The sequence below is a fragment of the Staurois parvus genome, unplaced genomic scaffold (assembly GCF_062004578.1).
Source record: "Staurois parvus isolate SC_StPar_1 unplaced genomic scaffold, SC_StPar_1.0 ptg000437l, whole genome shotgun sequence".
Taxonomy (NCBI): Eukaryota; Metazoa; Chordata; class Amphibia; order Anura; family Ranidae; genus Staurois; species Staurois parvus.
Window position 1 is genome coordinate 3,742,139 of NW_028318233.1, and position 72,089 is coordinate 3,814,227.

Consider the following 72,089-nt stretch of genomic DNA (forward strand, 5'->3'; position numbering starts at 1 on the left):
ATAAACTTAACCCGTTCCTCCCCAGTGCCATTAGTACAGTGTCAGTGGTTTTTTTTTTTGCACTGATCACTGTATTGGTTTCACTGGGGATGTCAGTGACCCCAAGTCAGTACCCCCCCCAATGTCAGAATGTCCGCCGCAGTCCCGCCATAAGTCACTGATCGCCGCCATAAGTCGCTGATCGCCGCCATTATTAGTATAAAAAAAACCTAAAAATCCCAGTATCTTTCCCGCCATTTGTAAACGCTATAACTTTCATGTAAACCAATTAATTTACACGTATTGGGGTTTTTTTTTTTAGCAAAGACATGTCGCAGAATGCATTTTGGCAGAAATTTATGACTACATTTTTTTTTACTGGACATGTTTTATAGCAAAAAGTCCAAAATATTGTTTTTTTTCCTCAAAATTGTCAGCCTTTTTTTTTTTATAGCGCAAAAAATAAAAACCGCACAGGCAATCAAATACCACCGAAAGAAAGCTCAATTTGTGGGAAAAAAAAGGATGTAAATTTCATTTATGTACCGTTTTGCATGACCGCGCAATTGTCCGTTGAACTAGCGCAGTGCTGTAAAGCAAAAAAATGGTGTAAATTGCAGTATCTATACCATAGTTTGTAGACGCTATAACTTTCACACAAAGCAATCAATATACACTTATTGGGGTTTTTTTTTACCAAAAACATGTAGCAGAATACATTTTGGCCTAAATTTATAACCAACTTTGAGTTTACTATATATTTCTTATAGCTGAAAGTAAAAAATATCGTTTTTCTTCAACATTTTTGGCCTTTTTTTGTTTATAGCATGAAAAATAAAAAGCGCACAGGTGATCAAATACCACCAAAAGAAAGCTCTATTTGTGTGAAAAAAAGGACGTAAATTTCATTTCAGTGCAGCATTGCATGACCGCGCAATTATCAGTTGAATTAGTGCAGCGCCGAGTAGCAAAAAGAGGCCTGGTCATTAAGGGGGGTAAATCCTTTGGAGGTCAAGTGGTTAACAAACCTCTAGGAGACTAGAGTTTTAATCTGTGTATACAGCTGTAGTGCAAACAACCCCCTTTAAAACATTATATTTGAGCATTTCGTTGCAAGTAGAAGGGCAGGGTCTGGAAGAAGAGTGCTTAAACCAAAGGAGCATGTTTTCAAGATGTAACTTTATATATAAGAGATTCAGAATAGGCCCTATAAAATGAAGGGGTAAAGTAAAAAGTGGAGGGAGGAATGTTACAGAGAATGGTGTACACCACAAAGTGTGAAGGTGTATTATACACAAGCTTTACAGTGAGGAACCCTGTGCAACCAAATAGGATATGTAAGGGGCATAAACCTGCGAATATTGGAAATCGTACCGCATTCTGTTGAATTGTTCTTCGTTGCATTTCATAGCTGCTGATAGACTTTCCATGTCATTAATCTCATTCACCACTGCTATACATTGACCAATCAACCATAGATTTTTACTTTTCAGTTTTTGTGGAATGCAAACCTTGGCAGCATTAAGTAAATTTAGTAATTTAGTAAATTTAAGTAAGATTTTTTTGTACCTGCGTTTTGAGACTAGAGTGATGTACAAGAGGACTGTCTCTGGACATAAGTCCAGGGATATGTCAGTGAGGTTTTAATCAGCCCTCATATGTCTTCTCAGAAGGGTCATACATGAGAACTTCACCAAAAGATATGTAGCAACATGCTAGGTTCTTGTTGGCACTGCCAACAGATCGGAAATACAGATTATAGAACTTATGGAGAAGCGCTAGTGTACTATACCAACATATCAGTAGTTTGTATCCTGCTTCCTCATACCTATTCGAGAGGGAAGATTGATGGGCAAGTAAAGGACGAAGTCTCTCTCTCGCAGTCTCCACTCAAATTCATCACAAAGGTGTTCTATCGGGTTGAGGTGAGGACTCTGTGCAGGCAAGTCAAGTTCCTCCACCCCAAAATCACTCACCCGTGTCTTTATGGACCTTGCTTTGTGCACTGGTACACAGTCATGTTGGAACAGGAAGGGGCAATCCCCAAACTGTTCCCACAAAGTTGGGTGCATGAAATTGTCCAAAATGTTTTGGTATGCTGACACCTTAAGAGTTCCCTTCACTAGAACTAAGGGGCCAAGCCCAACCCCTGAAAAACAACCCCACACCATAATCCCCCCTCCACCAAACTTTACACTCGGCACAATGTAGTCAGGCAAGTACTGTTCTCCTGGCAACTGCAAATCCCAGACACATTCATCACATTGCTACACAGAGAAGCGTGACTCATCACTCCAGAGAACACGTCTCCATGTGTGATGTAAGGGTTGGATGCAGCTGCTCGGCCATGGAAACCCATTCCATGAAGTTCTCTACACACTGTTGTGCTAATCTAAAGGTCACATGAAGATTGCAGGGCTTTAGCTATTGACTCTGCAAACAGTTGGCGACTTCTGCACACTGTCCGCTTCAGCAGCTCTCAGTCATTTTACATGGCCTACCACTTCATGGCTGAGTTGCTGTTGCTCCCAGTTGCTTCCACTTTGCTATAACACCACTAACAGTTGACTGTGGAATACTTAGTTGCAAGCAAATTTCGCGGATGGACTTATTGCACAGGTGGCAACCTATTATGGTAGCATGCTTGAATTCATTGAGAGTGACCCATTCTTTCACAAATGTGTAGAAGCAGTCTGCATGCCTAGGTGCTTGATTTTATATACCTGGGGCCATGGAGGTAATCGGAACACCTGAATCCAATGATTTGGAGGGGTGTCCCAATACTTTTGGAAATATAGTGTATATTTAAACTTCTTGGGGATCAAAGTAATATGTGCATAAAGGGTAGCTCTAAGCAGAGTCTAACCTTCCAGCCGGCGGCGGACTGACCATTTGGAAACTCAGGCACCGCCCAAGCGCCCGGGGTCAGTAAGGGGCCCATGAGATGCCTGGTACCTTTTTCATAGGCTTTTTTGAGTTTGGGCAAGGACACAGGGGCCCCATTATCCCCTATTTCCCGGGGGCCCCATGAGTTGTCAGTCCGCCCCTGCTTCCAGCAAAGAAACTGCACCAGCCAGGGCACTAAGAGCGTAAAGAAAGTCCAATAACAGAGTAAAGGGAGGTTGACAGGACCAGGAGCCTGGTTCATCTCCATTCCCTGCATTGTCTTTGCGATTTCTGGCTTTGTGATCATTTTGGGCGTTAGCTAGAGCTGAACTGGTAGGTAAATTATCTAGTTTCTTGGAATAGTCATGAAAGCAAGCATACAATGTTTTTAACTAGAGATGAGCGAATTATTCAAAAATTCGGTTCGGCTGATTCGCCGAATTCGCGGAAAAAATTCGCTTCGAGCCGAATATATTCGCTGCGAATTTAACTTATAAAAAGGGTGTTTCTAGGCTTCAGAGAGCCTTTATATTAGTGCAGAACACTGTACCTTTAATTTAAATGCCCTTGGAGTCTGCTGGGGAAGAGAAATAATACTGTCAGTCAGTATGACATGCAGATGAGTGCCGTCGATCTTAGAATCACCGCACACTTCACTCATTTGGGCAGTCACGGGGCCAAAACCAGAGTGTGGAGCCACAGTGTGGCGGTGGAGGCAGCAGCAATGGGAGGCCATACAGCACCCTATGACAAAATGGAACCCACCAGCAGTGTGAGGAGACCTGAAAGTGGCACATGGCAGAGTGTGGCGATGGAGACTGCAGCAATGGGAGGCCGTACAGGGACCCATGACACACTCTGGACCTGGCAGCAGCATGAGGAGGCGGTACAGGGGCCCATGACAGATTACGGGCCTGGCAGCAGCATGAGGAGTCGGTACGGGGGCCATGGCAGATTACGGGCCTGGCAGCAGCATGAGGAGGCGGTACATGGGCCCATGGCAGAGTGGCGGAGCGTAAGCAGCTAAAATTGAAGGCCATACAGAGGCCTATGTTAAAAAGTCCCCCCAGCAGCAGCGTGGGGAGACGACTATCAAGAGTCCAATGGCAGAGTGGCGGAGCAGAAGCAGCTTCAATTGAAGGCCATACACAGGCCTCGGTTAAAAAGCGGAAGCCGTCAGCAGCGTGAGCAGACGACAGAGACACATGGCGCAGGGTGGCGGTGGATGCAGCAGTATTCGGAAGCCAAACACAGGCCTCGGTTAAAAAGCGGAAGCCTTCATCAGCGTGAGCAGACGACAGAGGCACATGGCGCAGGGTGGCGGTGGAGGCAGCAGCAATGGAAGGCCATACAGCACCCTATCACAAAATGGAACCCACCAACAGTGTAAGGAGACCTGAAAGTGGCACATGGCGCAGGGTGGTGGTGGAGGCAGCAGTATTCGGAAGCCATACACAGGCCTAGGTTAAAAAGCGGAAGCCGTCAGCAGCGTGAGCAGACGACAGAGACACATGGCGCAGGGTGGCGGTGGATGCAGCAGTATTCGGAAGCCAAACACAGGCCTCGGTTAAAAAGCGGAAGCCGTCAGCAGCGTGAGCAGACGACAGAGACACATGGCGCAGGGTGGCGGTGGATGCAGCAGTATTCGGAAGCCAAACACAGGCCTCGGTTAAAAAGCGGAAGCCGTCAGCAGCGTGAGCAGACGACAGAGGCACATGGCGCAGGGTGGCAGCAGCAATGGAAGGCCATACAGCACCCTATCACAAAATGGAACCCACCAACAGTGTAAGGAGACCTGAAAGTGGCACATGGCGCAGGGTGGCGGTGGAGGCAGCAGTATTCGGAAGCCATACACAGGCCTAGGTTAAAAAGCGGAAGCCGTCAGCAGTGTGAGCAGACGACAGAGACACATGGCGCAGGGTGGCGGTGGATGCAGCAGTATTCGGAAGCCAAACACAGGCCTCGGTTAAAAAGCGGAAGCCGTCAGCAGCGTGAGCAGACGACAGAGACACATGGCGCAGGGTGGCGGTGGTGCAGCAGTATTCGGAAGCCAAACACAGGCCTCGGTTAAAAAGCGGAAGCCGTCAGCAGCGTGAGCAGACGACAGAGGCACATGGCGCAGGGTGGCGGTGGAGGCAGCAGCAATGGAAGGCCATACAGCACCCTATCACAAAATGGAACCCACCAACAGTGTAAGGAGACCTGAAAGTGGCACATGGCGCAGGGTGGCGGTGGAGGCAGCAGTATTCGGAAGCCATACACAGGCCTAGGTTTAAAACTGGAACCCAGCAGCGTGAGCAGACGACAAAGACACACATGGCAGAGGATGGATCTGGCAGCAGTATGAGAAGGCGGTACAGGGGCCCGTGGCACAGTGTGGTGATGGGGGCTACAGCAACTGGATGCCAGAAAGTGGCCGATAGGGCTATATACTGCATGATATTATAAAGTTGTAAAGACAGCGGCCTATAAGGCTATACACACTATAACAATCATGACTTGATTGACCATTGGCCTATAAGGCTATACACAGCATGAATATCATGACTTATTCTGAGAGTGGTTTGGAAGGCTATATACAAAAAGTAATTCATGAGCTGTCCGGACAGCGGACAATAAGTACATATATACAAATCAATTCATCAGCTGTCCAGCCAGCGGCCTCAAAGGCGACACATATAGAAAGCAATTCATGAGCTGTTCAGATAGCGGCCTCTAAGGCGACAGATATACAAAGCAATTCCCGAGGTGTTCAGGGAGCGGCCTGAACGGCTAGGTTATTAGGTCAGTTGTGTCAGGAACTGGTGGTTTGAAATCCAGACTAATCCACGCCTGATTCATTTTTACAAACGTGAGTCTCTCCACACTTTGGGTGGACAGTCGTGTCCTCCGCGGAGTTACAATACCTCCTGCCGCACTAAACACGCGCTCCGATGCCACGCTACTGGCCGGGCATGACAGCCTTTCAAGGGCAAATTCAGCTAGTTGGGGCCAAAGGTCAAGTTTCGTTGCCCAGTAGTCAAGGGGATTGTCTACCCCGGCTGGCAGGGTGCTGTCCAAGTAGGCCCGAGCTTGTTGTTTGAGGTCCTGCTCCAGGTCCACCTGATGCTGCTGCTGCTGTGGCTGGTTAGTAGTTTCCTCACTGCGCTGGTGAAGAAAGCTACTCATCATCGACTGCAGACTGAGGCAGCCGCTGCTGGTGGAGCTGCCACTGCTCCTACCACCCCACCCCTCCCCTGCTGCCATGGCAGCGGAACGCGAGCGCACAGGGCCCACAGTGTCTGAGGATGGACGTTGGCACAGAAAGGCAGAGACCAACTGACTACATAGGTGTTTTTTATAGTACTTTATTTTGGCCTCCCTCTCAGCAGGTGTGAAAAAGGCCACCATTTTTGAATGGTAGCGAGGGTCCAACAAGGTGGACAGCCAAAAGTCATCCCTCTGTCTGATGGTTATTATTCGGCTGTCGCTACGCAAGCAACCGAGCATGCTATGGGCCATTTGTGCCAAGGAATGCGAGGGACTCCCTGCCTCCATCTCCACAGCATACTGCCACGGTGCATCTGGGTCCTCTGTCTCCTCCTCCTCCTCTACCAGATGCTCCTGCTCCTCCACTCCTGTCCGCTGAGTGGAAAAACCACCCATTTCACTCAATAATTCCTGAGCACCAATGTCCTCCTCTACCTCCTCCTCTTCTTCCTGTCCTGCCCCCACAGGGGTCATGTGGCGTTGAGATCTGTGCGCCACGTCTACCGCACCCTGACCAGCCATTGTTAACAGCATTTGTTCCAGGACGTGCAACAGAGGAATGACGTCATTCATCCCATAGTCCTGCCGACTCACGAATAGCGTGGCCTCCTCAAAGGGCCTGAGCAAGCGGCAGGTGTCACGCATGAGCTGCCAATGGCTGACATCTAAGTTACACAGGGGAGTACCTTTATCCGCTTGTAACATCAGGAAATCGGTGATGGCCTTTCGCTGTTCGTAAAGGCGGTCTAACATATGTAGGGTTGAATTCCACCTTGTTGCAACGTCGCAGATCAGGCGATGCTGTGGAATTCCGTTCTGCCGCTGCAGCTCAAGGAGGGTGTGCTTTGCGGTGTAGGAATGGCTGAAATGCATGCAAAGTTTACGTGACATTTTAAGGATGTCTTGCAGTGGGATGGTGGATTTTAGGAACAGCTTGACAACCAGATTGAACACGTGAGCCATGCATGGCGCATGGCACAACCTTCCTTGACGCAGAGCAGACACCATGTTCTTTCCGTTGTCGGTCAACATGGTTCCGATTTTCAGTTTGCGCGGAGACAGCCATCTGTCGATTTCTCTGTTCATTACACTCAGAAGTTCCTCCCCTGTGTGACTACGTTCGCCAAGGCATACCAGGTGCAGCACAGCGTGACACCGTTGCGCCCTGCACATGTGATATGCCGGTCGGGTAATGGGACTTGGCACGGGGGTGGCGGCTGAGGACACGGCGGAAGAAGAGGTGGTAGAGGCGGACATCTTTGCTGGACCAAGGACGTGCAAACGTGGAGGCAAAAGCGGCGTGACCTGTCCAAGTTGCTGGTGCGGCTGTGCCGGCACCACGTTCACCCAGTGGGCCGTAAATGACATGTACTGTCCCTGACCGTAGTTACAGCTCCACACGTCGGCGCTGCCGTGCACTTTGGCAGAGACCGACATGCTCAAAGACTGGCCCACCATCTCTTCTACATGTGAATGCAGGGCTGGCACTGCCTTTTTGGCGAAGAAATGCCGGCTTGGCACTCTCCACCGCGGCTCGGCACAAGCCATCATTTCTCGGAAAGGTGCTGAGTCCACCACTTGGAAAGGGAGGGACTGCAGCACCAGCAACTTGGACAGGAGGACGTTCAGCTTCTGCACCGTCGGGTGCGTGCTCGCAAACTGTTGTCTCTTGGAAACGGATTCCAAGAAAGACTGCTGACGGAATCCGTGAAGAGGAGTAGCAGGAGAAGGAGCATCTGAACGAGCGGAAGATGCCAACGAATGACAACTCCCCTCAGCAGAGGTGTTGGAGCCTTGACTGGCTGATAGAGGGCGATTGACGTCGGGTGACGGAGCAAGTAACGGAGCGGGTGATGGAGCGGGGGCTGGGGCAGGCAGAACCGCCGTATCTTTATCACGGTTTTCCCAGGCCACCGAATGGCGACGCTGCATATGCTGACGCAACGCTGTAGTCCCAACATTGGCCCCCTGGCCACGCTTGACTTTCTGGCCACATAGTCGACATACGGCTACGTTTACTTCCTCGGGCGTCTTGACGAAAAATTGCCACACCGCCGAGTAGGAAACTTTGCCCCCGCTACTCCTCACTGGCTGACTGCTACTTCCTCCGTGCACACCGGCACCACTACTGGCCGTGGTGGTAGGCTGCAGTGGAGCTGGTGCTCTACTCCGTGGCCGTTTGGCTCCACTGACACTGCTGCGACCCTGCTGTCTCCTGGGCAACCCACCGACTGTTTTGCTCGCTGGCAAGCTGGCACCCTCTTCTCCTGATGATGCGAAAGCAATAGCCTGATGACGACGAGGCTGCCAAGTGCGATCAGCCTCATCATCATCAATTAGGGTCTCCGCGTCACTACTAGCCCCCTCAACTGCGTGTGGGTCAGGAGACAGACCTGTCTCTAGACCGGCTACCGAGCCACTCTCCTCGCCAGTACTTCTTCGCCTGGCTGCTGAAGAGGCGGATGTCTCCCCCCGTTCCTGACCGCCCTCTGTTAGCTCTTCCTCACTGTACAGTGGGGATGAGCCCACAGCATGCGATACTTTGCTTGGTGAGGGAACACCAAAGGACAGGGGCAGGTCGAGGACACGTGATTTCAGTGGGCTTGCTCCCGGGCCATGCCAACTAACGGTTGTGTCTGACGTACCCACCGACCGTTGGCTGTAGGTGTCAGAGGTGACCTGGGAAGAGGAAGACGACCGAGTCAACCAATCGATGACGGCAGGGTTGTCAGTGGAGACACGACCGCTGGATGACACCGGGAGCACTGGCCTCTGGCTGCGACTAGTGCTGCCTCGACCCCTTCCTCTGCTGCCACGTCTGCTCGCTCCTGAAACATTGCCTCCTCTGCCACTCCTCTGCGTGTTGTCTGACATACTCTTTAATTCAATAAGCACCCCAAAAATAAAACCGGATTTAACTCTTTGAACGTACAATAGTGGTTGTGAAGCAGAAAGTCAGTTTATTGTACACAATCGGTCAATTGCAGCTTGCCGTTGGCTGGAAACTGTACGTTTCTGTCACTGGAATGCACTAATCACCCAAAAAATATTACCGCCACCCGGCGTGTAAATGGATTTAACTCTTTGAACGTACAATAGTGGTTGTGAAGCAGAAAGTCAGTTTATTTAGCACAATCGGTCAATTGCAGCTTGCCGTTGGCTGTAAACTGTACGTTTATGTCACTGGAATGCACTAATCACCCAAAAAATATTACCGCCACCCGGCGTGTAAATGGATCTAACTCTTTGAACGTACAATAGTGGTTGTGAAGCAGAAAGTCAGTTTATTTAGCACAATCGGTCAATTGCAGCTTGCCGTTGGCTGTAAACTGTACGTTTATGTCACTGGAATGCACTAATCACCCAAAAAATATTACCGCCACCCGGCGTGTAAATGGATCTAACTCTTTGAACGTACAATAGTGGTTGTGAAGCAGAAAGTCAGTTTATTTAGCACAATCGGTCAATTGCAGCTTGCCGTTGGCTGGAAACTGTACGTTTATGTCACTGGAATGCACTAATCACCCAAAAAATATTACCGCCAGCCGGCGTGTAAATGGATTTAACTCTTTGAACGTACAATAGTGGTTGTGAAGCAGAAAGTCAGTTTATTGTACACAATCGGTCAATTGCAGCTTGCCGTTGGCTGGAAACTGTACGTTTATGTCACTGGAATGCACTAATCACCCAAAAAATATTACCGCCAGCCGGCGTGTAAATGGATTTAACTCTTTGAACGTACAATAGTGGTTGTGAAGCAGAAAGTCAGTTTATTGTACACAATCGGTCAATTGCAGCTTGCCGTTGGCTGGAAACTGTACGTTTCTGTCACTGGAATGCACTAATCACCCAAAAAATATTACCGCCAGCCGGCGTGTAAATGGAATTAACTCTTTGAACGTACAATAGTGGTTGTGAAGCAGAAAGTCAGTTTATTTAGCACAATCGGTCAATTGCAGCTTGCCGTTGGCTGGAAACTGTACGTTTATGTCACTGGAATGCACTAATCACCCAAAAAATATTACCGCCAGCCGGCGTGTAAATGGATTTAACTCTTTGAACGTACAATAGTGGTTGTGAAGCAGAAAGTCAGTTTATTTAGCACAATCGGTCAATTGCAGCTTGCCGTTGGCTGAAAACTGTACGTTTCTGTCACTGGAATGCACTAATCACCCAAAAAATATTACCGCCAGCCGGCGTGTAAATGGATTTAACTCTTTGAACGTACAATAGTGGTTGTGAAGCAGAAAGTCAGTTTATTTTGCACAATCGGCAAACTGCAGCACCAACTGTGCACGACAGCCACCAAAAAAAAAAATGGTGTATGTCACTTTAAATTTTAGATTCTTTGATAGCTGTGGCCCTAAGTAACAATTCTGTGTCCCTGAGTAACAATTCTTTGTCCCTGAGTAACAATTCTGTGTTCCTGAGTAACAATTCTGTGTCCCTGAGTAACGATTCTGTGTCCCTGAGTAACGATTCTGTGTCCCTGAGTAACGATTCTGTGTCCCTGAGTAACGATTCTGTGTCCCTGAGTAACAATTCTGTGTCCCTGAGTAACGATTCTGTGGCCCTAAAGTCTCTGTGGTCCTAACTCTGTCCCTCAATACACAGAGGTCTGTCTCTCTTGAATGACCGGAGGCTAATGGAGAATTCTAAGATGGCCACGATTTATAGCTCCACCATTACACAGTGCTGGCTGGCTGGCTGCTGATTGGCTAATGCGATCACATGTCATGATTCATGACTCATGAATGCATTATGGGTCAGCGCGCCTTGTCTGCGCGCCTTCCCAGAGATCCCCGCCCCATCTTCTCTGTCCATGCCACACATGTCGCCGCCATTTTTGGGAAAATTCGATTCATGCATCCGAAGTTTGCTAATTTTCGGAGTCGTCGCGAATAGAATTTTTCCAAATCTTCTGAACGAATTCCACTTCGTCATGTTCGATTCGCTCATCTCTATTTTTAACCACTAGCCTACAGGGCACTTATACCCCCTTCCTGCCCAAGCCAATTTCCAGCTTTCAGCGCTGTCACACTTTGAATGACAATTGCGCGGTCATGCAACACTGTACCCATATGACATTTTTATCATTTTTTTGAGACAGATAGAGCTTTCTTTTGGTGGTATTTAATCACCTCTGGGATTTTTATTTTTTCTTAAACAAACCAAAAACCACAGAAAATTTTGAAAAAAAAGTTTTTTCTTAGTTTTTGTTACACAATTTTGTAAGTAAGTGATTTTTCTCCTTCACTGATGTGTGCTAATGAGGCTGCAGTGATGGGCACTGATAGGCTGCACTGATGGACACTGATAGGTGGCACTAATGGGCACTGATGAGGAGGCACTGGTAGGTTGCACTGATGGGCATTGACAGGGATCACTGATGGGCACTGAAAGGCAGCACTGATACATGACACTGATTTGTGAGATGGGGAAACAGCTCTCATTGTTTGAACACTGTTTGTGTGCAGTAAATTATGGTGTGGAGTAAATTGATGTTTTGATTGACATTCTGTGGTTTAGCCACAAGATGTCACTGTTTTTCTAACACAGGCTCAGACTGCATAGATATTTGTATATTCTTGAAGAGGTGGGGTTTTTGGTGAACAGGAAGAGGAGACTGCAGCCATGTTTTGGACGATGCTAAATGTAGGATCCATGTTCTGGAGAATGCTGAATGAAGGGGCTGTGTGAGCTGCAGCTGGGTGAAGCTGATGAGATTGCTGCCAGGAAGATGATGAGAGCCGAGGAACAACGCAGCATACACTGCAATATTGCAGGCCTGTTGGAGAGACATTTGTTCTGTTCAGAGTCACCAGCGGATACAAATCAGACCCGGGTCGGTAAGATCGTGCACGCACCTCATTTCGGTGCTGGCGCCTTGAGACTGAATTCAGGCTTATAGTTAGTTAGGGTCTCTGTTTGTGTCAGGCCACAAGTGCTGTTACTGATTATTGGAAGGACTCCACAACCTAAAGTGAAATTTCACATCGGAGAGCTGATTACAATGCTACAAACTCAAGCCATACTGGCGTTTTGCTCAGAAGGAATACTCAAGCACGTGCTACCGGACCAGTTATGGGAGAGGGAATACTGTAGATTTGTGTAAGATTGTAAGCTGTTGTACTGCACCGCAGGCTAGCCCATACCGTACACCCATACACTGATTCCTGCTCTTTTAGGGTAATAACAGGTAAGGTGTGGCAGCTTATTTGTGCCCAAAAGTAGGTAAATTACTTAAATTTCTACCTTCATCCATCAGAAGGCGCCGTGCTGTGCAGCACAAGGGTCTCAGCCTTTGGGCTGGGTGTATGTAAATTTATTGTATGTTCCAGCATTTGTGGTTGTGTTTATTTGCCACATCTAAGTAAAATTCTGTTGTGGCAAAAGCTGGTGATGAGGTTGCTTTCCTCGTTCGTGACTTCACTGTATCATGGGGAGCCCACCCCGGTACACGGCTTACAACTTGGCATAGTCGGCAGGATACAGCGACCGTTATGGACGGGAATGCGGCGGGAGATCTTCCCCCGGCGCCAATGGCACCGGTCCAGGACCCAGCTCAGGGTGCGCTGGTGCAAGGCCAAGTTGCCCCAACACCGCTGATACAGCTTGCCCCCGCCCTGCCCGTACCAGTAGGGTACATTCCCGTGGGGGCGCTGTTGAGTCACCTGCCAAAATTTTACGGTAAAAATATGACGTTGCAGGACTGCACTGAAAGAGTGCAAAGTGCGGTTAGAATGTGTAACCTGACATCCGAGCTGCAGGCAGAGGTTGCATTGGGGGCTCTAGAGGGTGACGTCAGATGATCAGTAATGGTAAGGCCCGAATCTGAGAGAGACACCCTACAGAAAATCTTCTCCCTGCTGAAGAGAGCCCAAGGGGGGCATGCTAAAGTAGTGCAGCTGCGGAGCCACTTCTTCAACCGACCACAGCAAGAGGGCGAGACCCTGATGCAGTACTCTAATGCTCTACAGGAGACGCTAAATGAAATACAGTGGCGAAATCCAGAGGCCATGGGAGCTTTCCGGGACGTGGACCGGCTACTACGAGACCAGTTCATAGTGGGGCTCCCCAACAAGTTCTTACAGGACAAATTGCAAGAGATGACCCGGATGGCACCCAACATGACATTCTACAGCATCTACTTAGCCGCCGTAGAGAGAGAGGAGTGCATACCTGTGGCGGTAAGAATAGTGAGTAGTACCCATGCTACAAGAGGTCAGTCTGCATCTGAAGACTCAGAATCCTTAAAGGATGTGGTCCAGGCCCTGCGGACAGAATTAAGAGAACTTCGGCTGGAAGTGTCCCAGATGAAGGCAGAATCTCCCCGTCTCCAGAAATTACCTCAGCACCTCGCGCCACTCCACTCAGGATAACTCATCTGCGGGGGCTCGTCAAAAGGGGACCCCTCTTTCGGGCTTGTCAACAGTACGGCCACATGGCCAGAGAGTGTCCAGAACAGATGAAGTCCGAGCCGTCGTTAAACTTCCGACCGCCGCAGTAGCTGGGCATCCTGCGGTGGTACACCAGAAGCTAAGCCCTAAGCATGAGAAACTGTCAGGGACCATCGCGACGCATGGGTCTGCACATGCGTAGGTGTCTGTCAAGACATGCAGGCAGCAGGGCACTAGGACCCAGGCGCACCCGTCGTCGATGACAGTGCTGGGCAGGCACTAGGACCTAGTCAGGTGCAGGGCGGACTACTTAAACCAGCCCTGCACAGACACTTGTTGCCGAATGGTCTTTCTGCATATCCTGTTACCTGTGTTGTGAGTACTTTGATCCGGATTGTCTGACCTAGCTGCCTTCTCCTGTCCTTACCCCTTGGCTTGCCTGACTCTGCTCCTGGATGTTCCCCTTTAGATTTGATCTCCTGTTGACCCAGCGTGTGACCCGACTATTCTTTGCCTACTGTTTTGTACCACACCGACCCCCCGGCTTCTGACACGGCTTGTTTGACTCTGCCCTTGCTCATTCCTCCATCCATCCATCCCTCAGGGATCCCCGGGTCCCCTCACATCAGACTCTCACCCTGCAGGAGCCTCCGGCAGACTCCTCTACCACTGATAGAGATATCCGGTAGCTGCGACCTGGTCGCGGGGCGCTCCAAGTCCATCCCCACCATCAGGGACCTTGGTGAACAAGTGCTCCGGAACTTAGACTCCGCACTCTGGAGAGGCTCTATCAGGGGACTGATAGAGGTGCTGTCGGGTGGTCCGTTACAGAAACACGACCTGTATGCCAGCAGCCCCTTTATGGAAGCCGAGTTGGAAGGCCAGAAGGTACGTTGCCTAGTTGATACAGGGTCGAAATGCACCCTTAAGCCTCTGGAGTTCTTTGAAAGACACTTTGGGCATATGATGGAGCCGGAAGATGGGAGTGTCATCAAGCTGACGGCTGCTAATAACAGAGAGATGGACATCCGAGGAATAGTCTGGATGCGGGTCCAGCTGTGTGGGCAAGACGTCGGCCAGAAAGGGGTCGTGCTGGTGGATCATTCGTCCAGGAGAGGGATGGACGTGACACTAGGTATGAACGTGCTGAGGGACCTAGACCACCAACTTTATGCCAAAGAAGGGCCGAGGTATTGGCAACGGGCCACCACACACCGGCCAACCCAGAAGGTTCTACAGCAGATGGTGAGGAGCTGTAGTCTGCGAAAGGGCGACATGTCCGGTCGGCCCATTGGACACGTGAGGGTGCCGTGGAGGACCCCGGTGAAGATCCCGCCTCGACATGAGTGAATATTGATGCTACCGGTTGGGGCTGGACGACGACTGAATGGACTGGAGGTCCTGATCGAGCCCGCTTACCAAGAAGAAACGCAGACTCATCCACTGGTAGCCCGGGCCCTCACTATTGTGAAGGATGGATGTGTGCCTGTACGCTGCCTCAACGTTGAAGACTGTGAGTTAACCGTCCCTGGGAATACCTTGCTGGCTGAAGTTTATGTGTCCGAAGGGGATATTCCTCGACGGAGGAGCTTCACGCTATGGGAAGATAGGAGATCAGCCTGGACCTATGCTGTAAAGGTCCATCAAAGGGAGACCCTGACAGCGGAGTGGAACGGTCGAGTGATCATGGCCCGGATGGGGGTGGACTGCAAGATCCTGACTCCAGGACAACAGAAGTTGCTGGAAGACACCCTTTGGGAGTTTCAGGAGGCCTTCTCGAGACATGATGAGGACTTCGGGTGTGCCTCCACCATCAAACACGAACTCCCCACCGGCAATGCTGCACCGATCAGGGCCAGCATGTTGGAAAACCAGGTGATCCAGGAGAGTCAAAGTCCTTGGGCTGCTCCAGTAGTCTTGGTGTGGAAGAAAGATGGGAGTCTCCGTTTCTGCGTGGATTATCGGAAGCTGAATGCCCAGACCATCCGGGATGCCTACCCCCTTCCGCGGATTGAGGAGTCGTTGTCCGCCCTGAGTCATGCAAAGTTCTTCTCGACTCTTGACCTGGCCAGTGGGTATTGGCAGGTACCGGTGGCCAAGAAGGACAAAGCGAAGACGGCCTTCATCCTACCTATGGGTCTCTACGAGTTCAACCGGATGCCATTCGGCCTGTCCAATGCCCCCAGGAACATTCCAGTGGTTGATGGACGACTGTCTGGGAGATCTCAACTTTGAGTCGGTATTGATATACCTGGACGACGTAGTAGAGTTTGGGGCCTCTTTTGAGGATCACCTCCAGAAACTGCGACAGGTCTTAGGATGGCTGCGAGACCATGGGCTCAAAATCAAGCCCAAGAAGTGCAAACTGTTTCGACAGCAGATAGAGTATTTGGGACATTTGGTCACCCAAGAGGGGGTAAAGCCAACCCCCGACAAGGTGGAGGCCGTCCAGAAGTGGCCCCAGCCAAGTACACTACGAGAGGTGCGGGTGTTCATTGGACTGGCTGGCTACTACAGGAGGTTTATACCCAAGTTTGCTCATTTGGTGTGCCCGTTAAACGAGTTGTTAAGGGGCACTGCAGGGGGCCTGAAGAATCATCCCATTGAGTGGGGACCCCGGCAACAAGGGGCCTTTGAAGCAGTGAAGGGGGCGCTGATCAGTGCCCTGATTCTGGCTTATGCGCGGTTCGACACCCCATTCCTGCTGTACACTGACGGAAGTCTACATGGTCTGGGGGCTGTGTTATCCCAAGTCCAGGATGGACGTGAGAGAGTCATTGCCTATGGCAGCCGGGCTCTGAGGGAGTCAGAGCACAACCCTGACAACTACAGCTCCTTTAAATTGGAACTACTGGCACTGGTGTGGGCCATGACTGAAATGTTCGCTGAGTACCTGACCGGTGCAGAGGTGACCGTGATGAAAATGCCATACTCGGTGCACTTGAGCAGAGGTGGTTGGCTTGCCTTTCTAAGTACCAATGCCGCATCAAGTTACGGTCAGGTAGAGAGAACGGCAACGCTGACGCACTCGAGAGGAGAGAAATGCCGATAAGCGGCATTTCCGTGTTTACATGTGATCAGCTGTGATTGGACACAGCTGATCACATGACTGAGCCGACATCTTCGGCTCTTTCCGTGATCCGCTGTGTCTGAGGGACACAGCGCACCGGAGATTGCCGCGCTGCGCACTCCCTGAGCCACGCATGCACAGTGAGAATGGTAGAACGTCATATGACGTCCTATCAGAACCAGAGAACCAACTTGCGCCCGTCTTTGTACTATAGGGCGGGCGGAAGGTGGTTAAATGTCACTGCAAGTTCTACTGTTCCAGTCATTAAAGCTACACTTACCATTCAAATTCCTTTGTAATTATATATGTACATGAAAACAGCCATATTTGCTTATCACATACACAGGCCCTGCTTTCTACTTTGCTACACAATGATGCATATTTACAAAAAAGTGTGAACACTGCATAAGTGAGGAGGAAGGATGCTGATGGATCGCATAGTTCAGTTCAGCTGTGTATGTGTGGAAATACATTGTTTTGAGCTGAAGAGAAACAAAAAGTGATGGAGGTGTGCCTTTCTTTGATTGATTGCAGTGTATTGGGGAGGAACAGACCAAACTGAGCCGGGACCTGGGTCAGTGAGTAAACTGTGAAACAACATGGAGTGGCATCTTGTTGGAATACAGTGTTCATGTATTCTTTGTGCAACAACCACTGTTTATCAATATTCAATAGTGATATATTCTTCATACAATAGATGGCAGTGTTTTAAGTTCGTAGCTGCATCTATTGTTAAACTTTATGTAATTTCTTTATAATAAAAGTTCCCATTTCCTGTTTGCAGGGAAGCAGCAGATAAACACACATGTGGACTGTGCACTGTCTGTTCTGTAGGGCTATATACAGAAACTGTAACAGCTTGTGGACCCAGACACCCAGTCATAGCCAGCTACAGCAAAAAAGTGCAAGATACAGCAACAGAAAGAAGACTGCAAAAGAATACAAGAAAATGGCCAGTACCACAGCTGCAACAAAGCATTCATCTGCAAACCTGACAAGTCAGAACTACCAGTCTTTGAAATTCAAGATGAAAATGCTGCTAATAAGAGAAGGTACGATTAAAGATATAAATTAAGTCAGGCCAAAACACCCTTCAGCTGAATGAATAGAGAAAGATCAAAAAGCTCAGAGTACAATCTCTCTTAGCATAGAAGATGATCAAATCATACATATATGTAAGTGTGAAACTGCTAAAGAAATGTGGGAAGGATTACAAAAGGTTCATAAAAGAGCTAATCTGAGCAATAAACTGTATTTAATTAGAAAGCTATACCAAACCAAGCTTATGAAAGGCCAGGATATTCAGGATTACATAGGGCACACCCTGGAAATGGTTGAACCCCTAAGAGGTAAAGGAGAAAAAATAAAATATTTTCATGTTGCAACACTATTACTTAGTGGTTTACCAGAAAGTTATGAAACGCTAGTCACAGCACTTGATGCAGTTGATATTACAATATGTTAAGGGAAAGCTTATGGATGAATATGAACGTAAAAAAGAAAGCATTAATAGTGAGGGTGTTTCTGTCACACAGCCTGTTTTAACCTTTTACTGCCAGGTCAGTGTGCCGACAGAATGGGATTTTATAAACAATCCGGTGATTGTATCTAAAACTGACAGGCAGACTCCTGCTGCCTGATTGCTTCCACAGCCCCCAGTACCGGTGCCCCCTCACACACTCCCTCAATGTATCCAGGCTTTGCTTGCCCATCTGCAAGCCCGGGGAATGCCGTGGTGAGTGCCAGCGGATGGAGGGAACTTTATAAGACATCACTTCCGAATCACAGCTGTCACTTTTCTAGCCAGGGAGAGATATATTGCAATGCGATCTGCATTGCAATACATCCAGTAGAGACCAGAGGAGACATGTAGGGTCTTTTAGACCCTGCATGTCTCATTAAAGAGAACCTGTTACCTAAAAATCATCACATTGAGGACTTTGTGTCCCCTATGTGAAAAAAAAAAAAGTTAAGTGAAAAAAATTTTTTGGCAAAAAAGAATAAGGTTACACTCAACAAATAACATCCCCCCAAAAAAAATTTTTGATGCCACCCCACCTATACGCACTTATGAACTTAAAAGCACACATCAGGGCACCTATGTGTGAAAACGTTGATTGCAATACACATGTCACATATCACTGCGCACACTAGAGTGAAAACAATAATTGTAGCACAAGACCTCTAATGCTAAACTGATGACCTATAGGGGCTTTTGGAGTGTCATCTATAGAAAATATAGGGTACTGAAGTTTTTTGCCATATCATAGGTGCACAAAAATTTAAGGTTTGGCATGTTGGGATCTATTTACTTGACGCAACCTCACCTTTTATATTTTTACCAGTAATGTGGGTAATTTATTCCTTTTGTTTGCCCTAAAAATCACTAGTTTATTTTTAATGAATTTTTGCGTTTTCTAGACTTTTGCGGTAATATTGTGTAACGTAAAAATTGGAAATACCTCTAATTAATTCTCTAGGGTGTCTGTTTTCAGAAAGTATATAATTTTGGTGGGTTTTGTGTAATTTTCAGGCCTAAAATAATTTTTTTTAAAAATGCAAAAATGGCTCTGGCAGCGAAAGGGTTAAAGACGAATAATAGGAATAAAAATAGTAACATGCAAGAAAAAACACATGAATGCTTTGTGTGCAAGAAAAAATTTCATTTAAAAGCAGATTGCAGAATCCGTAAAGCTTGAATGCAAAAACAAAGTAAACTGCAAAAAGCCAAAAGTGTGAAGGAAGAAACTAATTTTTCTTCAGACAATGAATATGTTTTTCAACCTAAAAGTGGCACCTCATCTTTGCGGGCATGATGTGTTGATTCAGAAGTCACATGAAAAATGACAGAAATCTCTTTATTCAGCTTGTCCAGAGTAAAACAGAAACATATCACCACAGCTAAAGCGCAAATAATGGAATCAGAAGGAATATGAGATGGCTTTCTTTACTGTCCCTTTTCCCAGAGAGTCACCAGAAAGATATCTGTGAAAAAATGTCCAGTATGTCACTGCTCTTGAAACTAATCTTTTGCCAGTGAAGAAACTTACAAAACAAGGCAATGTGACCTTCCAAGATGACAGTTCTGCCATCACAAAAGGGGAGATCTTACTTGCAAAGACTATAATTACAGATGAACTGTATCAGCTGAACTACAATGAGGTGGTTAATACTGCCAAGGAGGAAAAACATTCAAATTGCATTGACACATGGCACAGACGACTTGGGCACAGAAGTCCTGATGTAATAAAGATATGAACTGAGAATGACTATGCAAGTGGAATACAAATGAGTCTGTGTGATCAAACAATGAAGTGCACCAGCTTTATAAAAGGAAAAATAACAAGAAAAGTCTTTCCAAAGCAGAATAACTGCAGAAATAAGAACCCTCTGCATCTTTGCAGTCCAATGGAAAAGTTAACTCCAGGAAAGAAGAGGTATTTTCTCACTTTTATAGATGATTTCTCAAGGTATACTACAGTATACAATATCTCTTACACAGCAAAAGTGAAGAACCAGTAAAAGTTGAACATTATTTGGTTCAAGTAAGCATCACATTTGGCAAAATGCTGAGTGTATTGCGCACAGACAATGGAACTAAATATACAGGTGATAACTGAAAGCGTGGCATAATATTTAAAACTACTGTACCATACAACCCAGAGCAAAAGAGGGTTTCAAAAAGAATGAACCATACTCTATGTGAGAGTGGAAGAACCATGTTGTTTGATGCAGATATGCCAGCCACATAACGGGGGGAGACAATTATGACCACATGCTATCTCCAAAATCAACTATGTCAAGGTATTCCAGTGAGAAGCCGTATGGGAATTCCAGCGCATAACATTGCTCATAGAAATGAGCATAGACTCACACATGCGCACAGGAATGCGTGCACACGTGGGAGTGTGCCCACAGTTTCTGGTTCTAGATGGGCTATTTAGGGATACTCTTGCTCACTGTTAGTGCTAACTGGTCTTCAACTGTTCCCTGTGTCCTGCCAGTATGTTTCCTTGTTACTGACCCAGATTGCTCCTGACCTGAGCCTGGATTTTGCTCTTGACTTGTTGTTAGTTTTTGACTTTGGCTCTACTTATGATTTGGTACCTTGCTGCCCGCCTGTTGATGACCGTAGCTAATCCTGTAACCTCGCTTCTGTCTCTGATCTTGGCTTCCCAACCTGTACGAGTGCCTACCCAGCTGTCTGCTGTTGCAGCTCTGCACCTCACTGAGTTTTAGCAGCCACTAGTCTGCTGAAAGCTCTGACATTCCACAAGTCCTGGGCCTGCAGCACAAGTGGAGTGCCCCTTTAACCTTGGCTGAACTACTGAGCACGGCTACTGTTCCTTACCTCATAGATCACCAGTCTCCTTGGGACTGCATCTCCTGTTGCAGGTTCTCCTATCAACATCTGCTGGAACTCGTATTTCTCCTGTCCCTCAGCACCTTATGTTCCACTCTCATTGGGGCCTGGGCTGGACATACAAGAGAGGCCGACCTCATCATTTCAGTCTCCTCTCAGGTAGGTGACAGACTACCAGGAAAACTAATTGAGAAAACTCCATGAACTGTGGAATGGAAAAGCCTCAAATTTTAACCATATGAAAATTTCTGAATGCAAAGCCTATGTGTACATCCCAAAATAAAAACAAACAAAATGGGATGGTTGCGTAAAGGAAGATGTACTTGTGGGGTACAGTGAATCTGAAATCAATCCCACATCAGTGTCACATGAAGATAACCAACAAAGTGATACAGAAATATAAATTAATGCAGACAATCCAAGTATTGTAAAAGAAGAAACCAGGCCACATAAGGCTTCAATCAGGAAATCAACCAGAAGTAATAAAGGCATCCCAACCAAACATCTGACCTATGTTGCTTGTGAAGCATTAAAACTAGGGCCAGATTCATTAGATGAGATGCAAAGACTTCAAACCCATGAGAAACAAAAGTGGATCAGAACTGAGATCCGAGATGGGACTAATATAATAATACTAATATAGTAGTTGTTGAGTGGGGGCGTTGGAATACAGTGTTCATGAGTTCTTTTTGCAACCACTACTGTACATCAGCATTCAGTAGAGATATTTTCTTCAAAGATTAGATGGCAGTGTTTATCTGCTGCTTCTCTGCAAACAGAAACTTTTATTATGCACAAAAATACATAGAGTTTAAGAATGGATGCAGCTACAGTCTTTGTAGCTGCATCTATTGTTAAACTTTATGTCTTTTTCGGTATAATAAAAGTTCCTGTTTCCAGAGAAGCAGCAGATAAACACATATGTTGACTATGCACTGTCTGTTCTGTAGGGTTATATACAAAATCTCTAACACATCCTTTGTGTGTAATGTAAATGCAGAGCTGAGGGAAGTCCTAGGCTCCACCTCAACTTTGATGTTTTATATGAGATAGCTGAGGAGAGATCTGGGAGGACTTCCCTCACTCTGCTAACACCACTGCATCTGGGTTTGCTAAGTTAAATTTCAGAGCGGGAGGGGGGGAGTGTGTGGTGTGGTACTGACTCCTTCACTGTGTGTTACCTACTATTGACCCATGAACTGTGCAATACTTACTACTAACCTCTGAACTATATGTTACTTACTACTGATCTCTGAACTCTGCATTACTTACTGCTGACCCCTGCACTCTTTCTTACATACTATTGACCTCTGATCTATGCATTACTTACTGCTGACCTCTGAACTCTACGTTACATACTAGTGACCTCTGGACTCTGCACTACTTCCTAGTGATCTCTGAACTCAGCGGTATTTACTACTGATCTGTGAACTCTCCGCTATCAACTACTGACCTCTAAACTCTGCATTACTTACTACTGACCCCTACACTCTGCGTTACCTACTACTGACCTCTGAACTCTGTGTTAATCACCCAACCCCTATTGAACATTTCAGAGCATATTCATTGGGTATTGTGAAATGTGGTAAGTCACCCCTTTTTTAATCTATCTTTTCAGGAACTGGTGGCACGAAATGCAGGAGCCTATTTGGTGTCACTTTGAAGTAGATGTAAATCCTAACTGATATATCATCAACAATTGCTATGTTTTTTTTTTCTTTAGAAAATACTGTTTAAATGCATATTTACTCCTCTTTTGCATATCACTGCTGCTGATCTTCTTCTGCCTCATTCCAGCCACTGGAGCTGAAGAGGCTTTAAAGCTTAACTCTGGATAAGTCTAAATTTCTATCCATGTCCAACCTCCTGAAGTTTCTGTTTTTATTTGCCTCTCTTCTGTCTATAAAAATTACTTGCTAAAGTCCATATGATGTCATCCCCTGATCCTCGGCTTCCAAGGAGGAAGAGCTACAGGAACATAATGTTGGCACATCCTACAGATTTGTCTCTTTGCTAGCTAGTGGGCAGCATTTCCTGAACAATTACAACTAAAAGAAGAAGCGACCTAGCAGCAAAGTTGGACTTTCTTTTTTTGCATGGGCCACATCATTAAAGGCTTAAAGGGAGCTTTTTCATGCTGGCTGAAAGTGTTGCAAATGTGCAATACACATTACTCAAAAAAATGCCTTTGGGATTATACTTTTACTAGCCAGCTGTTGTTGAAAGCTTTATAGCCCAGTAGATAATAAGTCAGATAGACTTTATACTAACAATCTTCAATTTCCTGTTACAAAGGTTAGGCAAGGTGTCTAAATATAAATGTGTTGTCCAACAGACACTGGAGTTTGACTATTGGTGCACTAATCTAATGGAGCTTGTGGGGAGGTGTAGCGTGGTGCGGAGACAGTAAATGCAGTAAAAAAAACTGTATTGAAATTAAAGTTCATATAAGCATAATTACCTGGTGTGGAGACAACCTCTCTGCCACTAATTACTGTCCCTGTCAGATGGGTGACCTGTCCCTACACTATCCACTCATGAAGTGTGCACCAAGCCTGGGAGCCAGGGTCCTAAATAGATTCTTTATAGTCTTTGAATTTCTGCCAGCCTGCTGTGACCCTAGCTTATATTTTACTGTAACTCTTCTCCTGTCTTGCTCTCCTGTACCTTGCTGCCCTACTGTGTACCAATCCCAGCTTGCATCCTGACTCTGCCTCTGCCTAATCTTCCTGTACCTCTCTGTCCAGCTGTTGATGACCTTTTGGCTTGTGTCCTGGCTACACTCCTTTCTGTTGATCAAGTGTCACCGTGTTTCAGTTCCTGCTTCCTGCCTGGTGATCTACAATCATTTGCTTCCTGCAAACACCAGCTGCCTGTTATACCGGCCCTTGTGTCATTTTGCATCCTCACACCTCCTATCATCACTAGCAGGGGTGTTGGACAAGAGGTGCAAGAGAAGCCACTTCTCCAGCTCAATCTCCACTAGGAACCATGTTCCTCTTGACTTCCTCTCCCTCTGCAATACCGCCACGATTGAGTACTACCTGCAATGGAGAAAGTAGACTGCAACTGCCTACAAGCTGGTCAGATGTACCTTTTCTTCTTCACTTCGAATCTGTGTAAGGACTCTCTTGGTGAAGGCAAAAGCTGTTATTCATCTTTAAGGCATTGGTAAATGAAAATCAGTTCACAGCATATATTAATATAATGCATTATTGTGAGTTAAAAATTTGTTAAGACAGTCCAATAGTTCTGAATCATGTGGTAGCAGACCTTAGCACACTAAAATTGCAGACAACCTTTTTTAAAAAGTGCACCACAACACGAGAAGTGCATTGTGGTACACTGTTGTGTTTGTATGGAAATGCCATGGGTGCCCATGCCATCATGTTAATGCATTTTGCAATAACTCGCTTTGAATAGCGAAGATCTGAAAGCACCCTTAAAATCTTAACATATGACATTATAGGATTAGAGAGAGAAGCTTCAATTTGGTTTTAAGGTGTTAGGCTTCCTTGGCATATTATGAAAAGGCTTTGTGCCTTCAAAGCTTGAAATGATTTCCATTACAGTTTGCTGTTAAATGTGTTACTAAAGCTGAATTTGCTTTTTTGATCCATAAAAGTAAACTCTTTAATAATTAATTTAACAGCTAACATGGTAGAAAAAAAATGTAAATTTTAATCAAAAAGGGGTTGTGCATTATGAGACAACATCAAGCCATTTAAGCAATTAGAGTACTTCAAATGACTTAATTCTTGACACAACGTAAAACTAAAAAAACACACTAAAGGCACAACATGGTATCTTGAGGGGCAACGATGGAGTAATTAAGTAATTATAGAGGAAAACATAATTATTAGAAACATAAGAGATATAAAAGAAAAACAAACTGAAATTAATCACCACATAACAATATTCTAATTCTTTGGGAGGGTTCTGCTGACAGAATTTCTACATTATGGCTTCAACAATCCTCTTAATATCTCATCCATATTTTATGCCTGATTGTATTTTTTTGGACTTAGAATGATTCACTGATGATGAAGGTTCCACTCTATTAAAGAATCATTTTAAACCCTGGCAGGAAAATTATGTGTGCATACAAAGAGTAATCATCTTTCCTGTATTTATGGAGGAGACACGATGCTTTTCACAGTAGGACAACAAGTCTTTTAGGACTACAAACAACTCATCTTTCTCTCTCCTCTTATCTATAACATATGGGGAAGGTGTTCTTATGTCCACAGAGAGACATGAGAAGAATGCTAACTGGTAACAGTAAAGGCATAGAGCACAGGCTCTATCAACTCACTACATTTCTAGAATCAGCAGGCATTTATTCACTAGTTATAATGAAATGCTATTGTTTGCCTTCTTTTTGTTATGTTGGCTGTGTTTTTACATTTTACTACTTCTCAGATTTGTGATATGTACATGCCTGATTTCAGTCTTATCAACGTATACTAGGTTCTATTTTTCCTAGCACAACTTTTTTTTTCTATGTTTGGGTATGCCATATACAGCCTATTACAGTAAATGGAATAATTAGTATTTATTATTAAAAAGCTGCAAATATCCATAAAAATGCTATTAAAACATTTTAATTCTTTTTAACAAGCAGAACAAACTAACAGCAAATAAAGCAAAATCAAAGTAAGGGAGTGTTATAACCCCTGTCAGTTTAATGCACTGGGTAGCATACACAGCCATTTTTAGACACTGCTCAAGTGTTATAAAAGGAAAGTGGAGATTATGGAAGAGAAGATTGTTAGTACAATGCTTGTCTTCCTAAATATTTATTTCTGTGACTTCAGGAGGGATTTCCATCACAGAAACAGTGCTGTGATGAAACTCAAGGTCCCCCTTTAACATGAAAGTGAGGTATCTAACTAGGACAGTAATGTGACTCCAACAATACCTCCCAGCTCACCTATCTTTGGTTCCCACAATACAGAGGATAGTTTTCATTTTAAAGTAGAATTAAACCCACCAATTTAACTATTTCCAAAAACAGTTATATTCAAGGCATGCCGTGAAAGATAGCTGTCATAGTTGCTAGTGTGCTCCCAACCAAACTGTCAAGCCATCAAACGGCTGGTGTCATAGCTGATCAAATGGCCACTGCAAATAAAACAGAGGCTAAGATGGCTGCTTCCCTGGCTGTAAAGGACTATTGTCTTCATCATTTGCCAAAAAGCCATGGCATGTGGAATTAGCAGGTACAAACTCTACTAAATATTGGAGCCCACTAAGCATGGGCTTAGTTGTTCCATTCTAGTATAACACTCTCCTTCTGGGTGTTTACGTTATTTCATGGTTTTATATTATGAAATGTTTTCTCTTGATCTTTTTTATTTGGTAATATTAAGAAATAGTTGAAATGTCTTTGATGTCTGTATCCTGGCTTGTTTCTCCATTTTTTGCTAACTTGATTCTTAAAGTTGCACTCAAGATAAAAAGGTAAAATAATATATCCTTACAGTTTTACCTGTCAAAGGATTTGCAGCCATGTTTTCAATTGCAATAGTTTTTAAAGGGAAATACAAGGTTTTATCTGGTTACAAAAGGATATAAATGTTAAAAATGTTGGTATACCTCAATAAAAAAAAGTAAAATGAGAGAGATACAGGGGTTGATTTACTAAAACTGGAGACTGCAAAATCTGGTGCAGCTCTGCATGGTAACCAATCAGCCTCTAACTTCAGTTTGTTCAATTACGTTTTGACAATAAAACCTGGAAGCTGACTGGTTTCTCTGCAGAGCTGCACCAAATTTTGCACACTCTAGTTTTAGTAAATCAACCCCACAGTGCCTTGTGAGAATTTGAGTGCAAGTGGAAGCTCAACAATTGACCCCCTAGGATCAGGAAGGTAAAATAAAAGATGGAGAGAAGAGGAGACGTGGGGATAGGCCAAAGGCCTTGGATTTCATATCTTCTTTCTATAACAGTTTAGCTGCTATTTTTCAGGCTAGGAAATATTCAAAGGGTTTGTGAGAAAAGGCACAGGGAGTTGATTTAAGAACCTGTTGTTTGGATGTCCAAGTCCAAAAAAGGGGGATGAAGAAAAGAGAAGAATGGCAGTTGAGAGGGAAAGTAATTAGGCAAGTGGGGAAGAAGGAAATGAGTAAAGAATGGCACAGGTGCACCCCAGCCCTCATGACGGGGTACTCAAAGTGCTGGCAAGCTTTCGGTAGAACATGGTGGTGAAAGCATTGAATCCTTTGGCTCTACACCTTGAAAAGTTAGTCTTTAACATCTCTGAGAATGCTATACAGAAGCCTATATTGTAGACAGACCTCAAGGCCACACCCTGTAAGGAGATATATCTTTAAACTGGCATCCATTTTATATAATGCCTCCATGTTAAAGATGTAACAGCTCAAGTTTCGTTTCTCAGGAATTGCTTTAATTTCTGTGTAAACGGATTTTCCTTATATGGTACACCTCTGCTATTGCAAGTTCTGCTCTTCACATAACTATACTGATAAGAGTGTAATGTCTAATTGGTTATCCTGATTAAAACATGCCTGTTGAGTTTCTGAATATCATTCCTTGCTTTGTATTAAACTTTTAGAAATACTGCTTTTACACTTCTGTGCCAAGATCTTTATTTCCCCAGATCCGGTGGTGAGAGAAACAAAGACAGGTCGGGCTATAGACAGACAGACATTGATCCCATCACACCCTATAAGGGATAAATTACAAAAAAAATTATATAGCACTCCTAAGGTCCATAGCAGAAAACTACTACTAGAAACCACACCTATAAAAATATCTACTTTGTAGGGCTGCCATGGAAGTTCAAATATATAGTATGTATAGTACAGTAAAAGGAAAAGGATCAAATGGGAGAAAGATCTATAATATGATCTTGTTGAGGTGCTTCCTATTTCTCTCTATAATGAATGTACCTTTGCTTTTATACCAGGAATTAAATCTTCACAAATTGAAGCTTCATTAGAATGAATGAGTGGACTTTTATATGTTTCTCCTTTCTATGGTCATCATAATTTTTTGGAAAAAATACAAGTCTTTGAATCTTCATGCACAAAAACACAATATATTGCCCAACTGTTTGCTAAAATATAAAATATGATGTTACGCCGAGTACATAGATACCAAACATGACATGCTTTAAAATTGCGCACACCCATGCAACGGCGACAAACTACATTAGTTTTTAATATCATTAGGCAACATTTTAAAAGCCTTTACAGGTCACCACTTTAAATTTACACAGGAAGTCTAGTGCTAGAATTACTGCTCTCGTTCTGACATTTGTGGGGATACCCCACATGCATGGTACAATCTCTGTTTACATACCGACACGGGACCAACGCTTGGGTTTGTCTTTGCGCATGAGCACAGTAAGGGGGGAGGGGGGGGGGCGTAGGTGATTTTTTTTTTTGTTTTATTACACTTTCCCTTTCTTTTTTTTTTCTTTTTGTTATGATCACCTTTATTGTTATCACAGGGAATGTAAAGATCCCCTGTGATAGCAATAAGCAATGACATGTACTCTTTTCTGAGAAATCTGGGGTCCAGTAGACACTAGATCTCTCCTCTGCACGTAAAGCATCTGACCCAGTTTAAAAATGGCGCTGTTAATATCTGGCAAAACGGAAATGATTAAATGCTCTTGCTTCCAGTTTCTTAGACCATAGAGATGATTGGAGCCCTCTGGACTCTAATCAGCTCTATGGTCAGCTGGTGGAACTGCCAGCTGCATTCTCAAAATATCCTATGGGACGGGAGAGCCCAAGAAAACTGTGGAAAGAGGTGGGGGGAGGACATCCCTTTCCGCTGCTTGTAAAAACAATCCAGCAGCTAATTAGCCGCTAGGATTGCTTTTACATGAAAACCAACCACCAGCTGAAAGAAACGATACCAGGATGATGCCTGTAGCTGCAGTCATCATCACCAACATAACCACTCGAAGTCCAGACATGTACCAGTATGTTGCTGGTCCTTGTTGAGAGAACATGGGCATATGATGAATCGGGTCTGTGGACCAATATGACCCCAATTCATTCTTTTTTGTAATGCCAATGTTGAGGTTTAAGCCCAAAAAAGTTTAAATCCAGAAACCATTTTAGGTTTCTATGAGAATTGTTTGGCAAGAGCTGAATTTGGGTGGGCAGCGTTGTATTGTTGTGTGTATAAATTGCTTTGGCTCACAATCAATTGATACAATATTCAGTGAAAAACAGCGGAGGGGCTAAACGCTAGTGCTGGTTGCGAATGGAGCTGATCCTGCTAACACTGCATTTTTGGGGACACTATACAAAGAAGGCACTAGTATAGTTCTGTTTGTGAACAGTATATTGATCTGTACAAACACTATACCAGTAATGATGGTGATTAGCGACCTATAGCGAGACTGCAATGGTGTGTGGGCAATCACACAAACACTAGCTGGTCCTGGCTGAGAGAGGAGCTTACAGACCCTGACATTATCTGATGTGTGGCAGTAATACAGTGATCAGTAAAAAATTCTATATACTAACACTGTACTAATGGCAATGGCTGGGTGACTGGGTGATCAAAAGGTTAATAGGGGCGATCAAAGGGTTAAATGTGGTAATCTAACTTGTGTGTGTAAAATGTAGTGCTTTTAGTCACAGTGTGGTGTTCTCTCTTCCCCTGAAACAACAGGGGGGCATTGAGGGGCACAGGCACGTTAACACCCCAAAATAAAAAAGCAACATAAGGGTACATTGCTTTGCCCAGAGCCGCCTCTCACCCGCACATTGTGGGCAGGCAGTTGGCAAGTAGTTAAAAAAAAAACCCTTTAAAAAAATAGTAAATTCTCAATACAGTATTTTTTATTTTATTTTTTTTTTAAATACTTTTATCAGAGTAGTATAATGTTACCCCAGTAACACTGTGCTACTCTGGTTGGTTATTTTTTCTTTTATATACTAAAAATATTATTGCTACTGCAATGCAAAGCTTGATTTGAACTGTCATGAATGGGTTAAGCTCATGACAGTTCAAAATAATAGTGATCTGTGATTGGATGGAGCTGGTCACATGGTACAGGGTGCTGTGATTGGCCCCATGTATCATGTGAGAGCTGTGGGACAATCACAGCTCACCAGGAAGAGAAGCAGAGCTGTTATGAATCGGATTCATTCATAACAGCTTTACTAACATTGCGATTATGTTATCGCATTGTGATCATGTGATCCCACATGTTTACTTCTGAGGATTGTTCTATCTTTCCAACAGAGCATTAAGCAATTGATGAGTCCTCTCTGAATTTGATCTGGAATATCTATAATCACATTATCTTTATGGATGAAGTGGATGTCCTTTGATTCATAATTCTACAGCTATTTTTTAGTAACTCTAGGATCTATCATTCTATTTAAATAAGCATTCAAGGGACTATTGTTACTTTGAGAAAGCTCCACCTCTATTCCTACGTGATCATTACATCCTCAAGGACTGCTGTACTTCTAGGTACCTCTAAGCTGTGCACAGTCAGGCAACACGCATTTGCCACACTTGCATCCACAGTCTGTGAACAATCTGTGAGCTTGATTTTTGTTATTTTATTAGGGGAAATACCTTGGATAGGGTAATAGGGATTATGGCATGCCCAATTTAATCAATGCACGAGGACAACTTCTTTTCTATTTACATTAACAGATCCTGGACTGCTCTTTTTCTTGAAACCTGTCAGTTTTTGTGGATCAGTAGAAACAGCACCTTATGGGCAAGGAACTCGCAGCCCCTCTGAAAATCAAGTTACCTTCTTGTAAACTACATGCAAAGATGTCTCCTCTCCCCTGCAGAACTGCTACCACCTCCAAAGCTTGCAGACGCTACCAGCCCTCCTGGCTGCTCTGCAGATCTTCCAGAACAGGATAGAGGATTAAAGGATAAGTTCACCTTTTAGTAAAAAATCATAAATGCACTTTTTTTTTGCAGGTAAAATAATGTGCATTTAATATTTTTGGCTGCAGGAGCCTGTAAAGCATCGTACCAATCAGCAGATTGCTGGTGCTATGCAGGTCTCCTGCAGATCTGTCAGTATATCTGCTTGCCCGTATGGGATGTGCAAGCAAGCAGATATACTGAAGAATGAATGAAGGTAAAGCTGTGGAGCGCCGTGGTAGTTCTTTTAAGATCTACAAGTTGAGAGCCGCTAAGGTTGTTGGGACTTGTAGTCTTTCACTCACAGACAACTGTGAATGAGTGATGCAGCCGGGCAGGTGGAGCCTTGCACGACTGCGATTTTACACAAAATTTGACAGCTAGCGAGTGGAGAAAAGATTCCCCGCTAGCTGTCAAAGCGGGGAGTGAGGGGGAGTGAGGGGGAGTGGAGGATGGTCTGATTATAACATGTTGCATGGTACACCCTAAATATGAATGTAACATGTAACATGTTACAAAAGGTGAACCTATCCTTTAAGCACAGCACTGTCCTTTTAAAGCTCTCCCCTTGTGAATTTCTGGGTGTGCTGATGTACTCAATCTGTCTTCTTTGTTCTCACTGCTCTCAGGCCTTAATCCTGTTCATGCCGTATTGCTGAATGGACCCTCCTGAGCCAGCCCAAGCCCAGCCTGGAGGCCGCCCCCTCTCCCCTTCTGGGACCTAGGGGACCCCTTCCATTCACACATGGAGCCATGGCTCGGTGCCGCCCACTCTCTATTCCCAATGGCTCCTGCTGCTGTCTCAGCCAGTGAGAAGAGGGAGTCCCGGGATAGCCGAGACTCCAGTACATATCGCTGGATTGACAGGGGGCTTAGGTGAGTATTCGGGGGAGCTGGGGGGGCATAGAATGCATGAAGGTAAAAAACCTTAAGCCTTTAGAACCACTTTAAATGTGAACTAAAAACACATAAAATGCACTCACATGCTTCAAAAGACGGTATAACAGTATTAACTGGAATCTCCTGATATAGGAATCCTCCTCGACTTGATGTACATGAGAACTCCCCCTTTACTCAGAGTAAGTCAGGACTCTAAATCTGCATGTGTTTCAGGTCTGTACTGAAGCCAGGTAAGTAACATTTTTAGACGGTGGTCAGCAATGGCTTCCTTCAAATTTCTCTCAGTGCAAAATCTCTATTTGCTTTAGGATCGAAGAGTTTATTCTTCCAGTAGTCATTCATCAAAGTTACTGATTGCAATACAAGATGTATAACATAGCCATTAGATAGGAAAATTTAAAGATCTTTTTTTTTTTTTATAATGAAAAAATCACACATCAAGCTGATAAAAAAGAGAAATCTTCTCAAAAGCTACATTCAGGAAAATGTACCAATAAAAAAGTATCCTCTGAAAATAGTTTGCCGGTAACAGCAAAATAGTACATAATACAATTCTTTCCTATCTGCTGCTTTGCTAGACGTGGTGCTTAATTCTCATAATGTTATTTCCATGTCATACCTTATGCAGGCACTTGTTATCCATCTGCATGAAGTGCAGCACAACCTTGCCGACATTGGATTAAAATGTACAGAGAGAAAAGGATGGAAAGCCCAAGGTGGAACTTTGTTCTGTACAGGGTTGATAGAACTGCAATCCTATTAATGCAAACGTCAGAACTCTTCTAGAAATACATCAGAGCAGCAGCCATTCATTGCTGAAAGGCAACCTAAACATCTCTACAAGTTACTGCACGAAAATCAATGTAGAAAAGGAAAGAGATGTATGACAACACTTTAAGGGAAGCCAAGAAACTGTTGCCCTCTGACAGCATCTTGGCACATTACAGTCTAAACAAACCACTCAATCTTGCATTTGATATATTTCCTTATACAATAAGTGCTGTTTAGAGCAACATACTTAATGAAAGGTTAAGGAGCTCAAACCATATACCATCCAACTGCTTATTATTCAAGGACTGTGCATGCCATGAAAAAGAATTAAACCCAAATGTTTGGACTACTTAAATGGAAGAAAGGCCAGTACTATAATGGATCATATGGCATTATTTGTATTGTTCCGATGCAATTGGCTGGCTTCCAAAATATTCTCATTACACATGAATGGATGAGCTCATTACATACTAGTGAATGGGCTCATTTTAAATGTTGATGAATGAAAACATAAGTGCTTTCCTGAAAGGAAATCAGTGATATTTGTCTTGAAGAGAACCTGTGAGTACCGAATTATCAGGGCTACCCTTGATGACATGTTTTTAACTTGACTTGGCTGCTTCCAAAACAAATTGTCAAAGCAATACCTGTACAAATAGATAGTAAATACCTCCATGTCCCACTGCCTGTGCTGCCAAATTTTACTATGTTGCAAAGTAGCCTGAAGAGTCTTCCACATGCTTTATCCCTGTGTGCTCTATGGTGCCATCCACCAATCCCTACACCACTACAGGATACAGTAAGGACCAGCAGGTGGAACCACAACACTCCTCAGGAGAGCAGGTATCTGACACATGCAGAAGTGTGCCAGATATAGAAAATTCTTTGTCATTGATAAAAAATGAAGGCAGCAGGACAGATTCATATACAATAGTGTACTTTTACAGGCACTGCTTTGTTTAATTTTTTTTTTTTTTTAGTGACAGAGTCCATAGTTTCAACCTTGTTGGTTATAGACCTAGAAGAATGCAAGTTCATGTTTTGCAAGTTTCAAAGACTGCATGTTTCCTCTAGATTAGTGACTCACTGGGTAGTGAAGCCAACATCAAGATGACAGCACTGGAACCTACACTTTTAAAACAAGTTAACAAATGTCATATCCCATAATTTTGCCATTTTACTTTGAAGTAATAGCTTTACACTTTTCTTGTTAGTCAATCTATCACATATACCATAGGGCTGTTTTATCCTAGTGAGAAATACTCACATCTACGCCTCTCATGTCTATACAATATTCCCAAAAAATATTCCCAAAATTATTTTGTGCATCCAAAAAAAAATACAGCAATAATGGAGTGTATGTTATGCAGTTAGCATTTAGTGACTAACTTGAGCTACAACTCCCATTATGCTTTGCACTTGTTTAATATTGACGGTCACAAAGGGGTTGTTAAAGACATTTTTCATGTTGGCAAACAATGACTGGTTTCCTGGTGAGTCACCCACAAGAAGAGAGCAGCACCTGAGAGATGGGAATGTTTCTTATGTTACTTTTTTTTCACAAAGTAGAGACAGCAAATATGTGTTTGTATGTTTCAACATGGTTTAATGGCTTTCAATAACTCAGAAAATTGAAAAGCTTGCAAACACTAAGGTTTTTTTTCACTGTTCTGGTGTGGCCATTTTTAGACTGCTCAGAAACAACAAAGAGAGTCTGTACCATCATATTCAATCCATGTGTTTCTGTGGGACGCAGTTCAGCAAAATGTAGCCTGCAGGTTTTCAGTTAATGCATATCTAGGGGGCTATTTATAAAGGATTTGCTGTCTGCTTCTCACAGTAAATGTTTGCTGCACATTCCCCCTTTTATATTTTATGTAATTTGCCCATCATTTTCCAAGAGGATTCACCCATGTCATTTAACAAGATTCACATATCAGCAGTTGGATACAACCTAATAGAGATTTCATTTAAAAAACAAGATTCAACCATCAACAGCTGCATTCAACAAAATAGAAAGATTGAAATAGCACACAAGATTCCCTAATCATCCTTGAAAATGGTGGCCACATGGGCAAATTTTGATTGTCACCAAAATCTTTGTTATATTGTATGTGACTGCTGATGGGTGAATCTTGTTAAATGTGATTATTGAATCTGGTTTGAAATGATTGTTTAATGGATAAATATTCCAAAAGTGATGGATGAATTCTGTAAAACACAGAAAAATTAATCTTTTCAATGACCGGTGAAAGCAGCACAAGAAATCAAATATAACACAGTGACACAAATTAATGTACAATTAAATAATGTGCTATAGCAAATAAATATAAATGTATAAAAATCAATGAAATGAAATCAGTAAAAGTCCAATTCTTCAAACGTATAAATACTTCAAATAAGTCCACCAAAAAATTTTTATAAAAAATGTGATTGAATAAAAAGTCCTTCTAAAGTCACCACGTGAGCAAATAAGATTACTTGAATATGTACATAAAACTTCACTCAAGTGTCACCACATGCTCCAGAGGAAAGCCTCCTGGAATTTAGTGGCACTCACCAGATATCGTGGATCATCTAAACTTGATAGGCAATCGCGCTTATGGTGAGTGTCAGACATTATAAGGATCCTCAATCATTTAGCCCCTCAGCAATTAAAGGCTGGTTAGATGGCAGAACATCCTCCAAAATATATACTATATCACAAGGGAAAGAAATACAAGAGAGCTCATAGTGTAATTCCGCTAAAAACCATTTATTAGATAAAAAGTAATGAACTCACATAGGAAAAATACAAGTATGCCCAACATCCACAATATCCTTGGAAGATAGCAATGTATCATATAGACAGCGTCTCACCCAATCTTCCTCGCTGCTCACGAGCGGTACATCACTTTCGACGGGGTACATCTAATAAATGTTTTTTTTACGGAATTACACTATGAGCTCTCTTTTATTTCTTTCCCTTGTGATAGAGTATATATTTTGGAGGATGTCCTACCATCTAACCAGTCTTTAATTGCTGAGGGCTAAGTGATTGAGGATCCTTATAATGTCTGACACTCACCATAAGCGCGATTGCCTATGAAGTTTAGATGGGCCACGATATCTGGTGAGTGCCACTGAATTGGGGGAGGCTTTCCTCTGGAGCACATGGTGACACTTGAGTGAAGGTTTATGCACATATTCAAATAATCTTACTTGCTCACGTGGTGACTTTAGTGGATCAGAAGGACTTTTTATTCAATCACATTTTTAATTTTTTCTTGGTGAACTCTGAAGTATTTATGCGTTTGATGAACTGGACTTTTACTGATTTCATTTCATTGATTTTTATATATTTATTTGCTATAGCACATTATTTAATTGTATATTAATTTGTCTCACTGTGTTATACTTGATCTCTTGTGCTGCTTTCACTGGTCATTGTAAAGATTTATGGGGTGATTATTGATTTATTCACTCTTTAAGGCAGCTGCCCTACACATGTTTTATTTATTGATCGATTTATGTGATTTATTTGCTATTCACATATTGAGTTGTTAGGCAATTTAAAATATTTTTTTTTGGTGTGTGGTTTGTGCGGTGAATATATTATTGATATATTTATCTTTACAGAAAGATTAATGTTCAACAAACATTTTTTAAAAAGCTACAGTAAAGATGGGTCCTTGGGTTATAAGGCAAAGACACAGAAGGATGTAGAGCTCACAATCTTTTTTTTAATAGAAAAATCAGGAATAAAAAAGACACCGTTTCTGCTCAATCTATTATTACATTTTCAAAAGCAAAAGAATATAAAAAGAAAAACAAGAGCTAAAAGGGAAAAAGTACAAAACCATAATATTCAATATCAATATTTCATTTTCTTTTAACATAACATATATACCGGTAATAAGTATTCATATATATTTCTATTCATTCTTACATACTGTATCCCTCCTCCCCATCCTATTTAAATATTAGTACTTCAATATTACTAATATAATTTTATTCTAAACCCTATTAAACCCCATCCCTCCCCCACAAAAAAAACACATGAAAAAAAAATGGCAGTAGAAGAGGCAGACCCCATATTCTGTAATAAATCTAAAAGTATGGCGCTGCGCTTGTGTCACAAAAGTTGTAGTGTAATCAAAAATGACCCAATGGAAGAGTACGTGGCTGTCTCAGCTGCTGTAATGAACACTTGGAGCAGTAGATCATCTATGCAATCAAACAAATTAAACAGCACTCAGGATCTACCTACACTATAATAGCTGTCCAATGATCCACTTTAAAGAATAAATTATACTATGATATATAATGATGAACTCCCGGCTTCAAATCGACAATTGATAAAACATGTTAAAAGACATGAAAGGCCTTACATTACCCTTTGTGGTGGCTATGATGGAAGATAAAATGCTCACTTCTGGTCGGCTTGAACTTGACAAAGTGCAGGGAGTTCGAAACACATCATCATGGCAACCAGATGGCTTCCTTTCCATCCGTACCCATTTACGGCTTCCCCCCAGCTACTTCTGGGCTCTTCGGTGATGTCTTTCCGATGCGTCATGCTGCCGCAAGTGGCCCTGACCCTGACAGTCCTCCAGCAGGGTTCCCGTACAGATACTGGCCGGACCCAAAACGACCAGAAGAGAGCATTTTATCTTCCATCATAGCCACCACGAAGGGTAACAGACACCAGCTTGCATTATACAATGTTATATGGACTTTCATGTCTTTTTAACATGTTTTATCAATTGTGGATTTGAATAAAGATCACTTTTCAGATTAGCCAGGAGTTTATCATTATATATCATAGCATAATTTATGCTTTAAAGTGGATCATTGGACAGCTATTATGTATATAGTCTGTACCATAATGAAGTAAATTGCATTATTTTTACCTTAGTATTTCAGTCTGTTTTTCTGTTACAGCCTGCTGAATATCTTTGGTTCTGTGGGTGTGTCAATGGCCTGGAGCTCGCCAGGCAGAGTCGTGACATCACAGGATTCCCTTTCCAGCTGTCCCCCACAAGTCTTCCTGGCTTGGCATAGCAGTGTGCACAATGGGTGTACTAGTGCACACACACCAATCTGTGTCCTCTAAAGTCCACATTTGATACTGCTGTGCTCGGGTCTGTGCTGTACTCTTGCAGCCTCCTCTGGCTCTTATGTGCTCTTGAAAAACAACAGGCTCACAGCGGGATGGCACGATTAGCCATTGGTTGGCCACACCCCCTCACTAGTCCCAACCAATCAGACATCCAGGAAGGCACCACCTGGCACCATATTTTGGTGCCAAACAGCCAATTTTGGGGGAGCCAGAGGAGGTAGGCGGTGACATCTGTGTGGATGTGCTGTGTGTACAGCTATGGGAAACATGCCCCCTTCTCTCAGGCTCATCCATGACTATGCTAATTCATTTTATCAGTCACAGAGAGGGGGAATGGCGACACCTTTTTTTTAATGTGTTGGATTTTTTCACAGTAGGAAACAGAGGAGGATTTTAGATGACTGGCTGCTCCTTTCCAAATTAGACTAGGGATAAATGACTTCTGCTGCTTTTCTGAGTGAGGTAGACTGTTCATTTTTATTTTTATTTTTCGGGTTTACAACCACTATAAGCGAAAGACCTAATATTGATCCTGTTATCAGGGTCTTTTCGACCTTCCTGTTGTGTCTTATTCTCTCTAAATTTTTAGCTTTCATGATAGCTTTCTTTTATCCCTACACAAACCTCTTAACATGTAAATTTTAAGAATACAATTTTGTACAGGTATTAAATGTATTCATACACTAACTCATTTTGAAAAAAAAATTCCTGACTTTGCTGAAATTTCTTCTACATATTAGGTATTAAACTTTGGCTCTGCACAACATAATGTATTTTCTTTCATCTATTCTGCTAGTCGTAGATCTATCATCCCACACAGACATGTAATGAATTACTGGGAATGACTAATAAGGTTTTAGAAAATCTGTCATGAGTGATGAGGTTGGATAAGGTAACATGCGCTGGCATCTGAGACTACTGATAATAATATCATAATATGACCCCACTTTAGAAAAAGGAATGTATAGGGAGGCAACAACAAGATATGATACTGCTTGGAATTGTGCCTGTAAAAAGGCCTTTATATTTTATAATGTCAAAATTCTTTTATTTTGGTATTTAAAGCAGAAATCTAGCTTATGCACAACCACTACAGCCCCACTTGGGACTTTGGACTGAGCAGCACTCATATGCAAACATGTATTAAGAGCTTTGTCATTTTAATCTCTATGGCTGAGGGATAGATGACCAGAGTACCATCCCACTGCTACCAAAAATTCTTTCCTCCTCAATCTCACAGACTAGCCAGGTGCAGAAACCAAGGAACCTCAGAACCCCATCCTCACTTCACACTGCAATTCGATTCAAGATGACAGTAAGCAATAGATAAGTGATAAAAAAATTGTGCGCTGCCACATAATTAAATAAATAGTGAAACAATTATGAATACGAGCTGCTGCAAACACATAAAATGGGTGTTCTTCACATGTGAAATAATATACCAATGTGTAGTGCTGCGCTGCTCAAAAAACACTTTAACATAACATACATAAAAGTCCAAAACACTTGTGAAAAACTCAACAATGAAAGTCCAAAAGGAAAAAAGAAGGAAATAACTCTTCAGCAATGTAGGTGGGAAAAATGTATTCCTACTGGAGAGTAAGCCCACACTCCCAGTGCTGTAAATATTTGAATGGTGTGCATCACCACAGTGACCATATGAAATAGGTGGACCCTCACCTTCGTGTATGGACCCGTATAAGAAACAGGTCAACCAAGCATCTCTCAACGCGTATCGTCACAATTAAGTCACGTGGTTCGTGATGAAACATGTGAGGAGGAGCCAGGTGACAGCAGAGCCAGAACACCGCTAGCACGGTCAGAGACACTGCTTAGTGTATTTCACAGCTTCATAGCTTTTTGTCACACTGCAGTTTTTACTACTGTAACATGCGAGTGCATTTTTAATAAACTTTTCTGAGGTTTTAAGAAACTTGCTGCACTATGGTCGCTTTATATGCTTGTGAGTTCTACCCACAGAGCCAGCTATACCATTACAGGGTACACTTTAGAGGATACAGTGACCGTATATGAAAGGAGGATTATCCATAGAGGAGAGGCCATTATTTCACCCCCTCTAGGAGGGGAGATGCTTGGTTGACCTGTTTCTTATACGGGTCCATACATGAAGGTGAGGATCCACCTATTTCATATGGTCACCATGGTGATGCACACCATTTAAAGATTTACAGCACCAGGATTGTGGACTTACTCTTCAGTAGGAATATGTTTGTCCCACCTACATTGCTGAAGAGTTATTTCCTTCTTTTTTTCCTTTTGGACTTTCATTCTAGAGTTTTTCACATGTGTTTTGGACTTTTATGTATGTTATGTTATGTTCAAGTGTTTTTTGAGCAGCACAGCACTACTCATTGGTATACTAAGCAAAAGGTAACTATAAAATGCATGTGGATGCTGGAGCAAGTACAATTCAACACGATGTATTTGATGTACCACCCCATCTCACTGTTTCACTCTGCCTTAATTTCTATTGCTTGCTAATGACAGCAAGCAATAAATCACTGTAAAATAAATTCGGGTGTTGGAGCTTGTATCATTTAGCCTTATGCCCTTAACCTTAACACCCCGCCCCCCCCCACATTGTTCCTCCATTACCTATTGATTGCTGGTGACAACAAGTAATAGATCACTATAAAATGCATGTGTGTGTATCATCGAACCGGATGCTGTGACTTTTACCCTCCCCTCCTTCCCCAGCTACAAATAAAAAAATATAAAAATTAAAATTAGTGAATTAATAAGAACAATGAAACTTTTCCACCACACCTCTTTACTTCCCATTGTTCTAAAGAACACATTGTTAATGTTTGTGCATATTGGCACAGCCTCAAATGCACATTCAGTGTTTTTTTAGATACACTGGCTCCTTATCTAAGTGCTCATCTTTGATAATTTAAGTACGCAGATTAGTTTTATCCATGTGAGTTATATTACAATGTTGAAAAGGAGTAAAAAAGCTTTTGTAAATTGAAAGCGGAACTTTGACTTTGGGCTTTACCACTCCACTGTGTCATATAAAAATCACATTTATCTGGTATCCTCAAGAGGCCTTGATGATTATATTTTGTAATAAATGTCTGGGGTTGAGCTAATTACGTTAAGGCAGCATTAGGAGAAATTTCTAGGAAGTGTATTCATAAAACAAAAATAAGAGCTTTGGAAATGCTACCACTTTAGGGATGTCTCCCCTAATTAAAAAAAGCTTAAAGTGTATTTCCACTTTTGTAGTCAAATTTGGGAAAAGCCCACTATATCTTTGTTATGTGTTCCCATTAACACAGCATAGCTATTTTTATTTCTTTAGATATTTTGTTACTTGGAGATGCCATGACAGACTGTAAGCATTCAGAACAGGTTCAGGTGGAGTCTGTCCCAATAGAATGTCTTAAGACAGGCTGAGCATCCTTATTAACATACAAATAAGAATGCAAGCTTCTATATCTTTGAAGCTTAAGTTCAGTAAGGACTGGCCGAAATTTGAACATCTTAGGGCAAACTGATCGTACCCAATTCGATTGCTGTACGATTTGGGTACAACCAGCATGTCAGAAAACTAAGTAGGATTTTTCAGTGCTGGTGCTGTTAAGAAATAGCAGCTATATGCTACACTTTAATTAGTAAATATTTTTTAAGTTATGCTATGAGCGAACATGTAACAAATATAAGTTATGTGTCATCCCAGTTTGTCTGCGAAAGTAGAAATAAACTTAAACACTGACCGTCAATGGGGTTTTGTTCACACCAGACATATTTGCATTTTATATGGAATAAAAAATATAAAAATATATCATAATCGATGGTACACGTGACTATTAAACTTTATCACCCACACAAGCAATTCCAAACCACAAATGAGTAGTCAACAGCATTTTTTTTAGTTGATCGCATTTTACAAGTTTATAGGAATGCAAAACCTGATTGAAACAGGACAAATGCCAATATGAAGGAAATTAACTGCAGGTCAAATGTACCTGTCAATTCTAAATGATCTCAGGAGCATCTCAAACTGATGTTAAATTAATGCCAAGAAAACAAGCCCAAAAACTCATCAACACAGGCCCCTATGTGTTATGGGTTTATGTGCAGCATAGTAATAATCTGAAACTATGTTTTAGTCTTCTAAGGGGCCTAAAGCTGGGTATGCACAAATCAAAATTTGGCCTGTTTAGTAGGAACCGTCTGAATTTTGATGCATGTGTAGCCATGGCCAGATTTCAGTTGTTTTTACCCTTGGTCAGCCTCCCCTTGGACATTTTGCCTGACTACTGAGCTCCTTTAGGGGGGTGCTGAGGAGGGCTGCCCTCCTGTCATAACAGCGCTCCTCCATGCAGCAAATAACAGGGGACTCCTCTTACTTTGGACTGTACATAGTTTGATAACCCACCCCTTATCCACATTTCCTGTTGCTGGGAGATAAGCAGACCTTGGAGAACATAGAAAGGCAGGTAATAAAACTGCATGTGCAGTCTGATGTAAGGGCGACCCTGTGTCATTCGCTGCATGGAGGATTGCTGTTACGTCTGGAGGGGGGAGCACAGCAGAGTCCTCATCTCCTCCTGGCTCTGTAGTGATTTCTTTCCTGTAATTTTGGGGAGGAGTGGGGGAATTGTACTGGGAACACAATGGCGGGAGGGGAGGGGGTAACAATAATGATGAGCGATTTGTGGAGGAGGGGGGTGTGGGACCTATTTGTGCTGGGAAGGGTAAATTGGGGAGCTTATGGTAGGAGAAATAGGGGGTTTTGGCTAAGGGGGAAATTGGGGAGGAAGATGACTCTCTGTACTTTGCAGTTGTTGACACCTCTACCCTACCCTGCTAACCCCTGTCCTCTACCCTACTGACCCCTTCCTCTTTTCTGCTGACCCCAGTTCTCCATTCTGATGACCCCTGCACACTGCCCTTCTGACCACAGTACACTGCCCTTCTGACCCCCTTTTTTCTGCTCTACTGATCCTTGTCCTCTGCCTTTGTGACCCATCTTCCCTGCAATATTGACTCCTGCCCTACTTACCCCTGTCCTCCATCCTGCTAACCCCTGCACACTGCCCTGCAGACCCTTTTTATCTGCCCTGCTGATCCCTGTCCTCTGCTTTTGTGATGCCTACCCTCCACGCTGTTGACCTCTGTACACTGCCCTGTTGACCCCCTGTCCTCTGCTCTACTGACCCCTGTCTTCTGCCCTGATAATCCCTGCTCTCTACCCAGCTGACCCCTGTCCTCTGTCTTCTGACCCCCTGTACACTCCCATGCTGACCTCTCATCCTCTGCCTTGCTGACCCCCTGTACATCGCCTTGCTGACCCACTGCACATTGCCTTGCTGACTCCCTGTCCTCTGCTCTGCTGCCCCCTGTACACTGCCCTGATAACCTACTGTCACTGCTGTGCAAACTAATGGCCTCTGTACACTGCCCAACAAACTAATGGCATCTGTATACTGACCTACAAACTGCTGACCCTATCCTCTACCTGGCTGATTCCCTGTACAGTGCCCTACTGACTCCTAAACACTGCCCTGCTGACCTTGCACCCTCTGCCTCCCTGACATTTTTTACTGCACCCCCACATCAGACAAGCTAGCTCCAGGCCTGTGTGTAGCCCTCTCTTTTCAACAGAAGCCAATTATTAGGGCTTTGTTAGCAGCGCAATATACCAGTAATTTTAATGCGGGTTAGCCGCACTTTCCCTTATACTTCTATTATGTCCTGAGGTTTTGGTGCATTTTCTGAAAGTGCACCAAAACCTTTGAACATAATAGAAGTCTACGGGAAAATACAGCTATTCTGCAGGAAAAGCTGGGGTACACTGCACTGCATCCACACTGTAGCCAAAGTGCAACGGAGGCAGTGTGAAAGCACCCTAAGATGGCTTCTGTCGAATGGTCCTGCTGGAAAATCAACATTCAATCAGCTGTTTCAGCCAATGGCTGCAGCACTGGTCAGTGTATTCTGACAGGGGAGTCCCCGCTGACAGAATTTATATATCAGAAGAGATTCCTGCATTCACATCTTTTGTGTGGATGCAGGCATCTGTAAGTTTTTTTTTTTTTAATTCAGCCTGCTGATTGAATGAATAAAAACTCACAGTGTGTACCCAGTTTTAGCCTGCGGCTTTTAAGACATACCTAGTTCACATGGTAATAGTAAGAGAACAATATCTTACTGACTTGCTGCTATGGAATAAACACAGGCAATTCCAAAAACGGGGCATTTTTAGAGCTAGCACACTGGTAGGAAAAAAATTCTGACATAAAAGTTGGTATTATTTTGCAGTCTAACTACACCAGAAAAGTAAAATAGCAATGCATTTTTATTTCTTATATTATCTGTTATATTTTTTTATATCTTTTATTCAATAAAAACACTGGGTCTGCACAGGGAAAACATAATAATTCACTGCTGCTCACTGCGAGAACACTTGGTGTGAATGATATAAAAGTTTAGAAAAGCAACACTGATATTTGAGAACTAGATCTTTACAATTACAATTGGGTTAAAACATGATTTTTATCCTCCTAGAAAACTATTATATTTGTATCACTCAAAAACTATAATATTTTCAGCAACAGTTGAAGAGTAAAAAATATGTGTTGTGAATTTTATCTCTTGTGTTGGAAAAATGTATATAAAAAGAATACTGTGCTACTCCAGAAAAAACAGTCAATACAGGTAATTTTCAGGCGACAGACAAAACATTTTTTTTTTGTGTTCTTTAATTTTGATTGTAATATCCCAAATACAGCATGTGTTCTTCTACTTTCACCCTCAAGTAACACAAGTAAATTGATTCAAGAGGACCGTAAAATACATACAAAACCCAATTTAAAAAATGGTAATATTAGCTTTAACATGTTAAAAGTGATTTTAAAGGCTCATTCTTTATTATTTAAATATGTCATACTTACCTGCTCTGTGGAATGGTTTTGCACAGAGCAGCCCCAATCCTCCTCTACTCGGGTCCCCTGATGGTGCTCTTCGCTCCACCTCTTCTTGTGTCCCCTCTCCTCCTCTTCTTGGTGTGCCACCATAGGAACCCACTTCCTATTGGGGCACACCTGCGTGCTTAATCCTGAGCCGCCTCTGTGTGTCTATAAGATACACAGCACGTACTGTAGCTTGGTCCTGCCCCCGCCTACATCCTCACTGGCTGTGATTGACAGCAGCAGGAAAACCAATGAGGAAGGAGAGAATCTCTGCTCTCCTCCACATCACTGGATTGAGATCGGGCTCAGGTAAGTATAAAGGTGGGGCTGGGGTGGGAGAACTACATACAGAAGGTTTTTTACTTTCATGAACAGAATGCATGAAGGTAAAAAAAACCTTCTGCCTTTACAATCACTTTAATGTAATTTTAAAAGACATTGTCAATCATTTTAATTCTGCAGCTTTCAATAAAATAATACCTGATCCTGCCATGAAGGTCCTCTTTAGATGCCTTCTTTTATAGTGTGACAACCCAATGTTCCTGTCTCCCAATTATTCTCAATCTCCTACAAGCTCTTACCTTGGAGAATTACAGTGGCCATGATGCTGACACACATTGCACAGCCATGTCCCACTGCTGTCACAGTCAGGGAATGTGGCCTGAGAATTGATGTAAATCAGTTGCTGGAGTGCATGCATGTAGAAGTTGTTGCAAAGAGGCTACAGAAAATTAGTGGTACTAAGATTCAACAAAAGATAAAAAAAGGTGAAAAGAAAAATGTTATTTAAAAAAAATGGGCTACTTTACACTTTTGTTTGAAGGGCAATAAAGACAACAATGGATTTTTTACTGCCCTCACCACAACTTCGCTTCCTTAGATTGCAAAGGCAGCAGACAGCAGTGTATATATGCTTGGCTTTGTTGCTCCATCAAGAATTTAACCCCATGTTGTATTTAACATTCGCCGTATTTGCATTTATACCACCAGATAAATGCAACCTATTTAAGTAAATAGTCAGGTCATGCTGCAACCACATGCAGTGCATGCGGTTACGGAGTAGTGGTGCAGGCTCTCGGGGGTTAAAACAGTCAGTGAGGAGGCAATATAATGCCTTCTTATCACCTGTTAAGTGCCATATGAAAAGCATTCAACTACAAAATGGTCTTCAGAGTGTAATGCTGGTGTAAACGAGCCTTAAATGTCATTCAGTGGTATTGCCACTTTGAAAGAAACTAGCCTCCAAGACTCTGGAACTCCTATTTGACACTCTCAGACCTCCACTTTCCAGGGATACTTATATTTATAAACTAGTCCAGTGCAATCTTTTTTTTATACATAACACTGTGAATATTTTTAGATGAACAAATAGAAATGTGCTATTCCAAATAAAAAATTGAACAAAAGTACAAATAAGACAATTGTGACCTTTTTTGTTAGCAGTCCATATAATCGAATATATATTAAAGTGTTACTAAACCCAATACAGTAAAATCAGTCTGTATATGCAGTAAAGCATGTTTGTAATACTCACTGTAGAACCTAAGGGGTTAATCCTCTGCATTGTGTAAAAACGCTGTTTCATCCTGACTTCTCTGATCCCACCCTTCTTCCAGTGTCCCCATCTTATCTCCTGATAAGACATATCGTGAGGAGGCACTCTGCAGATGCTCAGTTTGGTGTGTATTGCTAGAGAGTTTTTTTCTTTTTCTTGGGAAAGTGCATGTGATCAGCACAGGGCAACTCAGCACTGTCCAAACAGAGGTCAGGGGTTCTGCATCCTCTTAGAGCAGAAAGAAAACTCCTCTTACAAGCTTTAACCAGTTCTCTGCTGAACACTTATAGAAGACACAAGACTGCTCTAACTGCTGATGAGATAACGTATTTAGCAGTTTATATTTACTAAAATAATTGCATTTCCATGTTTTGTGTACTGTGGGAGACCAGATATAGTGAATGCAGGGTCCTGGGTTTAGTAACACATCAAATATAAGTACCTGACTGGTGTGAGAAACATATGTCAGTGATAGCTGCAATCACAAAGACTGAGACAATTGTTTGGTGAATGGGTTTTCACATTGTTTTGGGCAGAGATCTTTTGCCAATTATTTCCAGGGATACCACAAGACTCAACATGCAATACAAAGATATTCTTCAAAATAAAACTGTTTTTTGTCAGAATGTTAAAAATAAATAGCGTTCACATTGCCAGCTAGCATCATCCAACCTCATCAGGAAGCTGTCATTCTATTCACAAGAGATCTCAATGATAAACAATAAACTGATCACAGATTCAACTATTTGAAATGATCTTTCCCTGGATAACAACTGCTCCATCCACACAGCAAAGATCAGTCTGCCTAAATTCAGCAGTTATTTTTAATGATGATCATTTATTGATGAAATAGTCCATTCAGTGTGTTACATTCAAAAATATAAAACACTTTTTTTATCTAAGAAATTGTTTTATGGAATGATTGTATCATTACATGTATAGACAGAAAGGAGCCTGACAATGGCTTGGAGAGGGAGCTCGATGTGAGGGCTCCCGGATCCCAAGCATCTCCAGTGTCCTGCCGAGAAGGGGAGAGATGTGTGGGAAGCCCTGAAGAGACTAGCCGGGGAGAGGGGGGCTTGCCTGGAGGGGTGCGTGGACCCAGGACCTCCGGGAGTGGCGGCCATCGTGGCGGGTCTTCCTGTGCTCTTGGCCCGGCGCTGTGTGCTCCCCAGAGCTCAGTAGACGTCGGGCGATCAGGTGATCTGCCGTAAGGGAGCTCTAGGAGGCAGAGGAGCCGGCCGGCGTTTCTTGGAGTAAGGGAGACGCCGGCTCTCTTCCTCCTGCACACAGGACCGCGGCAGCTGGAGACACACACAAACAGGCTGGATGACCCCCCCCCCCCGCAATCCACTCATTGTGTGAGGGAAATGTCGAATGTTCCCCAGAAGAGAGTACCTGGAACCGCCTTACCCCTCACTTGGAGTAAAGGAAGAGATGTCCTAAAGTGCGGGAAAGTCTCTCAGAGAAGTTCAATCTCTATAGAAACCAGAGATCTCACATGAGGCAGAAGTATTCCTGTTTCGAGTGCGGGAATTGTTTTTCATGTAAGTCCTATTTTATATATACCAGTGATAATACAAGAGGGAGCAGCCATACCCTTGTTCAGAGGGCGGGAAATGTTTTTCACAGAAGTCCAGCCTGCATATATATCAGAGACCTCACATGAGGAAGATGCTATATCCCTGTTCTAAGCGCGTGAAATGTTTTCTCAGATAAGTCTAGACTTTACATATATCAGAGATCTTGCACAGGTGAAAAGCCATATGTCTGTCCTGAGTGCGGGAAATACTTTTCAGTGAAGCTTAGTCTTCACACACATCAGAGATCTTACACGGAGGAGAAGTTGCATATCTGTCCGGAATGCGTGAAATGTTTTTCATGTAAGTCCTATTTTTATATTAACTAGTGATAACACAAGAGGGAGCAGCCATACCCTTGTTCAGAGTGCGGGAAATGTTTTTCACAGAAGTGCAGCCTGCATATATATCAGAGACATCACATGAGGAAGATGCTATATCCCTGTTCTAAGTGCGGGAAAAGTGCGGTGAAAAGCCATATGTCTGTCCTGAGTGCGGGAAATACTTTTCAGTGAAGCCCAGTCTTCACGCACATCAGAGATCTTACACAGAGGAGAAGTTGTGTTTTTCAGAGAAGCTCTTTTCTTAATATATGACAGAGATCTCATACGGGTGAAAAGCTGTATTGGGGACAAGAGGGTGAGTGAGAGCGGCAAAAGTACTGAGATTAATATATTGCATGGGAACTGAACTGTATGTATTGAATTATATGTTTAAACTGAGGAGGGGTTCACCCAGGGGGTCTTAGAGGAAAATCAGAAGGAGGATAATGTAAAACAGATAAAGACCTAGAAGAAGAGGACCCAGGTAGATGAGTTCGGAAGTGGGGGGAGAGAAAAAGGAAGAAAAGAACTGAGAGGGGGGGGTACCCATGGAAGACAACAAATTTTGATATCAAATCAAAAAGAGACCCCCCCCTCCCAAAACTAGAACTGCGAAAAATTTAAATAGTCCCTGACAGCATGAAAAACAAAGTATCAAAGGGAGGAGGGCCAAAGGCTTCCCAAACAGGGTCAATTAAAAAATATATACCCTCATAGGAGAAACAGACTCCAGAGAGACAACAGGGAATAAGTGTAAGAGGTGAGAGGGAAAACGGCGGGGAACGTTCCAGACTATCCTTGGGAATAGCTAACAGTAATCAACATATGGAAGAAGAAGTGGATATGGATAAAGTAGAAGAACAAGAGGAGAGCTCACAGATGCCTACTAAAGCAGATATAGCAGAAATGTTTAAAGGACTCGAAAGATCCCTAAAACAGGAACTGGTGAAATTACGCAAAGACCTGGGGCAAATATTATCAAGGGTGTAGGAGACAGAAGAAAAACTAGATAAACATGGCCAAATTATACAGAAATTAGAAAATCGGGTGATGGAAATGAGAAAAAAACAAAGAAATCTGTTATATAAATTGGAAGACCAGGACAATAGGGATAGGAGATGCAATCTAAGGATACGAGGCTTTCCAGAGATCTCCCAAGGAGAAGATTTGAAGGGAAAATAACAAGAATGCTGAATACTATAATGGATAGAACTATAGGAGAGCCTCTCAAAATGGAGTGAGCATACAGAATAGGAAAATACATACAAGAAGATAGAAAGGAAAAGCCATGAGATGTAATAGTGCAATTCCATAATTTTCGGGATAAAGAAGAGTTTTGGAAGAAGATAAAAGGAAGAGCAATAATAAAATATGGAGAAATAAATATACAGATCTTTGCTGATTTAGCAGCGGAAACATTAATAAGAAGGAGAACTATGAAACCGTTATTTGAACAGATGAGAAAACAGAATGTTCAATATAGCTGGGAGTTTCCAGTATGTTTGATCGAATGGAGAAATGGACGTTCAGCAAGACTGAGATTCCCCAAAGATCTGAGAGACTTTTGTGAGAGACTTGATATACAGAAAATAAATATCCCTGGTTGGGAGGAAAAAGAAGGAGAAATGTGGGCTATGGAAAATGAGGGGAGGCAGGCAGCTCTAAGGAGAAATAGAGAGTAGGAATAGTAAAGAGGAATAAGATGGGGGGGAGGGAGGGGGGGTTCTCTTCTTCTTTTTTCTCTCTCTCTCTCCATTTCTGCCTCTTATGATCTTTGAAGTTTACTAGAGTATGGCAGGACACGGAGGATAAGACACGCTTATTGGGGAAAAGTTCATGGTCAGAGCTTCACCTTAAAAGCTGAATCAAAGGTGGGGTTAGGACCACAAACGATTCATAGGCAAAATGTAAGCCTAAAGGGAGATGGGGAATGGGGGATGGGGGGAGGGGAGGGAGAGGAGTGGGAGGGAGAGATGAGGGGTGGAGGAGGGATAGGAGGGGTGGAGGATTGGGTGGGAGGAGGGTATGGGGAGGGGATAGGTAGTTTAAGACTCTGGAGAAATCCTAGAGATCAAAGGGGAAGCTGTGGAGGAATGAAGAAGAGAGAAGAGATGGGGAAGATAGAGGTGTGGAGAGAAGAAGAATGGAAGAGATTCACTTTGTGACTTATAATGTTAAAGGGTTAAATAGCCCTGGGAAGAGATTTGGGATTTTTAAGTACATTTTACATAGATTTTCTTCAGTGGTTTTTTTACAGGAGACACATTTGGTGCAAGAATCAAATGTGAAATAAAATTCCAGATATTATCCAATGTGGTTTTATGCAGATTCCCTAATTAAATGTGCCAAGGGAGTGGCAATAGGTTTTGTGAAAAATACAAGGTTTAAGCTGGAAGACAGATTGGTAGATCCGGAATGGAGATTTCTGTTTCTGAAGGGAAAATTACAGGAAATAGACTACATTAGCAAATATTTATTGCCCGAATAAGAAACCGGGGTATTCCTAAAAATACTCTGAGGAAGTTAATGGATTTCAAAAAAGGCAATTTAATTGTGGCAGGTGATTTCAGTTCTCTGCATGGATCCCCAGATGGATATGACGTCCCCTGTGCAGGGAGATGGTAGTAGGTCTCTGAAATCCTTGAAAAAAATGATATACCAATGTCAACTTGTAGATATATGGAGAATTAAGCACATGAAGGACAGAGACTATACGTTTTATTCTCATGCACATGAGATGTATTCAAGACTGGATTATATATTGCTGGACCATTGACTTATCGAGTCTTTGGTCAAAAGTAAAAATAGAAGTGATGTCAATATCGGACCATGCCCCTGTCACAATGCAATTATTATGGGGAAATGAGCAGATCAGGGGGGAAATTATGGAGGTTAAATGAGACACTTCTCCAGGATTCAGAGGTGGATCAAAGAATTAAAAAAGAAATAGAGCAATTTTTTGAGGAAAATGATTCTGGAGAAGTGTCCGTAGCAACAGTATGGGAGGCTCATAAGGTCTATATTAGAGGAATCCTGATAGCGATTGGAGCAAAAAAGAAGAGGGAAAGAAGAGAAAAAATAAAAACGCTTCTTAGTGAACTCTGTGAGTTAGAGCAGATACATAAACATAACGTAGCAAAAGAGATTATGCAGAGGGTAATAAATAAAAGAGATGAATTAAATAAATTTCTGGAAGAAGATAAGAGAAGAGTGTTCAATAAAATGATAAGTGAGAGATACAGATGGGGAGATAGGCCAGGAAAGTATTTAATGGGGGCTCAGAGAAAAAAAAATCTAGGAACTATATAGAGAAAATAAGAGACCACAAAGGAGATTTAATGTATTCAACTAAAGATATAGCTAAAGTGTTTAAAGAATATTATAATAAGCTATATAATAATATTCCCCACAGCTCCATAAGTAAAGATGAAGAAGGAAAAATAGAAAAAAGACAGACATACTTAAAAAGGCAGGATTACCAAAATTAAGTGAGGAGCAATTAAAATCCCTAGAATCAGCAATAACGCGGGAGGAAATACACTTAGCATTAAAGAGCAGTATAGCTAGGAAAAGTCCAGGACCTGATGGATACACAGTGAGATATTATAACAAATATAAAGAATTATTAGTACATAAACTGAGGATATATATGAATGCATTGGGAGGAGAGATGGCAATGAGGAGGGAATCCCTACAAGCCCATGTAGTTCTCATACATAAGGAAGGTAAAGATGATACTCACTGTTCAAGTTACAGACCGATTTCCTTATTAAACACAGATACCAAACTATATGCAAAAGTTCTGCCAAACAGGTTGAAAGACCTAAAGTCGGAATGGATACACATAGACCAAGTAGGCTTTGTCCCAGGGAGAGAGGGTAGACATAACGGACTGAGATCTCTGTTTCTCATGCAAAAAAGTAGGAAAGAGAAAATCCCTGCGGTGGTACTCTCTATCAATGCTGAAAAGGCATTTGATAGAGTAGATTGGGGATATATGTTGGATACATTGGAAGTATTGGGGATGGGACCTAGAATGAGAGAGTGGGTAAGGAAATTATATAGTCAACCCTCTGTAGCAACTTTGGTTAATGGGGAATTGTCAGAGTATTTTGGGATGCAGAACAGAACTAGACAGGGATGCCCTTTGTCTCCATTGCTATATGTTTTATCATTGGAATCTCTTTTGGCTACAATAAGGAATAATATAGATATAAAAGGAATTTGGATAGGAGATACGGAGCATAAGGTGGCAGCTTATGCACATGACATGCTGTTCTATGTGGGAAACCCAAGGATAACATTGCCAAATTTCATGAAATCACTGAAAGAATATGGGGAGATGTCAAATTTAAAAGTTAACTCAACAAAAACAGAAATTTTAAACAAAAATCTTCCAAATAGAGAGAAAAATAGGTTACAGGAGGAATTTCCCTGTGTTTGGAGAGAAAAAGAATTGAAATATCTAGGAATAAACTTAACTGTATCCTCCAAGAACTTGTATAAATTGAATTATATCCCATTGTTAAATGAGATCAGGGATGAACTAAGGAAATTAGGAGGGGAACCCCGTCATGGATAGGTCATATAAATTTGATAAAAATGGTGATTGTTCCAAAAATATTATATAAATTTCAAATGATACCAATTAAACTACCAGAAGTATACTTTAGATCAATTAAAAAAATGTTAATGAGATTTATTTGGAGGAATAAAAAACCGAGAATAAGCCAGGAAATTTTATGTAGAAATAAAGAGAAAGGAGGATTGGGAGTCCCAGATTTAAAAAGATATTATAACTCGGTAATAATGGCAAGAATTTTTGACTGGACATATAATACAGATGGGAAAAGCTAGGTTAAAATGGAAAATATACTAAGTAATACTAAATTAAGTGGAATTGTATGGTTACCTCCACAATACAGAGGATTCGCAGACAGTATAAGTTTGTTCACATTTAATGTTTTAAGAGTTTGGGATGTTTTACTTGAGGTGATTGTAGCCGTATTAGTGCATTTGCGACGGGAACAATTGAGTACTGTCCGTGATACTTTTTTTATTTGCACTAACATACAATTTTGAGGACAAGCTTTTGGGGAATGTCTCCTTCTTCAGGTCTAAGCAGTACTGAAACAAAGATTTAGCAGAATGTTAGAAGAGAAATGGGAAAAAAAATAAACAGCTAAGACACAGCAAAAGCAAAGTCTGGGGGTGGGGGGGACGACAACACTAGCAGAGGCAGTCATGCTTGAGCTGATAGTCATAAAACTGTTGGATAATGATTGAGGAATCCCATGTCCAAATTCAGGCCGTTATCTCTTGTGTCAAATAGAATTATCATTCTTAGTTCAAACGTTTTTCTTTCCTGAATGGATTTGAAATTTCCTTTAAGAACTAAAATATTGAGGTCTCCCAAAGTGTGGTCCGGTTGTGCGAAATGATGTCCCACAGGTGTGCAAAGGTCATCTTCTTTATGTTCCTTGATGGTATGTCTGTGCAAATTCATCCTTGTTTGTTACTTCTGTCCTGTTTCACCAACATAAGATCCTTTGCTACATTTTCTGCACTGGATAAGGTACACAACATTACTAGAGGCGCAGCTGTATGATCCATGATTGCGAGCTACATCCCTGATATCCACCCAGCAAAAGAAAATTCTGTACAATCTTTCACCACTAGAGCGAAGGGCTATACACGATTTGCGCAATAATCAAGCCATCACCATCAAACCAGAGGATAAAGGGGGAGCAGTTGTTGTGATGGATACAAACAAATACATAAAAGAAGGCCAGAGGCAGCTGTAAAATACCATCTACTATAAGAAACTGGAATATGATCCAACCCAGGACTTTACAAAGCAATTAAAAGGTCTCATTAAAACACTTCCAGCCCACCTGGAATAGTAGAATACTGCTAGTTTCCTGCAAGACACAACTGACTTTCTGAACAAGATCAACAACATACAGCAATTACCATCTAATACACTTCTAGTGACTATGGATGTAGTATCCCTGTATAGTAATATCCCTCACAAGGATTGATTAGCTACATGTCACAGATCCTTACTATCCTCACCAAACCACAAATACACTGCTGAGGATGTTACACAGCTCATTGAATTCATACCTACACACAACTACTTTACTTTCAATAAAGACATCTATCTTCAATGTATGGGTACTGCGATGTGAAGTAAAATGGCACCCCAATATGCCAATTTATTTATGGCTGACCTGGAGGAAAAATTCCTGAACAGCATGGAACAAACACCATACAGATACTATCGCTATATTGATAATATTTTCATCATATGGACAGAAGGTGAAGAAAACCTAAAACAAATTTACTCATTGATCAACACTTTTCATCCATCAATCAAACTAAAAATGGAATACTCAAACACACACGTCAACTTCCTAGACACCACAGTTTACATCAGGGATGATACGCTTCACACCTCAATATACAGGAAACCCACTGACAGATGCAACTACCTCCACAGTTCTAGCTTCCACCCCCAACACACAAAATGTGGCATCATAAACAGTCAGGCCATTAGATACCACCGAATATGTTCTGACCCAAGAGACAGAGATAAACATCTCGGGACATTAGCAGACTCCTTCCATAAGAAAGGTTACAAGGACAAAACTATCAACAACAGCATAAACACAGCCTTGAGAACCCGAAGAAAAAACAAACAACCGTGTACCTCTAGTAACCACATACAACCCAGCACTAGAAGGAATACGAAAAATAATCAAAGATTTACAACCCATCATAACAGAGGATGGAACTCTGAAAGAAATATTCCAGCAACCACCAATACTAGCTTTCAGACAACCCCCCAACCTCAGAAATAAACGAATCAGTAGGAAACTTCCTTTTGATTATGATGTCACAAATAATGGAAGCAAACCCTGCAATAAGAAACGCTGCAAACTGTGCAACCAAATCAATCCATCAAAAAGTGTCAGACACTCAAAAGGGATCTTCAATATCTCCGGATCATACAGCTGCACCTCTAGTAATGTTGTGTACCTTATCCAGTGCAGAAAATGTAGCAAAGGATCTTATGTTGGCGAAACAGGACAGAAGTAACAAACAAGGATGAACTTGCACAGACATACCATCAAGGAACATAAAGAAGATGACCTTTGCACACCTGTGGGACACCATTTCACACAACCGGACCACACTTTGGGAGACCTCAATATTTTAGTTCTTAAAGACCCCCCCGACTTTGCTTTTGCTGTATTATCTCTGTTTTTTTTTCCAATCTCTTCTAACATTCTGCTAAATCTTTGTTTCAGTACTGCTTAGACCTGAAGAAGGGGATATTCCCCGAAAGCTTGTCCTCAAAATTGTATGTTAGTGCAAATAAAAAAAGTATCACGGACAGTACTCAATTGTTCCTGTTGTATGTTTTACACAAACAGATGGGATGGGAATTTAATTCATTGTTAATACCCTTAAAGTCCACAGAGTTTTTCCCCCCAGGTAAATAAGGTATCACAGGGAAGTGGATTAAGAAGGAAGATGGACAATTAAGGGATATAATGGTGGGGGAGGAAACAGGATCACTTAAGGAATTGGAAAAAAAGGAGAATTTTTTACGAGAATGGGTAAGTGGCATTATTTTCAATTGAAACACTTTATAGAAAAGCTTCCAAAGCCTTTAAGAATAAGAGAGGATTGGAATCCTTTTGAGCACTTATTAGGTACACAGCGAGATGGGAAACACAGAACCTCTAAAATATATAAGATTCTCAGTGAAACAAATGCAGATATAAGTCCTCCATATATAGAAAAATGGGAAAGAGAAATAGGATTAACAATAGATGCGGAAAAACAGAGGAAAATATATAGAATAATCCATGGAAATATAAATATGAAGGAGGTAGAAATTAATTATAAGTGTTTGGCAAGATGGTATATCACACCGAGTGTGGCACACAGATTGAGTGGAGATAATTCACGTTTATGTTGGCGTGGATGTGGAGGTAGAGGCACAATGTATCACATACGGTGGGAGTGTTCTAAAATACAAGAGTATTGGGGGAAAATAGTAAGCTTGATTCAGAAAATTACAGAGGTTGATATTCTAATAGACCCAGAGATTTGCCTTTTTCATAGTACTAAGCTTTCAGTTAAAAAATACAAAGAATCTGGTTTTCTGTACTATTTGAATGCAGCAAAAGAACTCATACCCAAGTATTGGAGGAGACAGGAGGTGCCGAAAATAAAAGACTGGGTGGATAGGGTGGATCAAATAGGTAAATTGATGGAACGTTATCATTTGAATGAAGATAAGATGGATAGTCACCATACAAGATGGAACAAATGGGAGGAATTTAAAAAGTCAAGGCTAGCCTTAGAGGTTATAGGGGATTAACATATAATACTATGGAAACATACTTTTTTCTTCTTTTATAGAGATTACGATCTCCAGAAATGAACAGGAAAATGCAGAGCAGAGGGGGCCAGGGATTGGATGGGGCGGTGGATGGGTGGTATATAGGTAGGGGGAGAGGGGGATGGGGGGGGGAAGTGATGAAACAATAAATGTTTAAATTTTAAAAGAAAAAAAAAGAAAAATTATATGTATAGATAGAAAAAGGTCTTGTGTCAAACAACAAATGCAGTGAGCTGGTGCCTTCAGCTTGCATTTCATAAGAGTTTGAGATACACCTAAGAGCATTCATATTTCATTCAAAGGTTCATTTGACCACAGTTACCCTCTTTCTGACAAGCATTTGACTTCCTTCTCAACTGCAGCAACCTGCTTCAAGCTGTTTTCCATTCCTATTGACGTTTCAGATGCAGGTGCCTACATTATTGGGTTTCTATCCTTAATGAAGAAGGAGTGCTGAGCCCCCGAAACATGTTGACTATTACAAAATAAATAAAAATCTTTTACAGGACTTTACAAGCTGGTGTGGTACTCTCATACTGTTAAACCTTTAGTAAACTCCTCTGGGGATCCAGCATAACTCCACAGTTACTTGTGAGCAGCTTCTAGGACCGTAAACCACCCATTGCGTTATAACGCATCTCCATATGGTTCAGTGATCCTACATCTCAAAAATTGCATTGACTTGCATCTGGAGAGAATCAGTTTCATGGGCTCTAATACTCTTCTTGGCTGCTTCTGTGTGTTGGCCCATCAGATTCTGAGCATGTATAGCCAAATCATAAGAGAGATCTGGTTACAACCCAATTCAATTAATTTTGTTACTTTTTATGTTCAGGCTTACACAATTGTATAGGCTCCTCGCCCATACAGAAATTACTTAGTCTGATTTTACAGCACACTTCTTACACTATGCATTAGAAGCTGCAGCAAGTCAGATATAGCCTACCTCATTTCTGGGCTGGAAGCCGTGTATCTCCATCTAGCACTTCCTCCCAGCTTAACTGTCCCTGTCCTGTCTCTTTAATTAATTGAATTTCAGTTCTTTCAAACATGGAGGCTCAACATCACGTGTGAGTATTACCTAACGCAGCCTGCATGCAAGTTTAGTCTGTCTAAGAATGCCCTTTCCTTCCATGATTTTTGCATAACTCCTCCCAAGAGCTAGCCCACTACTTGCAAGATGCCTGAAGGCTCTTAAGAGGGGGTCTCAGGCAGGGTGCTGTTACTTTTTCAAGAAGCTATCTATAGCACCATGCCAGCCCCTCCCACCAACCATGACTAACCTGCATTGCAGAGAGAAGCACAGAGATCCAGTGATGGCATTGCTGTGAAAAAATGAAAAGGTTTTATTTAATTAGCATGATATAGGTGGAAGGAGGAACCAGTTGGTTGCTATGATGAGCAGGGGGAAGGGACATCCCATCCTCTGCCCATCACTCTGGCTCTCCCATCCCTCTGGGAGACCCCAGCAACCAGCCTGTGCATCCGCCAGCTGGTCGGACTCCCGAACAAAGCTGGGATTGGCTTTGGTCGGGTGTCCGCTATGGTAACCCGAAAGCAATGACCTGACATAATTTCCAGTTTACCCGGATGTCGTCAGCGCCATTTTTAAAAAATCAAAAGTATTCAAAAACACTGATCTTGGTGTTTTGAATGCTTTTGAGGGCAGAGGAGGGAATCAGAATCTTATAGACCCCAGATCCCTCCATGAAGAGTACCTGTCATGTGCTTATTGCTGTCACAAGGAATAAGGGATGTTACATTCTTTGTGACAACAATAAAAGTAATCAAAATACATTTAAAGCAACACTGTAAAAAAAAAATAATTAACCACTTGCCCTCCAGAGGATTTAATCCCCTTCCTGACCAGGCCATTTTTTGTGATGCATTACTTTAACTGACAATTTCGTGGTCATGCAGTGCTGCACCCATTATGTCCTTTTTTTCCCACAAATAGGGCTTTCTTTTGGTGGTATTTAATCGCCTATGCATTCTTTATTTTTTGAGCTATAAATAAAAAAATACCAACAATTTTGAAAAAAAAAACTTTTTGCTATAACACGTATCCAGTAAAAAATTTTAAAAATCTAATTTCTGCATAAATTTAAGCAAAAATGTATTCTGCTACATGTCTTTGACAAAAAAAATTCCAATACATGTAAATTAATTGGTGTATATGAAAGTTATAGCATCTACAAATGGCGGTATAGATACTAGAATTTTTATTGTTTATTTTTTTAAAGCGGGACTGCAGGACAGTGATCAGTGCTAAAATAAAAGCACTGACACTGTACTAATGACACTGGGCAGGAAGGGGTTAACTTCTGGGGTAATCAAAGGGTTAACTGTGTGCTGTTTTACTGTGCGTGCTGTGTGTGCTTTACTGTGTAAGCATGCTGCTTTGTATTGCTCTGCTATGTAGAGCAAAACAAAGCAGCATGCTGGAGTTGACAGGGGAGAGATCTGTATTGTTTACATACAGACCTCTCATCTGTCAGTGTTCTTCGGTGATCGCCGGGTGCCGGCGGGGAATCTCCAGTCGGGACCTGGTGATTGACAGCCATAGCCACCAATGGCTGGCGCGCTCGTCCCCTACCCGGAAATGCAAAATCACATATTTATAAGTGATTTTGCGCAACCCTGCTACCCTGTAGCAGTATTTGTGCTATAGGGTGGCGGGGAAGTGGTTTAAATATATATAATGCCCCTGACAACACCCCCCCATGCTCACACACAAAGGCCCGCACATGTGTGGTATAACGGCAAACATCACATCCTGGGCAGTAATTCTAGTACTAGGTCTCCTCTGTAAATCTAAAGTGGTAACCTGCAAAGGCTTTTAAATGTCGCCTATGGATAGTAACATTTTAATTTTCTCTGTTGCGCAGGTGTACGCAGTTTTAAAGCATGTTTGCTTTTTATTTATTTGGCATAACATCGTTTTTTATATTTTACCAAAAATTAGTTATGTATTGTGTTTTTTTGCATTAAAATAAAAAAAGTGTATATTTTTTAATTTAAAAAATTGCAAAACCCACCAATTTATTCTCTAGGGCCTCTGCTTAAAATATATATATATATATATATATATATATATAATGCTTGGGTGTTCTAACTACTTTTCTAGCAAAAAAATACTGATTGGTACATGTAAACAAAAAGTGCCAGAAATGTCCTGGAGCTCAAGTAACATATGTGATCTAAATAAATGTGTAACCCCTGAGTTTTTACTTACTTTTCTATCTGCAACACTGCTCCACAATAGATTTAGGAAGCTTGTGTGACTTGGTATGTTAATGTATTGTAGTCAAATGTTAAATAGGGAGGTTTTGTAAATCCTTCTAAGCCTAACTGGTGGGAAATTACTTTACTGTTGCCAAAATATTTAATAGAAACATACGTTCCATATGACTGGCAACAGTTTTCCCATGTATAATTATCTGTTTGGTTCGTTAATCGTTTGCTACAGAGTCTTAATATATAAAGAATAGTTTCTGTATGTGACAACAGATTCATAATTTCTTTCTAAAGTTGTGACATGAACATATCTCCTATTTCTCTGGTGCTTACTTCTTGTTTCCTAGGTAACAACCGACTGTTCTATCTAGTGGGAGGTGTTTCATTTTTTCATTTTCTAAGCTCTTTATTTAGCTGTTCTCCTCAAAACTTTAAGTGGCCAAAATAAAGCACTGAATATTCATCATAAAATAATGCTAGTATTCATCAGCAAGGAAAACACGTATTCTGGAATAAAGTTCATATATGGCTTGCAGTAAACAAGTATGCTAAATTCATGTGAGTTATAGAGGGTGAAAGATCAATAAATTCTCAATGCAAGGACACTGAAAAAAACATTGTTTTCTATGTTCCCTGTTCATACCAATGAAACTGCATTGGTGTGAATTGCATAAAAAATGCATCAAGTCTGAATATTTATGCAACATAAAGCAAAAAACAAAATGCAGCACATGGCAATGCATCACCACGCGATGTATATCTAGTGTTTTTATGTAACATAAACGAGCTCTGGCTCGTTTTTTGCGAGCCCCCCCCCTATTTCAAGGTTTGTTTGGGGACCATCTGGTGGCCACATTGGGAACGATTAATCTCCCCCTGCTGGTGAGACGAGTGTACACCCCCTGACATCTGGAGATCCTGTGGTTAGGATATTCTGCACAGCGGACGCTAGCCTGATGACCCTCCCAGTGATCCAGCTTAAATAGACGGATGACCAGGAGTTGGTTAATACTCAAATGCGCATTTCTATTGCGCTTTCTGGTTAGTGCAATCTACACTCATTTCGGTGGGAGGAATATGGTCACGGAAGTCACCCATTTGTTCACCACTTCATTGTGATATTGTGCACTGTGCACCATAAGAACACTCTCATTGGAGATATTTATGTCATTGCAATTTATGAACATTTTGATGGGCCATCATTTAGCAGCGGTCGCCTTATCACTCTTCTTACAATGTATTATTTTCTACATGTATGATTGATTTTCAACAGCGCTGCATGTTCTGTTCATATTTACTATTAGAGGCTTTTGGTGTTTGCCTTTCATGCATGTCGCTTTCTGTATTTTGTCCAGCGCTCGTTTCATTTCTGTCTCGATTTTTATGTAACATGCCCACTGGTGTAAACAGGCCCTAAATTATCTTTTTAAAATCTGTACATTATTGGTGAAAAATTTGGTATAACTAACCTCCTGTGTGGAATCACTAAAATCAACTTCACAACAGTAGATCTAATAATGTAGCTGCCTAACATAGCCATACAAAAAATTATTTCTTCTCAATTTCTTTAGCTTGGAGTCTATGGTGCCAATGCACAACTAGCAAATAAGCTGTTTACTTTGCAAGTTTATTTTCCCTGGAACTTAGGGAATAAGGTGACGCTCTGTACAAGCAAAAATACTGGGTTTTTTTGTGAATTGTCACCACATTCACTAAGCTAAAGGAAAATTCCTGTGCAAACTGAATGGCTTATTTGTCTCTAGTAAATCCACCTGTAGCATGACCCCCTCAGGGGCCGCTGAGTAGTTTTCAGATTCTCTGTCTTTCTTGACCCTGCTCTGGAAGCCCAACCCCTGCTGACACCACCTTAAATCTCTGGCCAGAAGAATTCTCTGGCTGCAACCACAAAATAGACTTACGCACAGTGTAGCGTGAGCAGATATTCTGGTTGCATTAAAGTCAAATGTAAGCACAGTATAGCAACAAGCAAATATGTGCATGAAATAACAGCTATCAATCTCAGTAACTTCAGGCAAAGGTCATAACACAGCAAAATCACAATCAGATCTAGATGTCCTGCAATTCAGAATTTAAATGATAGTCCCAGTTCAGAGATGCTTCTTCCCCAGTGAGTCAAGAATAAAACTACCATGCAAAGAGGCTAACTCACTTTGGGCTCCCGGTGGCTGAGGGCTGAGTTTAATCCTGAGATAAAGAAGAACTCTTCAATTAAATGGGCCAATGTCCCTTTAATTGCAGTGCTTGATCTTCTGCGCACTCGATGGTGCCCTAGTTGATGCTTCCTTGAAGCAAGGTAGAAGTTCCTTAATAGAGGCTAAACACAAAGGAAGGGAGCTGTGATCCAAGTGATATTGGATTTAAATGGCACTCCTTTGGCAGTCACAATGTGAGATGTAAAATTTGGCAGAAACAAACTTCTGTAAAAATTGGTTCGTCCTTGAGCAACAATGGTAAACTGCAGCAATGAAGGAGAGCCTTGGCGAAGGGGCAGACTATAATGGGAGCAATACTAGAGCTGGGCCTGTGGAGAGCAGATAGCACAGTAGAGCCTTGTGATTGGACATGCTGGAACTTTAATAACTAGTAGGCTGAATAAACTGGGCCTTTACACAGGTAACTTGAGAAACAATAGTAGTCAGGATGAGTAGCAAGTAAATAGATTTGGTAATTTCATGTACAGCTTAGATGGGTTGAGTATGGAATTCTCTCACCCAATCCGTGACCTCGGTCAGGTGGCGGATGGTCTCTTTGTGGACAGGGATCACTGTTTCCTTGTAGTTCCTCCTTTAGAGATCACTTTGGACAGCAACACTCCGGCCCGTCTGCTTGCAGGGCTGTCTGCCAGACTTGTCAGTGATGTCAGCAAACAGCGATTTCTCCTCTCTTCTCCACTGTCTGTGGTCTGGCCCAGCTTGGACCTCTAGCGTGCCGCCCAGTCTTCCCCTTACACCTACTCTCCAGCTTTCTCCATCCACTTCCTGTCCTTGGACTTCTGTATTTATTTGTTTCCACCCATCTGCCAGCTCCTCTGGGAAATGTAGTTTGTTAGCTTACTTTTCAAATAAGAAATTCCTGCAATCAGCCTACAAATCCCACAAAGCTTTTCAACAGAGTCTGAATAACTGGGCTGCAGGACACTGCCATCTTGTGTCCATTTAACATCCTGCAAGCAGTATTACGACAGGGTGTTACACACCCCTATAAATGGAACTATGGAACTGCTCATTGTAAATTATCATTTGTACACATGCAGCACAATTCAGTAAAAAGAGTAAAATAATTTTCCAAGTCTTCCTAAGTTATTTTAATTGGATTGTTAACAATTGATGTTTTTCCAATCACCAACATTTCTAAGATACAAGTAAATGGAACTTTAAATCAAATATTTGGTTGGGGACACAGTGGTCTCATCCTCACTACTTGCATCTGGTGACTTTCAAACCATGGATTGTACCGGTTGTAGTGTATTGTAAGTGTAATTTTATATTTATATACTGTATATATATATATATATATATATATATATATATACACACACACAGCGGATTTAAAACGTCTACACACCCGTTAAAATGTCAGGTTTCTATGATGTACAATGAGACAAAGATAAACCATTTCAGAACTTTTTCCACCTTTTATTGTGACCTATAAACTGTACAACTCAGTTGAAAAAACAAACTGAAATCTTTTAGGAGGGGGAAGTAAACATAAAAAACTAAAATAATGTGGTTGCATAAGTGTGTGTACCCTCTTATACCTGGGGATGTAGCTGTGTTCAGAATTAAGCAATCCACATTCAAAATCATGTTAAATAGGAGTCAGTGCACACCTACCATCATTTAAAGTGTCTTTCCTGACATTTTCTTAGTTGCATCCTACAGCAAAAGCCATGGTCCGCAGAGAGCTTCCGAAGCATCAGAGGAATCTCATTGTTACAAGGTATCAGTCAGGAGAAGGGTACAAAAGAATGTCCAAGGCATTAGATATACCATGGAACACAGTGAAGACAGTCATCATCAAGTGGAGAAAATATGGTGCAACAGTGACATTACCAAGAACTGGACATCCCTCCAAAATTGATGAAAAGACGAGAAGAAAACTGGTCTAGGAGGCTGCCAAGAGGCCTACAGCAACATTAAAAGAGCTGCAGTAAAATCTGGCAAGTACTGGCTGTGTGGTACATGTGAAAACAATATCCAGTATTCTTCATATGTCTGGGCTATGGGGTAGACTGGCAAGACAGAAGCCTTTCATTACGAAGAAAAACATCCAAGCCCGGCTAAGTTTTGCAAAAACACATCTGAAGTCTCCCAAAAGCATGTGTGAAAATGTGTTATTGTCTAATGAAACCAAGGTTGAACTTTTTGGCCATAATTCCAAAAGATATGTTGGCACAAAAACAACACTGCAAATCACCAAAAGAACACCTTATCCACAGTGAAGCATGGTGGTGGCAGCATCATGCTTTGGGGCTGTTTTTCTTCAGCTAGAACTGGGGCCTTACTCAAGGTAGAGGAAATTATGAACAGTTCCAAATACCAGGCAATACTGGCACAAAACCTTCAGGCTTCTGCTAGAAAGCTGAACACGAAGAGGAACTTCATCTTTCAGCATGACAACAGCCCAAAGCATACATCAAAATCAACAAAGGGATGGCTTCACCAGAAGAAGATTAAAGTTTTGGAATGGCTCAGCCAGGGCCCAGACCTGAATCCGATCAAAAATATGTGGGGTGATCTGAAGAGGGCTGTGCACAAGAGATGCCCTCGCAATCTGACAGATTTAAAGTGTTTTTGCAAGAAAGAGTGGGCAAATATTGCAAAGTCAAGATGTACCATGCTGATAGGCTCATATCCAAAAAGACTGAGTGCTGCAATAAAATCAAAAGATGCTTCAACAAAGTATATATATACGCTATATTGCCAAAAATATTGGGACACCCCTCCAAATCAGTGGATTCAGGAGTTCCAGTCACCTCCATGGCCACAGGTGTATAAAATCAAGCACCTAGGCATGCAGATTGCTTCTACAAACATTTGTGAAAGAATGGATCGCTCTCAGGAGCTCAGTGAATTCAAGCGTGGTACCGTGATAGGTTGCCACCAGTGCAATAAGTCCATCCGTGAAATTTCCTTGCAACTAACCATTCCACGGTCAACTGTTAGTGGTATTATAACAAAGTGGAAGCAACTGGGAACAGCAACTCAGCCACAAAGTGGTAGGTCACATAAAATGACAGAGCGGGATCAGCTCATGCTGAAGCTCACAGTGCGCAGAAGTAGCCAACTATCTGCTGAGTCCACAGCTAAAGACCTCCAAACCGTGTGGCCTTCAGATTAGCACAACAATAGTGTGTAGAGAGCTTTATGGAATGGGTTTCCATTCAAGCAGCTGCATTCAAGCCTTACATCACCAAATGCAATGCAAAGCATCGGATGCAGTGGTGTAAAGCACGCTGCCACTGGATTCTAGAGCAGTGGAGATATGTTCTCTATAGTGACGAATCATGGTTCTCTGTCTGGCAATCTGATGGACGTGTCTAGGTTTGGCGGTTGCCAGGAGAACGGTCCTTGCCTGACTGCATTATGCCAAGTGCAAAGTTTGGTGGGGGGGGGGGATTATGATGTGGGGTTGTTTTTCAGGGGTTGGGCTTGGCCCCTTAGTTCCAGTGAAGGGAACTCTTAAGGTGTCAGCGTACAAACACATTTTGGACAATTTCCTGCTCCCAACTTTGTGGGAACAGTTTGGGAATGGCCCCTTCCTATTCCAACATGACTGCGCACCAGTGCACAAAGCAAGGTCTATAAAGACATGGTTGAGCGAGTTTGGGGTGGAGGAACATGACCGGCCTGCACAGAGTCCTGACCTCAACCCGATAGAACACCTTTGGTAAGAATTAGAGCGGAGACTGCAAGCCAGGCCTTCTCGTTCAATATCAGTGCCTGACCTCACAAGTGCGCTTCTGGGAGAATGGTCAAACATTCCCATAGACACACTCCTAAACCTTGTAGACAGCCTTCCCAGAAGAGATGAATATATATTGTTGAGTGTATATATATATATATATATATATATATATATACACACACACACATATACAGTATATTATGACATGCATAGACAAGTAGCAGTCCATTTACTCATTAAAAGGAAGTCATCAAGACTGATAGAGTTAGCAGACTATTCCTGTGCTAATTCTACACAAAAGGCAACCCTTTCCAGCTTTACTTACTGGTAGTAATCTGTACATGATGAAAATTATCACTATGGAAGCACAGGTCTAGATTTTAACACACATTATTGCATGCATGGAAGCTACCTAGGTGCATAATATAGATTGGATATACTGTATATGCTGGATGTGGGAAATGCCTCTATCCTTGGCATGATAGAAAGGGACTAAGTATTTTTAATGGGACTCTGAGGGCTTGTGATCATGTAGTATTTGCAAATACTCTGTGAACTCTGCCATCTGTTCTGGGATCCAATAAATGCTGACCTCTCTAGAGAACAAATTCATTTTCAGGTTAGAAGAGTTTGCATTCCAGCGCACTCCTGCCTCAACAACAATAATTATAACAAAAATTATCACTCATCATCCGTCTGAAAACACCAGTCTACAGGCAGGCATAGCAATATTTGTGCACATATACCTCCAGAAGGAGTGCCTGGTGCTAAATAAAAGTAGAATTCCTGATCTCCGACTATAACTCTGTGTCATGTGACATGCAATGCAAGATTTAGAACTTTAATTCCCAGCTGTAATGGCTACCTGAAGATTTATGAATCGTCTCATCTTGCTCCTTCCCTGCTACATGCATGACATGGATTTAAGAACCAAAACCATACTATTGCTTCACATCATGAAATACACTCTGGAATGGATAAGGTTTTGATTTACCTAACCTGACTTTAGTTAAGAGAAAACAAAAGAGGGCGCACTCTCCTCGCGCATTACCATAATAAGAATTTGTATTAAAAAGTAAGTAATAAATGCATACTCACAAAAAGACTGTAAAAACAGACATTGAGCCAATTCGTTCAGTACCAGTTACAAGGGTCCTGTCTCAACAACTGCCCATTTGGAAATAGCTCTGAGGAAGGGGGTGCGTCTCCCGAAAAATGTCAGCTATTTCCAGCCGGGTAGTTGTTAAGACAGGATCCTTGTGTCTAGGACTGAAAGAAATGGCTCAATGTCTGTTTTTATGGTCTTTTTGTGAGTATGCATTTGTTACTTTTTAATAAAAATATCACGGTAATGCACGAGGAGAGTGCACCCTCTTTTGTTTTCTCTTAACAGTGCTTAGATTCCCCCATCTTTAGAGGACTGCACCTCATCAAGTGACAGACACTGTGTTACACAGAGGAGCACGAAGATTTGAGCGCTGGTGTTTTGCTATCGTTTTCATTAACCTGACTACAGGATTACACTGTTTAAGGGTGCAATCACACAGGCAGTTTCAGTTGTGCCCAGGCATGGTTTACCCCCTTGGTCTGGTTTATGTAGAAGGAATGCTCAGAACGGTTAAGCATACTGTGCCCAGGACCACTTAGAAGAGGTGGTCCTGGGCATGGTTCACTTGTGGTCCAGTACTTTTCGCAAACTGTGCCTGACCACCAAACTCTACATAGATCACTGAGCACAGAAGCAGGAATTACTGTGGTCTGGTTGGCAGAGGTGATGATGTAAGTGTGCCCAGGAGCACTTGCTTATAGCCACTTTGAAAGCAGACAAGTGGGGAGGTGCGGAGGGACTCAACTATACTGATTATGAGTGGACCCCAAGCATCTGGAAAACATCCATAAAATTACCCTTTCACTACACTATTATAATTAAAATAAGAGGCACACAGACACATCCACTTGACACAGCCGTAAAAACATTTTATGTCAAGAGGAGAAAGAGTAGTATTTCAAGGATAGATTGAGACATGTAGTAAAGAGATTATGTTCACATTAGAGTACAGGACTCTCAGAACCTGGATCAAATTTAACTTGTTTCCCTCCTAGTTGTTGCATGTGGATACTGTCTTTTCATATGTTTGTAGCACTCATTCCTGCAGGAACCTGCAGTTTTAAGGTCCCAAGGGCCTTTTCCCGTAGTTGCCCCGTACCCAGGCACACAGTCACAATCACTCCTTTGACTCAATAAACAGTTTAGGGGCATACTTTTCTGATGCTTTATTGCAGAACCTGAACTTGGATAGGTGCAGGGTAACTGTGGCAACTCCCAATAACTGTTAATTATTTGCAGCTGGTCATTTAGTTTATAACTGCTGATGGCTTTGGAATAAACCAGGACTTGTAGATTGTATACAACTCTAGAGGAAGACTACATCAATTTTTTTGCAAATCAACCTTCAAATATGAAGGAGATTATAACATTAAAAAAAACACTAATCTGACCTTTATCATTTAATTTGAAAACTAAAATTATATTTGATGTATTCTATAGGCAGAATGATTATGTTTTAAAGGCAAATTACCAATAATATATATATATATATATATATATATATATATATATATTAATCAATAGAAAGTATAGGTCAAGACAAGGCTACCATATTTTCAATTATATACTTCTTTGAATAGACAGCATTCCTTACATTGTCAATGCTATTTATTAAAAAAGAAGAAAGCCCAGCTCTGAATTTATCACAAGTAATTATGGCTTCCAGTTCTGTATTCCTTATTTAATAAATGGTACTGAAGAAACATCTAATCAGGTTCTGTTGAGCACTTCTCATTAAGGTCTCTTGAATACAGGCTAATAGATGCTTCTTTAACAGATGCGTCTTCTCATCTCTACACTAAGCACAAACTGTGATGCACAAATAACACTGGTCACAGTAACAGGGCATTTATTTAGCTTCAGTGCCTAAAAAATATGCCTGTAAGAGATATAGTTCTAAACCTGTGTTCAAGAGCTCTTAGCATAATCCAGAACCATAGTTCAGGTTCAAAACTTGTTTTGCTGCACAGTGATAACCCATTGTCAAAAACAGTTGGTAAGTTTTCCAAGATATTTACTATTGATTAAAATTGAATCAGCTTGGATTTTGTGGAAGCATTGCTCCAATGAAAGGATAATAATATAAAGAATTCAACAATGGTGTCTTAGGCTACAATTACATATATTTTACTTATTTATTTTAGTACTGTGTATTCAAAAAAAATGTTGTGCAATTTGAATGCATGTTCAAGGAAAGCACACCTTCTGTGTAAGATGCATGTAAATATAAGTAAAATGCATCACACGGCAATTGCATCACATCCATGTAGCCTTACAATATTCTTATTATTACTATTAATATGAACCTATTAAATATATCCTCATGACAATATCAAGTTTTGTGCCTTCGTTTGTCACTCTAAAGCAGGGTTTCTCAACTAGGGTTCCTCCAGAGGTTGCTAGTGGTTCCATGATTAATGAGAAATTTCTGACTCTCAGATACATTTCTACTGATACCAATTATCTTTTTAGCTATCTGTAATGGGGTAATTCTTCCCAATTACACAAGTGTTAGGTGCATTCTTCCTATTGACCATCACACTATTGTATCATGAATTTTAGACATAGTCATTTTTTGAAGGGGTTCTCTGAGACCAGAAAGTTATTTCATGGGTTCCTCTGCTGCTCTAAAGCATTGATTATCAACTTAGTAAATATAGAGGGCCTCCTAACTAGTCTGGACAGTCACACAATAACTTTGCTTTGTAAATTTGATGACAGCATGGACCTACAGTAAGTTGTTATGATTGTGTGATGCTTGCCATCATTCAACCTGGAAGACAAGCAGTGTTAGAACTTGGAGCAGTAGGTCTGTTGGTGGCAGTACCAGGGATAAGGTAAGCATTACCATTTTTTTATTTTTAAAAGGTTGAGCATAAATATACCAGTAATTGCAACTGCATTGCTCATATAGTTTCCTTGTGTTGGTTTTGCACAATAATTGTTGTTGTTTTATTATTAGAAATAGTTTAACAAGTTAAGAAAAAAAGGGGGGTAAAAATGTTGACCTTTGAATTGCAGAACTGCTTGTGTTGTGTACGTGTCTATTTAAATTCATAAAGTTGCTATTTTGGACTTTTTTTTTATGCTGTAAAATATCTCAAACAATAAAACACATCAAAACATTGGAAAGAGAATATAATTATTGTATTTATTTTATAAACTGTATATTTATTTTTTTTAAGCTTTGTTTTATGGAGATAAACAAACCTATTCACACCTGGTGTGAGGATCCAGAGCTAAACCTCTGTTGTGTCTGGCTGTGTTTCTTCTCTCTGTGTCAACAGAGATGCTAGACAGCTCCTTGCCTTATTCCTTCGACAACCTTGCTTTGTGTCTTGCTTCTGGTGAACCTTAAACCCTTTGCTCCTTTCATGAACTTCCTTATTTAAACCATGTGTAGCGCCCTCTTGTGTACTGTAGTTTGTAAATGTAGTTATTATTATTATTATACAGGATTTATATAGCGCCAACAGTTTGCGCAGCGCTTTACAATATAAGGGAGACAGTACAATTACAATACATTTCAGTACAGAAGGAATAGGAGGGCCCTGCCCCTGGAGCTTACAATCTAAAGGAAGGGGGAGATGATACAAAGGTGATAGCTGCGGGGGATGATCTGGCGGAGGTGATTCAAGTACAGTTCTTAGGTGGAGGTGGGGTAGGCTTCCCTGAAGAAGTGAGTTTTCAAAGATCGCCTAAAGGCAGACAGAGTGGGGGCTGACCGGACATGCTGTGGTAGAGAGTTCCAGAGGATGGGAGAGGTTAGTTAGAGGTTTGTTAGAAGCCTGGGTGTGATTCAGAGGGTTCACTTCATGTCAGGCTGGAGGATTCTACAGGTCAGTCCTCTGGTACCTCCCCCTGATTCTAGAAGCTTGGAGAAGTTTCTAGGAGCCAGTGGGTTGGGGCCAGAAGGAGCTGATCTGCATAATCATGGTAGTCTGACCAATCCCAGGCAGGAGGCCTGTCAGTGTGGCAGACTGACCCATAAATATGGCTGGTCAGCAGGGGAGTTGGGTGGAAGATGGAGTGCTAAGGTGTGCTGCTGTGTAGCCTTGGGGACACCAGAGAAGGAAGGTTCTGCCTCCAAGCTGGAGGTTGGAATAATGGAAGAAGGAAGTTGACAGAAGGAGCTCCACTGCCCTGCAGTCCACTGAAGAAGGCCAGTCTGTTAGCCTGGGAGGAAACTAGCCCAGTGAAAAGCCTAAAAGAAGTTTATCCACAGCTACAAGATACAAGGACAGTGTGAGTACCTCTGCACTCCCAGGGCCTACAAGAGAGAGGGCTACTAGGCGCTATAGCCAACCAGTTCGCCCTGGAACAGTGCTACAAGTCTGTTCTAGAATCTCTTCCTCTGGGATACTCTTCAAAAACAGCCAGGTGGACGGGCAGTTTCTAGTTGGGGTCTGAAGAGGTTCATATAAAGAGGAGACCAAGTGCTCCTTACAGAGACTGTGTAACTGATCCATCAAAATACTGATGCCACTCCAGAAGGAGTAGAAAGTCCAGAGTCCATCCTTTTTTGTACAGAATTTCTGACATTTTTTTGTTTCAAGTGAAGCTGGGCATCCCATATACCACTAGACCCAATCCAAGTTGTTTATCCCTAAATTAAACAACAAAAAACAAGCCCATGGACTGGTTACTGACTCTGAGTAGAAGTTGGAATGTGTGTTGCCTGGCCATGCAGGAAATAGGAGGACCTAAACCCAGCGACTATGAAGGGGGTAACGCTACACATGTCTCTGGACTTCCTGTTTGCCAGATTATTGTGCCTTTTTCCAGCCAATAACTTGCTCCTTTTGCCCCTGCTGATGTCCGTATCTTCATAAATAGTTGTTACCAGTCTTTGGCTTGTTCCTCGACAACACGTCCTCTTAATCCCAACCTGCAGCCATTGCTACTAAACTTATGGCTTGTTTCTCTATTACACTTTTAATCAATCCCAAACTGCAGCCACTTACTACTGACTATCCTTTTGCTTGATCCTTACCTGCTCAATCTGCCACTTCATCCCAGCTTGCTCACCTCCTGGTGGGGCAATCCTGAGGACCACGACCTGGCACTAGCAGGTATCAAAACCCATGTCCCCCATCAGAAACTCTGGTGAAGACCAGTTAGTTCTTAGCCCCCCGCCTCGGGTGAGCTCACGTCATCCACCAGAATGACTTGCTTGTGTACTTATCCTGCTGGTTAGTATAAACCACTCTACTGCTATAGCTACTGGTTTCCAAGCCTGACCATGACACCTGGTGTTTGGAGAGTATTGGCTTGATGACGGGGAGTACTTGGTTGAGAGAGAGAAGGGGGAAGGTGGCCTGGATAGGAATAGTTTGAAGAGAGAGAGTAGGCTTTGACGTGACTAGTTTGATGGGTGAAAGGTGGCCTGGATAGGA